The sequence below is a fragment of the Ursus arctos genome, unplaced genomic scaffold (genome assembly GCF_023065955.2).
Source record: "Ursus arctos isolate Adak ecotype North America unplaced genomic scaffold, UrsArc2.0 scaffold_19, whole genome shotgun sequence".
In the NCBI taxonomy this organism is placed as follows: Eukaryota; Metazoa; Chordata; class Mammalia; order Carnivora; family Ursidae; genus Ursus; species Ursus arctos.
Window position 1 is genome coordinate 15684646 of NW_026622863.1, and position 72089 is coordinate 15756734.

General features: G+C 37.8%; 1 pseudogene; it reads right to left on the reverse strand.

Annotated features, from left to right (window-relative positions):
* Positions 1–4460: 4460 nt before the first annotated feature.
* On the reverse strand, positions 4461–5264 carry LOC113251704 (60S ribosomal protein L7a-like; annotated as a pseudogene).
* Positions 5265–72089: the final 66825 nt, after the last annotated feature.

The following is a 72089-nucleotide window of genomic DNA, read 5'->3' on the forward strand; positions in this document are numbered from 1 at the left end:
TGATTTAAAGAGTAAAAGGATTTATGAAGTATAGCTAAGAACACACTTGGGGCAAGTCCAAAAGAAAGTGGTTTCTGGCATTGTGCCTGACATGTAGTAGATAACAAATAGTAAGTGGTTGTTAAGGGCTGAATTTTGTCCCCTCCAAAATTCATATATTGATGTCCGAACCTCTGGTACCTCAGAATGTACCTGTATTTGAAGATAAGGTCTTAAAGGTATGATTATATTAAAATGAGGCCATTATGATGGGGCCCTAATTCGATATGACTGGTGTCCTTGTGAGAAGAGGAAGAAGCACAAGGGAGGCACACACACAGAAAAGACGCTGTGAGGACGAAGGGAGAAGGCAGCTATCTACAAGCCAAGGAGGGAATATTCAGGAGAAACCAAAACTTCCGACACCTTAATCTTGAACTTCTAGCTTGCAGAACGTGAGAAAATACATTGTTGTTGTTTAAGCCCCCCAGTCTGTGGTATTTTGTTATAGCAGCCCTGACAAACTAATACGGTGTTTAAAAAAAAATGATGGCTGCTTATATTGATAAGTGTTATCAAATCCCAGCTACTGCATAAAGGAACTTTGCATGCATTATCTTTTTTATTCATCACAAAATCTTATGAATTAGATGCTATTGTTCATGTTCACTTTGCAAGTAAGGTAACTGAGGCTTAGGGATCTTAATTCATCACATAGCTAGTAAAATGGCACAGCTAGGTTTTGACTGTAAATTGTCTGATGTTATAATCTCTGTCCTCAAGCACTGTACTAATATTTGTACAACTGCATAGCAGGGTGCAAGGTCAGGGTTCAAAGACATTGACATGGCATAATCAACGATAAGGTGCATCATTTCAACTATAGGTAATATAGCACATTGTAACTATTTTCATATAATATATACAATTTTTTTTTACAATTTTTATGTCCTTTTTTCTTGAATTAAAAAACCCCACTTCCTCTTTATAATAAGGTAAAGAGGTTTCATGCATCTTCTTAGTTTGATTTTGAGTCGCTGGGAATACAATCCCACACAGCTCCGTGGAAGAATAATTAAGTACTAGAACTAGGAACAGGGTCTCAAGAACAAAAAGGAAGTTATATTTGGAATTTGAAGCCCTTAAAGAGCCAGTGCCCCCTGCCAGTTTGCTTGGCCCTTTACATGTGGATACTCTTTCATGTACTCTCCGAATCAACCTTTTGAAGAAGGTCCTACTATCAGTGAAGAAACTTGGATTCTGGGAGTTTAAGCAACTTCTTTAAACTCACAGGTCTGGCAGGTGCTCCTGGGTCTTCCCAGTCCTGTGACGTGCTTGCACAGGAGACCCATGCTCGTTAGGGGAACGAACCCTTTCTCTGTAGTCATTAATTTTTATTTACTTCATGTTCATGCTATAGAAGACATTTGACCTTGTAGAAGAAACTCTGGGCTCCTAACACCAGGGAACTTTGAACTTTAGGTAATTGAGACTTGGAAAGTTTAATTCCCCAACATAACTCATTGGCGACTACCCAGGAAAAAAATGGGGAAAATCACTCTTGTAATCTCAGGGTTTCCTAAATAATACTATTTCATCATTTAGCAAATGCTTCCAGTGTGCTGTACACCATGAAATATATTATCTTATTTCTTAGGAATGCTGTGAGATGAGCACTGCTGTTATGTTCCATTTCTATATTAGGAAACTAATGCCCAGGGACACTGGGGAAAGTGCAGATGGGGTGTGGTAAGTATAGGGTTGTAGCCCACATGCTTTACAAGCACTTGGTGTTGCCCTGGGACTTACACTGGAAGAACTGCCGTTTTGATTCCTGATGCTCCCTGCCTGCTGTCAGTTTACGCCAATCATTTGCTTCCTCCTTTGTAAATTGGGAGGTGGTGGAAAACTGCAGTACACAACACAGACTCACCTCCCCATTAAGCATGAGGCATTCTTTTCCCCAGAGGCTGGGCTGGTTGGCTGCTAACAACAGTGCAGAGCTGATTCCCTCTCTGGGAACTTCCTGTAGCCAGGTGGGTGGTCCTCATCCAATGATTAGTTGACCAATGATTAGTTGACCATCCCCTGATTAGTTGACCAATGATTAGTTGACCATCCAATGATTAGTTGATCATCTAATGATTAGTTGACCTAGGGTACAAGAACAGGTTAACACTGCCACGCAGAACTCCCCCTAGGTTTAACTGAGGCTTCTTTGTGGTTTATCTTCTCTCTCTGCCTAGTCTTGCTTCTTTTATCTCTTACAAATGTTTTTCAGGAGAGTGCTTCCCAAAACATCTCCTGTACTCCAGTCCCTGTCTCAAAGCCTAGTTTCTAGGGAACCTGACCTAAGTCAGATGCCAGATAAAATTCTGTTTGTTTTTTCATTCATTCATTCATTTGCTCATTCACCAGGTAGTATCAAACACCTGCTCTTTGCTAGGCACTATTCAAAGTCTTGAAAATATATTAGGATTATTGGGATTTCTAAAAGCAAGATCTGTGTGGAGCTCCTTACTGCTTTTACTTAAAAAAAGTTGGGATGGGCACTTTAGGCTGAGAGAAAGGCTTAGCACTTTATCATTATTTAATGTTCTTTAGTTGTTGCTTTTTTACTGAATTATAAAATTATTATAAAAATTACTGAATTTTACTGAATTATAAAATTATAAAAATTACCCTAGTCCATATAAACTCTGATTTGGGTTACAGCATTTGCCACTCCAAATTATTAAAACAATTTCTTCTTAGATCTTCCTAAGTAAAATCTCTTTGCTTCACCTTGTCCCCTACTTTTGTTTTCTTCTCGAAAAGCAAATCTTATCATTTCAAGCATCTGCTATGATTCAACTTTCTTGGCATATAGCAAGCAGACCTGACAGACTGGCTCCATGCAACATTTTCAGCTTAAACTCCCATCCCTGCTCCCATAACTTAACTGCTTCCCATCAGTCTCACTTTTTCTTCTCATTGTAGAAATAATTGCTATGGTCGTATTATTTCATGTTCTTGAGGCTTTGTACATTGTTCCCTCTTCCTGACAGCCTGCTCCATCTCCTGCATCATCTGCAACCCTTATCAGCATTTCTGTTTATTCACCTTCTGGCTTAAATGTAACCTCTTCAGTGTTCATGGTTAATGATCCTCCCTCCCCCATATAATATCAACCTAATACAGTAGGATAATTCCTTCCTCTTCTATCCTCCCGTGACATTTTGTGTATCATTCTTTGTACACTTGACCAATTTGCATTGCAATTACCTATTTGTGTCCTTTAAAGAATTGTTACATCCTTGGGAGCAATGACTATGGCTTGTTTATCTTCATGTCTCCAGCATTTTAGTGTATGCACAGCAAACACTGGAAGTACTGCAGTTGAATGCATCCCTCGTTTTCCTGTTTGACTATCAGAGACACAGAATTAGCATTCCATTCCGCTGGATTTCTTTTATACAACGGAAGCAATATTTTCATATTAGTTTATATTGGTTCCTCCAGGGTAAATTTCAACCGAGGAGAAACAGATACGTGGTGGTGATAGCGCCTTTCTTTTATTTAAATGATCTATTTCTTTGTTTTTGCTGCTATTTACCATTGTCTTTTTGCACTGACTTAGTTCATAATGCAAATCTCTTCAGTCAATAGATACGCTTGGAATAGTTAGCTTGTAGTGTGCTGTTTGAATAACTTTTCATCATTCAGCCTTCTGCATAACAAGTACTGTAGAACGGACTTGGGGGCTTGTGTTGGGAGGGGGGAGCTGCAGAAGGATGAGTTATAATGGAGAGCAGGAAAAGGAAAAACTAGGAATTGTTCCCAGTTTGGAAGAGTCCAATCATCTTTACCAAAAGTAGTAACAGTTTTTAAAAATTTTATTAATTATTTGAGAGAGGAAGCGTGAGAGAGAGAGAGAGAGGGAGAGAGAGCATGAGCAGGGGGAAAGGTAGAGGAAGAAGCAGGCTCCTGACTGAGCCGGGAGCCCCATGTGGGGCTCGAGCCCAGGACCCTGGAATCACAACCTGAGCTGCAGGCAGATGTTTAACCGACTGAGCTACCCAGGTGCCCCCCAAAATAATAACAGTTTAATTTTTAAGATTTTTTTTTTCGGAAGAACTGTATCTATTTAGTGGGTATGTAGGAACAGGAATGGCATTAGTTCTATCCCTCCACTTCTGCTCTCCTTTTCACTCATGGTTGGACAACTTGTGATTCATCTCACTAGGGCTCTCCAGCCTCCTCACTTTCCACCTGCCTCTTCCTGTTCCCCCCACATGGGTACCTCAAATGCTCCTCTTCAGTCCTCCCCTGTCACCTCCTGTTACCTTTCCTGACTCCTCCTAGATCAGAGTCATTTATCTTTTCTTCTGAGACATCATGTTGGTTTGTTTGCATCTGTATTATTATTCTGGCTATGGCATTTTTTTTTGAAAGAGAACTTTTTATTGCTTTTATGTGCAGAAAATTCAACAGCGTACTACTTAGCCCAGTTTGGTGGCCTGTTCTTTAACCTTTGCCTTTTCTAAATTGGCAACGTGAGCCACTGACTTTAGACCCAGAAGGTTGCCTCCCCAGTGATGGCAGATCTCATCATATCTGTCATTGTAATTGGTCCTGGTAGCTTCCACCAGCTTAGCCAGAGCTCCTTTGTCTTCCGAGTTAATCTGTGTGAGGGCAACAGTGGTGCAAGTCTTCCTGTAGACCAGAAGCCCAGCCTGGCCCTCCCCTTGATGAGGCGGAAGGGAACATGCTTCTTACAACATTAGGCAGGCAGGAAGACAACCAGCTCAATGGGATCCACATCATATGTGGTCACTACCAGCTGAGCCTTCTTGTTTTCCACCAACGTGGTGACAGTAATAACCTTAGCTTGAAGGATAGCTGGCCTCTTAGTGGGGACCGCCCCTTCACCAGCAGCTTTCTTCTCAGCCTGGGCTAACCATCTGCTTCTTCTCTTGCTTTGTCTCTGGTCTATATTTGTGGGCCAGCGTAAGCAGTTGGGTAACTATTTGGTGGTCCAAGGCCTGGGTGAACTGGTTAATCACGGGAGGCACTTTTAGACGTCTATAGAGAATAGCCCTTTGCTGCTGTAGTCAGATATAGCGGGGCCGTTGGACAAAGCAGGTGAAGACCCTTTTGGGCTGGATGTCCTGTTTGAGGCCAAAATTCTTAGATCTTTTCTCAAATACGGGACTGACCACCTTCTTGGATTCCTGCTTCTTCACAACAGCAGGGGCTGAGGCCACCTTCTTCCCCTTAGCCTTCTTTCCTTTCTACATCTTGGATGGCTGGAGGAGAGAAAAAGAAAAGAGAATTGACCTTGCAGGGGCATTTAATTATTTGTTTGCATGGCTCCAAAAGAGAGGGTTGGATGACTCCAAAAGAGAGGATAAGTCTTATACCCCATGGCATTCTCAGAAATTGCATGGTGAATGGGACAGGGCAGTTGTTAGAAAATACGTATTGTACAGATGATTCAGAAGAAATATTTATTGAGGGTGTTTTTGCTATATTACCTAACACAACTCTTCCAAGGTATTTACCCATTTCAACCATAATTTGTTCTCACTCCAGAATGTGATGAAAAGATTAGTACATGGCAAGACAGATTAGAATTAGAAATACCACCAGTCTATTTTTTTAAATTTGTTTCTCTTTCTGTCAGACACAGAAAGATTTTAAGATTTAAACCAGAAGACTATTCCTGGGTCTAAGTGACTGTTATTAGCTGTAGCATTAGTCTTTAGTAGGTTGACTATTTAGAAAACCAGAGCTAGTGTATGATTAAAAATGTCAATAATGGAAACCTGATAGAATCTTCTTATTCTTCTTATTAATGTTATTTCTTCATGAAAATAAATGGTCCAAGTATGCGTAACAGGCAGGATGTTAAGACTGACTTGGATAGGAGATCTGTCTATCTATCTATCTATCTATCTATCTATCTATCTATCTATCTATCTATCTATCTATAGTATATATAGTATATTTAGTGAGTTTTGTGGTTGATCATTGTTGTGTGACAATGTCCATTACTTCTTTAAAAATATTGGCTAATGGGTAGCACTAATCTGATGTATACCTGCTCTTTCTAAAGTTTATCCCTGGTATACTTCACAGTATTACAGATTTGTTCTTTTGAGAAGGAGGAAAGAACATACTGGTTAAAATTTTAAGTAATCCCTTTCCCTAAACCATTCACTAGATGCAGAAATGGATACCAGTGGGGTGCCTGGGTGGCTTAGGTGGTTAAGCGTCTGCCTTTGGCTCAGGTCATGATCCTGGGGGGGTCCTAGGATTGAGTCCTGTATCAGACTCCTTGCTCAGCAGGGAGTCTGCTTCTCCCTCTCCCTCTGCCTCTACCTCCTGCTTGTGCTCTCTCTCTTTCTCTGTCTGTCTCACTCTCTGTATCTCAAATAAATAAATAAAATCTTCTAAAAAATGGATACCAGTGGCCCCTATCAGCTATAAATATTGGAAGATGTAGCATTACCCTTCATGCAAACAGAAGTTCTATACTCACCGATTGTACTAATTACAATCTAGCTTCTCTACTAGCTTCTTCTTAAATGGAAAACCATTTCTGTTTAATCTCTTCCGCTGAGTTTAAAAACAAACAAATAGAACATCCTGAATATTTGAAAGAGTGACTTTTAAGAACAGGGTTTGGTGCTTGAAACCTGAATCCCCTGAAACTAACCAGAATATAAGGCATTGAAGCTAGGGAAAATGTAATTCTGATGTATGGTCCTACTTGAGGCAAGCTGAACTCAAGAGGTGTTTAGGGAATTGTAAACCAAAATGTTCCATCTTTAGTACTCAGTCAGGGTTAATGGAAGGGAAGTGTCATAGTCCCGGCTACAGGGGCTGGTCCCTGAGGTCTGCTCTGGGTTACAATGTCATCCACTCTGGTCTCCTAGGAGGGCTGCAATTGACAAGGCAATAAGAATCAATCTGGAGGGAAGAAACAAGCTATAGACTAAGAAACAGAAGGCACCAACAAGCTGATTTGGCTCAAAGGATGGGTATTCAATCTTGACAATATCATTATCATGACATGTATAACTGAGTATTTTTTTGGTGATTATTTATGATTTTGTTTGTCTAATAATAGACAGTTAATTCCTAGAAGATCAACCTTATATCTTCAGTGGCAAGAATCCTGTTGGAAAACACACATGTGAGTGCTCACATACACACCCACCCACACAGAAACATACACACAAAACACAGATTCACACATACAGATATATAGGAAAACAATTTGTATTTTTTGAGTCCAACATGGTCATTATCAAATGACAGATAATGAATGATTGCAGAAGGAAAGCAAGGAGGGAGGAGGGAAAGAAACGTTGATCTTCATTTTGACTTTCTCATCAATCTTGACTTTCCCTTGGGAAAGTCAGTTCTAGTATCTCAGATTCTTCATCTGCAAAGTGGTTGGATCAGACTCAATATGTTTTCCAAACATTTTCCAGAGTTAATATTTTATGGTTCCTTTGAAATGTTTGTTATCAAAAGAGAGAATATTATAGAATACTCTTGTTGGGGAAGTACTTGGTGCAATCAGATGTTGTTACCTTATCGGTATTCAGGGCCATTTCCAGGCTTACTCGTGACCAGCCTTCAGTGAACAGAAGGGGGGTCTTCCTGCCTATATCACTGGGCTGTCAGAGTGGAATGGAACGGAGGGCAATTAAGAGAAAGTCCTTTCTTCAATTTGTAAGAAGACTCCCAAGCAATGTCCACACAAAGTACCTGCCTCTTCAACACTGTTGGCATGTTTTGGGGGATAAGGAATGATTTCGTGGAGGGGCTTCGGAATCACAGAGAAATCTGGCCCTATCACATATAGGCATGTGACACTGGGCAAGTCACTTAACATTTCTAAAGCAAATGTGTAAAGTAATTGTAAATTTCAAGGAATTCTAACGGAAGTTGAAAGTATCGATGGTTATTACTATGGATGTTATTATAATTACTTCATCTCTTAAGTGGGGATGCTCAGTCCATTACTATTCTCTGGGCAGGAGGTCATAAAGTTTTTACTAATGCATTTATCTATCTATATCTTTATCTATCTATATATTATTTTGTGATGAATTCAACCTCATGCAGGGAGAGAGGATGCCAAAGTAGATGATAGCACAAGAACTTTGGAGTTATATAGATTTGACATAAATACTAACTCAGGCTTTTAGTATATATGAGATGTTAGCAAATCAATAAACATCTCTGATACTTGATTTTCTTCATGTAAAACAATATTTATATTTCACTATCAGGGTTCTTTGGAGGATTGACTAAGAAAACACAGTCAACTTCTTCTAGTGGGGTTTTGGGAACAAAGCAGACATTCATTCGTGCAACCAAAATTTATCGATTACTTATTATTTCCTGAGAATAAAATACTTAGCAAAAATACAGTCTCTGTTCTCACAAATATGACTGTTTAGTTCCTTTAAATTTCAATGTTTCCTAATAACAAAGAACACATACTCAAGGGAATGTGCATTATGATGGTGAATATTGCCAGGGGTGGTATGGATTTGTCAGTCAAGAAAAATGGTCTCTGTTCTAGGGTGTGAGTGGGGCAAAGAAGAATCTGATGACAGAAGGGGCAGACATGGTTGAAGAGCAGCCTAATTCAATCTTCACATTTTGGTCCCAATAATATTATTTGAAAGTAATTAAACTTAGTTATTTAAATATAGTCTTTGGGGTGCCTGGGTGGCTCCATCAATTAAGTGTCCAACTCTTGATTTGGGCTCAGGTCATGATCTCAGGGTTGTGAGATTCAGCCCCATATTGGGCTCTGTGCTTAGCGGAGAGTCTGCTTGAAGATTCTCTCCCTCTGTCCTCCCCCCAACTCCTGCATGCTCCTTCTCTCAAATAAATTAATTAAATCTTAAAAAAATAATTCCTTACTAAATTCATTTATTTAAATGTGGTAAGTGTTCTGTAAATATCTTTGTATCTTTCATGCCTGCACAATGCCTTAAGTACAGAGGACCCAGTATTTGTTGAATACTTTTAGTGGGTATTTGCTCGTTTAATTCTCTCAACAGGCTTATTTGTAAGTCGCATTTGTAAGCATTCCCATTGTATAGATGAGGAAACTTGAGAAATGAAGCAATTTGCTCAAGATCAAACATTTAATAAGTGGCTCATGTGGAATTGAACTCAGGTCTCATTTGTTTAAAAAAGTTATCGCACTGTACTCTGTCAAAATATAACAGCAAAGAAAGGAAAAAGAAAATGAATAAAGGAAGTACTGATTTTCTTTATTTGAGTGAAACCAGAAATTACTTGTGTCTTTAAGAGGATAATATGCCCAGTTTATCTTTTCAAATACTTATATGAACTGTGGTGAACAGTTGTTTGTCAAGGAATAATGAATCCTTCACAAATCCAGAATTTTCTACCAACTACCAACAAAAATTATCAATTGGTCACTGTTTAAGTTGTTAAATGTTTGTTAACTTGAATCTATTTTCTGTCTAAATTATTTCCATGAGTCGGCATTCTGTTATTGGCCCAAATTATTTCAGTAGAAGATCTTTGGCATTTTCCTTCAAAGTGCCAATACTGTGCATAAAACCTGTGAAATTATGAGTAGTTGTCTCTGAATGCTTTGAAATCTAATTTGTGTGGCTAATTTAAGCACATGAAGAAAGAATGAGGAAGTCTGTGAGTAACGATTGTGTAAGCATAAGTGTGTATTCTCTCAGTTCTCATAATTTTATCATGAACAGAATGACAGTGACCTTGCTTTAAGTCCCTTATGCCATCTATCAAAATATGAGGTGAATAAAATGTAAAGAAGATAAAGAATGTAACACAAGCCTGTTGATCATTCAGAAAAGGAATTATAGGAAATACCCTAGGAATTCTGTCATCACAGAGATAGGAAATTGTCTGGACATGTACTCATAGTGGTAGAAACCGCTGAAAATATAGCTTCTCTAGAAATTCTTCCTCCTTGTGAGTTTCCGGTACAGGTAATACATCGTTACTAGTTGGAGGTTTGGCTCTATCCATAAATTTGGACCCTTCTTACCTAGACAATTACCCTGCTATACCTTGGTATAGCCAAAACACATACGTCATCTCTAGCCATCCAAGTATGAGCATGCCTGCCTGAGGACAGGAGGAAAATTCAAACCCAAAGCCAGCATAGTGGTGGCCCTGCTACCTACCCTTGGTTGCTCCCAATATTCCCTTGGCCCATTTCCATTAAGCACCTGGGTGAAGAGAGAGTATTCAATGGGTATGCTTGATCTTTTCACTCCTTTGACATTCCCAGTCTCTCCGTCTGTGACATGTTACATTATCCTGGAGTTTGACCAATCCAGATCAGCATCCTTCTTTGAAGTGTAGGGAAGGGGAATGAGACCAGAGGCGCGTCATTTCGAAGCTTACTCATTTCACAAGGATCTCGTTACAAGAAAATGTGATAAGTGAACAAGTGCATATTAAACAGTCCAGGGTGTGGCATTTATGAAAATGTCTTGTAGAATCAATTATGATAAAAAAAAAAACACCAACTATAGGGGTGCCTGGGTGGTTCAGTTGGTTAAGTGACCGATTCTTGATTTCAACTCAGGTCATGATCTCAAGGTTGTGAGATCAAGCCCTGAGTCAGGCTCTCAAGTCAGCTTGAGATTTTCTTCCTGTCCCTCTGCCCCTCCCTCTGCTCACACACTCTCTCTCTCTTTAAAATAAATAAATCTTAAAAAACCCTGTAGCCTGCTACTAGCCTAATTCTTTAAATTTGAAGCGTATAATATGGGCTTATCAGAAGAAATCAGCCAGCCAGAATTTGGATCAGTTTTTTCATCTAGCTACATTTTAGAGGAAAACATATTAGATATAATATTACAAATAAGGTATTAACGTGATAAATGAGAATATACAGAATTAATATTCTTTTTTTTACATTGAGAATGCCATTGTTGTTGGTCAGATACATCGAGTCATCTGAAAACCCATGGGTGCGAACTCCAAGCTAACACTGCCTGAATCACAGCCTCAGCTGCCTCACTTCCGTCCCTCATCAAGTTAGATCCAGGGTAGACGCACTGTTTCTGTCATTGGCTCCTATTTTCAAATCTATATGCCCATCTTCCTCTCTCTGTATACCATCTCGCCTGAAACTAGGCTGAGAATTATGTCAATTATCAAAATCACTTTTTAATAAAATATCCTCAGTGGGTCAGAGATTTTCAATAACAATGGATTTTCTCCATTCATCCGAAGAATGCTCACATACTATCAAAACCATCGTTTTTATAAATATTTAAAATAGGTGCACACGAGTTTAGCAGTGAAGGCTCAATCCTTTCATTTTCTGCTTGTAATCAGTTTAAGACTATTTATCCTATAAAAGAAATAAGAGCAAAAAACTAACTCGGAAATCATAGACTAGCATGAGTTATCATGCTCCACAGGCCATATCTTTAAATATGTTCATGTTGTGAGAATAATTGTTTTTGTCTTCATAGCCAGTTTATCCACGTTTGACTAAGCATTAAATTACAAATTTACTTAGTTTTTCCTGTGCTGTCCTACTTTTGCTTTAAATTTGTGTGAGTTGTACTGAACTTGTATCATATATTTTACTGGTAGAATCCTTCAGTTTTCCTTTTTATTTACTCACATTTCACTGTTGGCTTTAGAGAAGATTTGACCCCATCAATTTTCTTTGTATGACTCAACTCTGATGACTATATGCTTTAAAGAGTAAACTCTAAGATTTTAATGCTTCTCCTTCTGTTCCCAAAAAGCTGTCGCTCAGAGAGGAGCAAAACAGCATGTCTTAAACACATAAGAATGTTTAATGTGCAAATTATCAGTATAATGTGATGGGATGTGACAACTATAGCTCAGTGCGGAAGCTTGATATTACTCTATTATTATCCTTATATGGGAAAAAATATCCTTTATTCTGAGGGTAACCATATGTTAAGTGTTCAATGGAATATTGCAGGATCTTTGGGGTTTGGTTGAAAGGTTGACTCTCGAGTTAACACATCTTCACGGATCCGCTATGAGGGCGAGTGCATGAACAAGTTCTAATGTGACAACTTCTCCCCCAGTATTTAAAATAAAAACAATTCAGATACTTTTGGATATTGCAAAGCCCAAACCATGGGGCCTTTCGTACTTGTTGAGATATCCGTTGCGTTTGGATGCATCTCTCCATCAGAACAAAAAACCACAATGCTTTCAAGGCTTCATGAGCAGTCACTTATTAGTAGCATTCTAAAACTGCACAGGTGCTTGTTTTCTTTTTCTTTTTTTTTTTAAGATTTTATTTATTTATTTGACAGAGAGAGAGAGAGAGACAGCCAGCAAGAGAGGGAACACAAGCAGGGGGAGTGGGAGAGGAAGAAGCAGGCTCCCAGCAGAAGAGCCCGATGCGGGGCTCGATCCTAGAACGCTGAGATCACGCCCTAAGCCGAAGGCAGACACTCAGCAACTGAGCCACCCAGGTGCCCCAGGTGCTCGTTTTCTAATCATTGGAAATCAGGATGTAAGAGGTCTTTTTAATGGGTGAGCTCCAGCTCTTTAAAGAACATCCCTTTAGAATATCACACACATGCACACGATTGTGGTACCCTCTTCATCTCCTTTTTTCTCTTGCTTACTTTCGTGGACGATTTGCTATCACACCTCACATGGTTCAGGTGCATTCCATTATGATAGCTGAGCCTGATTTTTCTTTCGCTAAGTGCGTTAGCTTTGACATCTGCTAATGTTCTCCTGAGGTCCTGTCACCAGTCCACTTTGTATCCTCTTACTCAAAAGCTGGTGATGACCATTTTAACTAGAAGAAGTCAACACATTTCTCGCACATTACAGAGTTTCTATGCAAATGGAAGTTTGAAGCCTACAAAACAGAGGAGGGAGAATGGGTTCAAAAGATGTTAGAAGTACTCGTAGGAGAAGCAGCACTTATTGTGCGCTGTTATGTGCCAGGCAGTGTTCCCTGAGTGCGTTTCCTGTTTTAGCTCAGTAATTTCTGAAAACAAGCACTCCCTGGGTGAGGAAAGTATCATCTCTGAGAGGTGGTTACTATTATCATCCCAATTTAACAGATGAGAAAATAGAGGCAGAGGTCAGTTATATATCGAGCCGAAGCTCAAGAAGCTGGTGAAGGTCTGAACTAGGATCCAAACCCAGACCGAGTTTAAGGTCTTAACTGCTATGCAGCACTTCTCCCTGGCAGCAGGCGATCGTAGGTGGAAGGTAAATGTGGGGAGAGGCACGTGGAATTGAAGAAGAAGACAAAAAGCTCTCTAAAGGATAGTGAGACCCACTTCCTCTAGGACCAATTATAGATAGAGAATTATGTGAAATCTTTTGCAAACATTATCCAATTTAATTTAAAAAATAATGCTGGAATTTAGATGCCATTATATCCATTGTATGGATAAGAAAACTGAGTTGTGTTGGAATCAGTGTGGCATTTTCAACTTTGTGATCTGAGATATATTTTATCTGTCAGGCTCCAGCTGGTTTATACTCTTTGTTCATTTTATTATGCTGTGCTAAGGAAAAAAAACCATAGAGACTAATTCCATTTGCTAGCTTTAAGAAGCAGTAGTCAACTCTAGGCATGGCCGATAAAAATTTATTTGATTGTGTAGTATTTACCTAACTCTGCTGAGGGAGTCAGATTTCCTCTAGTGCAGTAACAAAGACGTGACTTGAGCATTTTTCAGGAAAAGGTGGGTATTATATTCTCCTAAATGGAGAGGAATATTTTTCCCTTAGTCCTATTACTGACAGCTTCTAAATTTAATAACACAAGTGCTCACCTACAAATAAGAGTAATAAAAGCTTAACTTGCCACAGGGGGAAAAATGCTATAGTGTAACAGACCCAGGAATAAGTGAGATTCCTGGGAAGGTCACTGCCCGACGCTGTTCGATAACTCTAGCCCTTCTATGTACCCACTGTTTGATGTTTCAGTTTTGGAAGCTGAGCCTGGTCATATTGTACTGGCCAACAGTTTCTTGCTTAGACTTCTCAAGAAGGTGACAAAATAAAATCAGTGTAAAGCTGTCAAAAGGAAGGCTCATCATTGAATTATATTTTGCTCAAGGAACCCATCCGAAACCAAATGTGTCCTTTGCTCAACTCTTTTGAGAATTCAGCCAATGAACACCAAGGGGCTCCATGACTGTTTCCCATCCAAGTCTCTTTTCAGAAAAATGTAGGCAAATTCCTGAGTCGACCTTGTTCTGATAAGTCTCCTTGAAGCAAGGTCATCGTAATTCTCACCCACATTTTTCTGCTGTCTTGTCAGATGAATCCGTGAAATTCACAGATTAACCCAAGTCCCTCACTCAGACATTCTAAACGCACCAAATGTTCAAGTGTAACAAAAAATTACACATCTGGTAATTCTGCATGTTATTTATAGCCTTTCTGATAGAGGCATAATTGATTCAGAAATGTAATTTACAGCTTGGCATCTCCATTTCAAAGCCTCAATTCTATGACATCCACCAAGAGAGTAATCTCACTTTTGTGGGGAAGCAGAGATAATAATTGTAAAGAATTTTTGTATGATAGCTTCATGCTTTGGCATAAAGTTTTTCTTGCTCCTTGTCTTTCCTTTGCAAAGTGGGCAATATTCATGTCAGCCACACACTTTTAATTCCATGGTATGATTTATGGAGACATAAATGAAGCATAAAGTTGATCAACAAACCCTGGGGTGATGGCAAATGGCTAAGGCAAGTTTCTCTTGCCCTCTATTTTTAATTGCAATCCTCATAAGAAAACACTCTTTAATTTAACTAGGTAATTGTTCTTTTCGAGGAGAACATTTATTATTTAGTTCCATTTTGAAAATTACTAAAGAATGCTGGAACATTGTCTTTATCAAAGAAGAGTCATAAAATTGCTTCCCCTTCCCTTTCTGCCTTTGGCTTCCACACCCTACTAAAACATAAAAATGATTCCTTCATTTACTGTTCTAGCCCCTGTCTAGGACTTGTGCACATTTTGCAGAAGATATATGGAGGAATTAATTTCCATTAGCCAGTGGGGCCCAGTATGAGTTTTATTGACATCAGTCTAGAAGTATCTTATATTTACCCTCATGCCCCGAAATCATTACCTTAATTCTGACCATGCGTATCTAATGTAGGCAATGGAAGACTACTTTAGTTCCTAATTAGCAGCTCAGATTTCTCTCTGCTTGCAGAAAACTGATTTGTTTAGTCTCCTTATTTTGGCATTGTTGGCCCACCCAGATCCAGACTAGATTGTTATTGGTATAATTTATGATACTAGGAGCTATTCTGGGAAATTTCTCCTGGCCATTCATTGAGCTCCACCTTCTGGATTTGCTCTTGGCTCCCTGGGTTTCATTCCTGCCTTCGATACTGGTGTCAGACCCCAGTATATGCCGCCCATCTAACTTGCAGCATTAGCTGTGTTCCGAGAATCCAGCTGCAGTGCTCCACATCTGCGAATGCAACTTCTTTGGTTATGGATACTGGCCCAGGTGCAGTCAGAATTCACTGCAGCCCTTTGGCGTTTCTATTATTTTTTATTTGATTCATCACAAGAGATCAGAAATATACTTCAAAGCATAATAAGCAAATAAAAGTTATACAAAAGCCAAATATAAAAGCTGTCGTCATATTTGTATATTTTGCAGTCTGTCCTCTGTCCGTCTACGAGATTCACATCATACTGGTAATGCAGATTTTATTTGATTTTTACTCAGTATTTTGTCATTTCTATGCTCCCATCTTTGAAGAATTTAAAAAACCTTTTTCTATTTTGAAAAGGAAAAATGCTATTTTTTACCTTGTAGATGTGCCCAAGTTTGTTTACCCATTTCTACATTTTGGCATTTTGCGTAATTACCAATTTTTTGTTTTTGTAATCAAACCTTGATGAGTATCTTAGTATTTATTTAAAATTCTTTATTGAATACGTATTTTGTGTGAGACCGTGTTTTATGCATTGAAAATCCAACAAATGCAGTTGCTGAATTTAATAATCTTGGAAAAGCAGATGTCTAGAGAGGAATAGGAAAAAAAGGCAATTACATTATTGTGTGAAAAGCGCTGGGGGCATATGATAAGAACTGGATAAATTTGGAAGTCAGAGAAAAAAATTTTTTTAAAGATTTATTTATTTATTTATTTAGAGAGAGCATGCAGAGGGGAGTGGCAGAGAGAGCCTTAAGCAGATGTTTCATTGCGAGCCCGAGGCAGGGCTGGATCTCATGACCCTGAGATCAGGGTCTGAGCTGAAACTAAGAGTCAGATGCTTAACCAACTGTGCTACTCACATGCCCTGAAACTTTAAGGAAGAGGCAGTCTTTAGACTGAGACCTCAAAGGTGAGTAAGAATTAACCATAAATGAAAATATTGGGGAAGGAGCCATGTTCTAAGTGTAGTCAATAGGAAGTGCAAATACCTATGAGCAAGAAAGAAACCTGACAAGTTAGAAAAACTACAAGTAATTCAGTATATCTAGAACCTTGAGTGTGAAGGATAATAGGTTTCTTGAGAAGACAACTTGGGGCCAAATCAAGAAAAGACTTTTGCAAAATTTTAAGGAATTTGTTCTTTATTCTGAAGGCAGTGAAAATCTTTAAAATATTTTAGCCATGGGGTTGAGGGGACAACATAATTAGAAATGCATTGTGAAAGATTACTGGTGACTTTGCATTGGTGGGAGCAAAGTAGACCAGGAGGCTAGTTAGGAAATGATTCCCATAAGCAAAGCATAGATGATGATAGTTGTACTTAAGGCAGTAGGAGATTGGGAATTAGGATGGAGAAAAAGGATTTTTTTTCCTTTAAATAAGACTGATAAGACTGATGGTTTTACTCAGAAAGTCAAGAAGGAGAAGCAGTTAAAGATGGTGTTCATTGGGGAAGGTTGTGGTGACATGTGCTAAGAGATGCCAGCATAGGGAGGAGTAGATTTGTTTGTTTGTTTTTAACAATTGTTATTTATTTGAGAGAGGGAGAGTGGGCAGGGGGGAGACCCTGAGGCAGGCTCCATGCCAAGCACAGAGCCCGAGAGCTGACATGGGGCTTGATCCCACGACTGTGAGATCACCACCGGAGACAAATACGTATTTGTCTGAGTCAAGTGTCTGACTGAGCCACCCAGGCACCTGGGGACGGGTAGGTTTAAAAGCTGTGATATACTCCTGGGGCGCCTGGGTGGCACAGTCGTTAAGCGTCTGCCCTCGGCTCAGGGCGTGATCCCAGCGTTCTGGGATCGAGCCCCACATCAGGCTCTTCCACTGGGAGCCTGCTTCTTCCTCTCCCACTCCCCCTGCTTGTGTTCCCTCTCTCGCTGGCTGTCTTTGTCAAATAAATAAATAAAATCTTTAAAAAAAAAAAAGCTGTGATATACTCCTGAAGAATTTTATTTGTGAAGTTTAAAAGAGAGATTTGAGTGTGGGTAGAATAGAGATTTGAGAGTGAGAGATATGTTGACTGTGATCCTTTTATTAGAAGAGAATTCTGGAAGTGAAATTATTCATCAAAATTTATTGATGCCTTTGACACAGTGATGTTTAGAAAGGTCACAGATGTTGGCCTGTTGGCACAATAATTTGGATTTGGGGCCAGCCTGTCGCTGTATTCTTAGAGACCTTTTGTACTCTGGGTTCATCGCTTGAGACCAGCATGTCTCTTTCTCTTCATTCCACTGTTGCAGCATCAGAATGTCTGCAGGAGAACCATTTTACATCTTGACTCATTTCTCTGGTCCTCATGGGACAGGGGGAGATTAAATGCGTGACATCTTTGAAGTGTTGTTTTAGCATTCTGAGCAGCAGCTGGACTATTTCTACCAACAATAAATAACACAGTGAAAGAGAGACCTTTTTCAATATCTGGCTTCTACTCAAATTGTGGACTCAGCTGTGCTCCCTAAATATTTTAATTAATGTCTCTCAAAGGGAGGTTTTACTAAAGCAAATGAGAGGCACCTTGATACATATCCATTTATGTACTGAAGCTTATGAGCAGGGGACTCTGCCATTCCCTAAAGATCTTACCTTTCATCTTGGAATAGATGATGCTTCCTACTCAGATGATAGGTCTGCATTCCTTCTACTATATCACTCTACTCCAGAAGCAAAGGAAAGGAATTAACCCATTAATCAGATGGTGAGCCACTGAGTGCTAGAGAATGGGTTTTGCCTTAAGATACATTGGGGTTCTAAGACTGCATTCATATGGTTAGGTAGTTTATTAATTTCTTGAAAGGACAGAGTGACTGGGAAAAGAATATTACATATGAATGTACTCTAAATCTGTTATAAGAAGATTCGATGCCATATACCTAAGGCAGAACACTTTATTTTGCGTTAAGTAATAACTGGTGTTACATATTGGCTATTTGTTAGGTACCCAGGAGTTATGTTAAACACTTCACATGTATGATATTTTTTAAGTCTAACCACAAGTCTGTGGTATGCATACTATCAAGATCATCATCATGTTGTGAAAGAGGAAGGCGACTTAAAAGATGAAACATCTTGTTCCAGACCATATAGGGGGTAAATAGTAGAACCCATATTCAAACCTGGGAAGTCTAATTTCAGAAGGTGAATTGGAGATTACACAGAATGCAGGGTGAAATAGTTCAAGAGTGTCTAGAACAGAAATCGTTCTTTGTTCTCATTCTGGGACTCCCACTATGTCATAATCTCACAAAGGAAGGCAGATTAAAATAATGGTGTCAGTACGCATGGAAGACAAGAATTTCTAAATGTCTTGTAAAAAATTCCTTGTATGATTTCTAGCAAGGGAGAAGCAGATTGACCTTCTGGTTCTATCTGTTCTTACCTCTAATTAGCAAATATTTGTCTTCTGTGAGCAGAAACTGAATAGTAACTGGGGTTTAAACAAGTCATAATCCACATGAAAAGAAAACAGTAATTTCTTTTTGGGGAACGGATGGGAATTCATTATTTGATTGGGTTTTTACGGTCTCAACCTAGTCAGTGGGTATCCACTGAATCCACAGTGGATCTCAGCTAAAGCAAAAGGCCAAACTCCCTTTCTTTGATTAGTAAAGAGGTACTTCAGGTAAAGTCAATATGAACTCTGTGAGTGTGACAGGACTGTTGAGAGGGGCCACAGACAATCCTCTATACCACTGAACCCTTCATTCTCAGTGTTTCCGTTTGCTTTCTATCTTTGATTGACCTTTGAAAAGAAACGTTTGTCATTTTCACATTTTACACATATATACTTAAACATTTTATATCAGCACTTTTAATAGCTCTTCTGTAGTGGTTAATTCTGTCTTCCATAGAACAAGCCAGCATTAATCTCTTGATGTTTAATAATACCGATTAATTTCCCAGTAATATTTCAATATTCATCAGTAATGAATTTTTATAAGGGCTGATCTTTGAGTCTCTCTTCTGTCATCTAGGATAAACTCAAGTCGACCTGGTTTGTCTGTATTTGGAGGATGATATATGACTTTTAAGGACTTCTAAGGTCAAACAAAGGAGGTTACCAACTGTGTTGATATATGGATGTACTGTCAGTAGTTGACATAACACACTGAGATCACTCACTATCCTAAGGGCTAAAACCCAGAAATGTTGGAAAACTAGCTAATAAAAGGCAGCCCCCATTTTACAATTAAGTGCTCATTTGTCAGGATTTATTGGGGAGTCCTGTACTTCTTTCAATTCCAGTTTATCAGTGGCACTAGATTAAGTGGCAGAATTATAAGAATAGTCTGGGATTCTTCAGTTTAGGCCAAGGTTGGGCTTCTGTGAAAGCCGGTGCTACTTTAGATCTTTTTCCAGCCTGCAACATGAAAAGCGCAGGAGCCCACTAGAGAATGAAATTGGTTAGACTGGCCTGCCTATTATAACTGAGTTCTTCACTTTTAATTCTGATATTTGAAGCAGCTCATGAAAATCCCATGACATTCACGGGCATAGTCACGTTGGAATTTTAAAACTGTGTGTGTGGTTGGAGGATGTTATCATGTAATAATAAGAAAAGAAAATAATGAAAAGGTCCTTCAAAATAAGGAAACGTCGCGATGGAATTATATCACTACAGTCCATTAGCTGGGCACTTTACACAAGTTATTTATCTCCATGTGAAATTATTGTTTGCCTACTCAGTACCCAGTCTTCTTTCTTCATCCTTTCATTACTTAATTCCTTCATTTCTTCATTTATTAAATACATAGCACTTACTATATGTCAGATCTTATTCTAAGCACTTTTCATACGTTAACTCTTTATTAACCCTGATTTTATTCTGGCTTGCACTTGAGTTTAGAATACTCAATTCACTGGCTTCCCTTACAGAGATAGGTGGTTATGCGATGGAGTTCTGAACAAGAAGATTAAGTTTTGGGTGGGGATTCCAGAAAATCCATTGTCATTTAGATAAAATGGAGCGGATTTGGCTGGCATGGCCCTCTCGTGTTTATCCTTTGCTCTTTATCTTCCAAACTTGGAATGTATTTACAATGTCCAGAGTTCTAGCAGCCACGTTGAAAGAGTAAGGATAAAACCCACATGCTGGGGATGGCATATCAGGGAGGCAGAAAGAGCCTGAGTTTCTGATGGCAACACTGACCCTTTGTTCTAAACTCTACTACCCACCCCAGACTTCCTATTACCCGAGAAACAATGTTTTACTTGCCCAAGACACTTTTAGGTTTTCTGTAGCCCTTACCAAATGATTCTGTTAAACTCTCTTTGGGTTTCAGTTTATTCATTTGTAAAATGAGAACTGTATTCTCTGAATGAGAGGACTGTTAGGATAAAAGAAGATAAAGCATCTAAAACACAAAGCACATAATGTTGTTCAGTAAATTATACTTCTTCTTGCCATGTGGACATAAACTTTATTTTAGCACACAAAAATAAGGGGATAAGGATAAGGGTAGAACATTAGATGATTTTGATTGCCACTGACATTTTATACTCATTTGGTTAGCTTTTAAACTATAATTTTCTTTTGTTTTCTTTCTTTCTTTTTTTTTTTTTTTTGAGGGGAGGGGAGAAGCAGAGTGAGAGGGAGAGAGAGAGAATCCTAAGCAGACTACCTGCTGAGCGCAGGTCTCAATCTCACTACCCTGAGATCATGACCTGAGCTGAAATCAGAAGTCGGATGCTTAACCGACTGAGCCACCTAGGTGCTCCTAAACTGTAATAATTTTCTATTCTCTCGTTTTTTTGGTCTTTATTGCCCCCACAGACAATGCTATGAGGGCATAGTGACTGCCCACTCAATATAAAGTCTGGTCAAATTTGCCTTTAAAAATTTCTTCTTATATTCAATGATAAGGGAGAGGGAAGAGTAATGTTGACATCGGACTAGAGAATGGACCCTGCTATGTTTTTGAAAAATATGTGTTTTGATGATAGGGTGATGTGCTTTTGAGTCCCATCTCCTTAATATATGAACTGTGTGACCATACTGGCAAGTTGCTTAACCTTTCTGAGCCCCCTTGGAAACAATGGGGATAAAGCCCATCTCTCCTGCACCTTGTAAATGTCAGATAAGTTACTGCCCTTGGAGGCCCCATGTCAGGCCTTCAGAGGAATCCCATAAGCATTCCTTTCCTTTGCCCACATCTCAGTTTTTTCATAGCCAATAGTTAGGCTCTTTTTGTTTTTATCAATTTTTGCAGCCCAATTCCAGGAAATTTCTTAGAACACACTCTTCAAGTGGCCAGAGAGAAGGATGTCTCTCTGTTGGGTTTCTGCATATGGAGTTCCATTATGCTAAAGCTGAAATAGTACTTTAATGTCTTTCCCAAAGGGATTCACTCACTCTAAGTGGTGTTTTGCAATGTAAGAAGATGTATTTCATTTGTAAAGCAGAAGATAAAAAGCTTTGAACATCAAAAATTCTTTTAGATACAGAATCCTAATAAACATTGCTTTCTGGAGAGGTTGAGGTTTAGAAAACAAAATGGAAATATAGGCAGAAAAAAATGACAGATTGGAACCTCTCTCCTACATCACCCTCATTGACTTAAGTAAAACAAAGATTTGCTGTGTTCAAAATATCCGTGGACATTGGAACACTTGCAAGCGAGTAACCTAAACAGATATTGAAGAATAACACAAATCTTTTAGCTATTTTCCTCATTTGCAGTGGTGAGCAGAGGGCATGGAGTGAATGGCGAAAAAGTGGTTGAAATCGCATCAAATGATGAAATTTCCAGAAGCTCAAAAGATTACAGATTTCTGGTCACTTATTGAAATTCTGAGAGGCAGCAGATATCATCTGTGTTACCTTAAGAGGCAGTGGCCTCATGCAGTTCCAAAAATACCCAGGGACAGAGAGAAATATTTAGAACTATCCCCAGATGGAAAAGCTGCTTCTGAAGAAAGTGGATTCTTTTACATCAGAGGAATTGTAGAGGGTATATTTGTCATATCAATTTAGACTATTGCTTTTGATTTTCTTAGCAGATGGGGTCTGTGCAGTTGGGAGCCTTCTCTAGAGCTGAGACTGACAGCCATTTTGTGTTAGATAACCCTACCTCATTGGGAAGAGGCAACTGGACCAAATTTAGACACTTAATCCAAGTTGAATCAGTCAGGTTCTTTGGTAATTTATACTATGAAAAATAGAGACTAGAAGGGGGCACTGAGCCAGTGAAATGGCAGATTTCTAGATGGAGGTCTATTGACCTCTAAAACTGAGGTCCTTGGAGTTTCTCCTCCATTCTGAGAGGGTAATAGAAGGTCTTGCAATAGGAGGTCTACACAGAACATTCTCATAGTTGCCACCATCCACCCTTGTTCCACACATTTCTACTTTTCACACAGATTCAAGAAACAGCTCCTCTGTAGGAGTTTCTGGGGTCTTTCTTCTTGAGGGGAATCTCATAAAGAAGGAGGCTACAGGGATGAACTACAGCTCCTGTCACTATAGTTGACCTTGAGGCTGCCACTGATATATTCTCTCCTCACCACTACCCAGTCTAAATTCTCCTCACTCTGAGCTATCACCTTGGCAGATCTGGGTAGCTCATCTGGTAGTGTGACCAAACCTTCATACGTGAATGATCTGAACATTGGATAATCATACCTCTCTCAGTTAAGCATTGTTGTGTGTGCTCTTAGATATTCCAAGGCACAAGGGGGCACCCGGTTGAGCCTAGGTTCAATATATATTTCTCCCAGCCCCTATTGTATAAAAGTAGCCTTACATCTCTTGCTGATCAGGGTACAATACCCTTGCCAGTTTGGTAACTCTTCTTTTCATCTGCTGGCCTCTGGACACAAGTAGTCTAAAAGGCCCTGGAAGCAGCTGTATCTGGTAGCTCAAAAGAATGAACTATGGTGATGTCTGCTCATGAGTCTTGGGTCTAATACCTCCAACTTTTCATAGCCCAGAATTAAAGGGGCAGAAAGCACAAAGTCCCCCATGGGTCATTGGGAGAGATGGTAAGTGGGGCCACTTCTGCTCCCACTTTTTAATTTCCAAACCTCTGTATTTTTCCTGATGGGGAGATAGTATCATATAGTGATCTCTGATTTAATAAGTATGTTTTATCCCGAAGGATGACACCCCATCCTTTTAGAGTATTTCTTCTAAGCTGGCATTATATCTGTGTCTTTAGAAGCTGTTCTCGTGTTCTATGAAGCTAGCTGGCTCCTTTTGGATGGTGTGGTGTGTGATATGACTAGTAAATCTTATAGTCATGGGTCCACTCCTGCATTTCTTTTGCTGTAAAGTAGGTCCCCTGGTTGGATGCTGTGCTGTATGGAATTTCATGCTTGTGGACCAGGAATTCCATAAGTCCTTAGATAGTGATTGTTGGAATAGATTTCTGTGAATGAAAGGCAAATTCATATCTAGAATAGTTGTCTCTTCCTGTAGGTCTGTGAGGCACATCGTTACAGTTGCCACAACTTCTTAACCTGGACTTTGAAGCTCCTAATGATTTAGTCCAACCTCGTTTTTTGAAGCCTAATGTTTCCACTATTGTATTTTGTGAAGCCTCTCTCTGGTTACGCCATGGATTTTGATGCTTGGTCCCTCAACCCCAGTTTGATAAGAGAAAGGGAAGAACTGTAATTCACATTTATAATATGTCTCATGAATTAGGATTTAGTTTTGCTTCCCTTTTTGTTTATTGGCTTGCTTGTTTGTATGTTTGTTTTACAGATATGAAAACTGAACTTAGAAATTCTCCTATGGTATAGACTTGTATATTAGGAAATTATATAGAATTATTTAGGATGAGACAAGCAGTAAATGCTTTCCAGTAATCCTCATAATCTTGGCTTTCTGTTTTATGATGTTACCCCCAAAGGAAGCTAGAAGAGTTATGTTTTTCCTTTTCCTGGAGACACCAGGCCTTTTCCTCAATCAGAGCTGTGAAGTTATGATTTGCTGTTTGCAGAGTTTGGGAAAGCTGGTCAACCAGGTGAGACTGCAAAATCCCTATGCATCATGGACAATATTAACATAGGCCTGTTTGGAAATAAATGCACATTTTCTCTAGAGTTCAAAGGATTTACCATCTGGTTCAATCTGCTGAACTAAATTTGAAGAAGATCCCCTCTCCTCCACCTTTTTTTTTTCTCAACAATTTTGCTATATGAAATCAAGCCCTGAGTTTTGTTTTGATTTAGCTCTAATTGGAGCGATGCTTTTACCGAATCTAATTTCAGTTGGAACTAATTACAGGGGAAAAGGTCATAGCTGTACTGAGAGTATTACTCTGCTCAAAATATATTGGCATCATATAATATTAACTCTACTTCTGTAGAGATACAAATGAAGACAAGAATAAATTACCAAAACACTGTGCGTCTTCCTTTTGTTTAAATCAGTAGGGGAAAATCCATACACTGTTATTGACAAGAAAACCTTTCTTAGGTATGAATAAATACAACCTTTACAGTTGATTTGTGTCTATTTCCTGACAACAATATGGGAATTGCCAAGTAAGAGACATATTTGTGCCTATTGAGCTTGAAATGATGATACAATTGTATTTCAATTGATGTACCATACTCGCCTATACAAAATGCTCTTGTAATAATCTGGCAGTCTGTAGGAGAAAAAGAAAAAGACAAACAGACAAACACCTTTTTTTTTTTTTTTTTTTTTTTTTTTTTGAGGAGGGAGACATTTAAGTGCATGAATGAGGGAAACATTTGTCCAAACTTAGAGTAAGTCATTGACTTCTAAATAGTTATGTGACATTTTGGCTAATGCTCTTACCTTTCAGTCCGGGGCAGATTCATCTTTCTCTCTAGACTCACCCTGGATTCTTATTAATGTGCATCTATTAGAGCATTCCCCATCTCTGTCTGCTAACCAATGGCTATTGCTCTGGGGTTTTATACAAGTCAGTGTCAATTAGTAATGCAATTTTGGTGTCAGGGTAAAAGTGTTGCGGAATATAAGACAGCATCAGAGCATACTCTAGTCTCTGCAGCAATTGTTTTTATCTATCATCCAGCTCTAAATGGTCAGATAGATGATTTTTCAGGTGAACATTTGAAGATGTCTGATAATCTGCCTCAATTTCCTCAATGAGGAACTGTCAGATGGGGACCTGACCCTGTATGAGAAAGCATGAGTGAGAGTAAGCACAAGATTTCTTCACCCCCCTACTTTGTATAAGCCTCCATGCAGATTTCTTCTCCTGCTCTCTTTTGGTGGTCATGGTGGTGGCGGGGTGTTGAGAGCAACATTTACTTATCAAAAAGAAATGAGAGGTTGGTATTCTCGACTCTGAAGTACTGAATGCAAATAAATTAAAGAAAAATATCCATGGCTTCCAGCAACCTACCAGGGTTGGGGACCATTTGTCGCAGGATGCCAATAATATAGTGTAGACTTATGGGGAAGTGTGTTAACACTAGAGTGTGTATGCAGACCTTATGATATTCATTAAAAAATAATTACTTTGATCCAAATATAAGTGATAAAATATTTTCTTTTGAACTAAGAATACACTACCTTGAAGATATATGTGCAATCCAGATACTGGCTCTATTCAGACTTCCAAGTATCTAGATAGTAAAGACTATATGCACTGGTAAAGGGAATAGAAGACTTATCAGAGTCAATGATTGTTATGCATCCTTGTGGAATTATTGGCTCAAAAGCCTCCTTGCCTTTGTATATTTATTTATATGTTTATTTGTTTAAAACTATCTGCTTACTGCTCAACACTCAGGTTTAAGGAAGAGAGAGTTACATTCTGAGTGATTAATGGGCCTAGAGCCACCAGCCAGTCTCACTACTTGAACATAAGCAATCAGTTAGTAGAACAACCCAGTTCTCCTTGGGGGATCTGGTGTTGTCTTGGTCCTGTGAAGAGCATGCTTCATTCTAAGCAGTCTGTTATGGGCCCCACAGAGCAATCACACCCCACTATAACTCACTGATTTGCAGATTATCCTGTGGGGTCCCTCCCTGAGTTTTCTGGTCTGTATAAAAGTGTGAGTCATAGTTGCATGTATCATTTCAAATGGGCTAATTGCTATCTCCTGGTAATCATGAAGCCATTAATCAGGGAAACTAAACATAGTTCTAGTAATTTCATCAGAGAGGGGAACTTCTAGGAGAGACATACTCCACCAGGGCCCTCTAACCCCATCTTCTCCCACTCAACACACTGACATTTTGTAATGCTAACATGAGCAAAGAATAATCATAATACTTAGCATTTATATAGCTCTTAACAAACATGAGCTAATTAATCCTCATGCCACCTCCAAAAGGCAAGCACTATGTCTATTGTTATCCACACTTTTCAAAGCGTGAAACTGAAGAAATGTTAAGAGATTCTCCGAAAGGTTAAGAGACTTGCCAAAGGTCACAAAACAAGATAGTAATAATAGAAGTTAAATTCCAGCTGAGACATTATGTCATGCAGACATGTAGCCTCTTGGAGGTGTGAAGGTCCGTTAGTAATATGAGGCCTGCCTGGACTCTGTGAAATACCCAGTCGTGTTGTGGAGAAAACATCATTCAGTAGCCAGAAACAGCTCCTGTGCATCCAACAACAGTAGATCAGAGGACAGAAGCAGTGGGATCTTGATTCTACGCCTGGCAGGAGAGTATGTGTCCTACAAAGCAGCTTCTTTCTCTCTTCTGCTCTTTTGAGATTATAGAATGGTATGTGCGAAGCTCTTTGCCAAAAAGTTGAGAGGCCTTCAGAATTACAATCTGGGCTAGTGTCAGGCTAACAGAACTCCCCCACTGAGGAATAATATGAGAGGGGTAGCAAGCTTCATATTTATAGACCCAAGAAAACTCAAGAGGAATGATAATTACATGGCTCATACATCCTACTTGCAAAAGCACACATATCCAGAAAAAACAAAAACAACAATGAAAAAGGACAGAACAATTAAACAAATAAAAAGAACTCCTGAAGTTTTCCTATTCAGCTGTGGGAAGTTGTCTTGATTTAAATAAAGAATATTCCTTTTAATGGTCACCAATTCACATGAGCTAGTAGTATACGATAAATACATTCTAAACTATAAAACTGCCTTGCAGAGGTAAAAAGGTTGAGATCAAGGGTTGAGCTCATAGGAGGAATGGGATAATGTTTGTTAAATTAACATAAAGTCAGAGTTACAAGTAACACAACAAGACCCCATAACAATGTGGGTCTTGTGAATATTTGGGTTGTTCTGCCAGATCAGATACTATTTTATTTTTATTTTACTTTACTTTTTCAAAAATCATTTTTTTTCGATAGCTCTTTATCATTACTAATAAACAATTCTAGAATGAGGTTTTTCAGTTTGATGATCTGAAAAGGAAAACTTGCTTCCCTTAATAATGCAAATACCTGGAGAACTGGTAGAAGAAAAACCTTGGGAGTGGGAAAGTCAGATGGAGAAGACGTGAAGTGTTGTCACCACACTAGTTACCAGGAAATACTGCCTGCTACCCTGGCCCACCCCCTTAAAGCACTTAGTGCCGATGTGACAAAATCCCTTGGTTTATAGAGCAAAAATGAGATAACGTGAGACTTCCTAAAAAGACTTTATAAGAGATAAAGGGAAGGCAGAAACAAATTAAACCACGCAACTGTAGGAAGCAAGAATATCCACCCACTACTCAGACTACAATGAAGTTAAGAAAAATCAGCCAGTTTTTAAAGCTCAAATGATCTGTTTTGTGGCTCCAAAATAGCTGGCACATTTCTGCAGGCATTTTGCCTGCTTTGCATATTCAAGATCACATACTTTAGATGAGGTAGGTCTGAAACTCCTTTTTAAAGCCTGTTTTAGTTGGTTAATAGTCCACACTATCATCTATCCATCAATATAGAGATATTTATTCTTAGCAGAATCTAATATAACTCAAGTATTCAAATGTTTATTTCAGTCTATTGGCCAGTCCTATACGTAAATATTTAGAACGATAATATTTAATGAACTTCTCATTAAAATGCCACTATTTTTTTATTTGCCGGAGATTGATATCTTAGAAAAAAGACTGTATTTGGCAATAATGGTCTGTTGAGCATGCGAAGTGGGATTAGAAGCTGAGTAGACCAGGACCTAAATTACCACTCTCACTTTGTAGTCTGAGAATGTACTGTGTAAGAACCAGCCTATGAGCCATCAGGAGAGAAATTTACAGGAAGAAACTCATTGTGAATCTAAACTTTGATGGAAATTTTGAATTATTTGTGGTAAACTTTTCAATTATTTTTCTGTACTCAAACATGGGCTGTGACTTAGAATACCTTTAAACAAGACAATCATGATTTTGTGTTTAATTGTCATAAATCAAAGTAGTTCCTTTGAGGCGTCAACACCTGGTCTTAACCATCTTGTAATAGATCACTCAAAGTTGAAGGGTGAAAGTGGTACTTCATAATCAAATAATAAAAGATTGCTTCACCTACCCACATGTTTTTGTATTAACCAACATCTAACTTCCCAGCATATTAGTGCTCTATGGTGCTTTCACCCAATAGGACAGAAATGTATTTGAATCATTAGTATTCTTGGGTTGAAGGCAGCAAGGTACTCACTTTCAATTCTGAAAAGGCTCTCTCTCAAAGGTGACTTATACATTCATTATATTCTGATGCCTTGCCTATGTAAATTAGTAATCAAATATTCTAAATGGGTGATGGAAAATAATTTTATCTACTGCTAGCATTCTAAATCATACTCATAAGGTTTAAAAAGTCTGATTGGGGAGTTTTGTTAAAATGTCTTCCTAAGTGTTATTTTGGTACATTTTCCAAGTTATTAAATCTTCTATAAGCATATGAAAAAAGTCTATATACATAGATGTAAAATTTATTTTGAAGGCAAATTGGATACAGAAATCTTTGACTATGCTCAATTTAGTCAACTTCTTCCTCATCAGATGAACTAGTAGAATGAATGAACTTCAATTAACTTATTGGCTCCTTGGTCACATGAATGCTGTGTTAATCAATCATTTTAATAGATTGTCTTCTATGTTATTATTTTTTTGAGAGAATGAACCAACAAATTTTCTAACAATTCTCTATTTGCACAATACTTCAAATGATATCCATCATTATCAGGTGTTTAATTACAGTTCTATAAAAGTACAAGTAGAGAATGCAAATGCTTTGATTTGAAAGAATTTGAGAGAAAATCAGTAATTTAACTAGATGGAGATTTAAATAGAGAAGATTTAAAAGTAAAATTCTTTTTTTAGTTTGGAGTTCCGAAATTTGACAAAACATGTAGTCGTGTAATTACTCTCGCAGTTAAGATAGGTAACGGCTTTATCATCCTCTAAATTTTCTTCATGACCTTTGGGACTTTGACTTAGCAAAATGCATTTAATATTTATCCATGATGGGAAGTTCCTCAAAAAAATTAAAAATAGAAATACCCTATGATCCAGTAATCACACTCCTGGATACTTACCCAAAGAATACGAAAATACTAATTTGAAGGGATACATGCACCCCTGTGTCTGTTGCAGCATTATTTACAATAGCCAAACTATGGAAGCAGCCCAAGTGTCCATAGTTAGATGAGTGGATAAAGAAGATGTGGTCTACACATACATAAACACCCCACACAATGGAATATTATTCATCCATAAAAAAGTATGAAATCTTGCAATTTGCAACATGTATGGAGCTAGAGAGTAGAGTGCTAAGTGAAATAGGCCAGTCGGAGAAAGACAAATACCATATTATTTCACTCATATATGGAATTTAAGAAACAAAACAGATGAACAAAGGAAAATAAAGAGACAAGCCAAAAAACAGACTCTTAACTATAGAGAACAAACAGATGGTGACTAGAGGGGAGGTGGGTGAGTGGATGGGTGCAATAGGTGAAGGGGAATAAGAGTTCACTTAGTCATGATGAGCACTGAGTAATGTATAGAATTGTTGAATCACTATATTGTATACCTGAAGCTAATATAACACTGTATGTTAACTACACTAAATTAAAATTAAAAAATAAATTAAAAAAGGATTTATCGATGATGTTGTGTGAATCAGTAGTTCATCCACTTTATTGATGAGTGGTATTCCATTGTGTGGATGTACCACAGTGGTTATCCATTCATCAGTAGGTATTTTACTTGTTTCTAGGGTGGGTGAATATGAATAAAAAATACTAGGGGCGCCTGGGCGGCGCAGTCGTTAAGCGTCTGCCTTCGGCTCAGGGCGTGATCCCGGCGTTCTGGGATCGAGCCCCGCATCAGGCTCCTCCACTGGGAGCCTGCTTCTTCCTCTCCCACTCCCCTGCTTGTGTTCCCTCTCTCACTGGCTGTCTCTCTCTCTGTCAAATAAATGAATAAAATCTTAAAAAAAAATACTAAACATTCATGTTTAATTTTTTGTGTGAATATAAGTTTTCATTTCTTTTTTTTTTTTTTTTTTAGGTTTTATTTTTAAGTAATCTCTATACCCAACATGGGACTCGAATTTACAACCCACAGATCAAGAGTCACATGCTCCACCAACTGAGTCAGCCGGATGCCCTTAAGTTTTCATTTCTCATGAGTAAATACATAGGAATGGGATTACACAGTCATATTGTATATGGATGTTTACTTTTTTAGATTGCCAAACTTCTCCAAAGTAGCTGTAACATTTTGCATTTCCATTAGCAATTTATGAGAGTTCCAAGTGCATATTTGGCAGCACTTGGTGTTATATCTCATTATGTTTTTTGTTTCTGTGTTTTATTGAGATATAATTGATCACATCACATATTAATTTCAGGTGTACAAGATAATGATTTAATGTATGTATAGATTGCAAAATGATTATCACAATAAGTCATTAACATCCATCACCGTACTAAGTTACAAATTTGCTTTTTCTTAAGATGAGAACTTTAAAGATCTACTCTCTCAGCATATTTAAAATATGCAGTACAGTATTACTAAGTGTAGTCACCATGCATTACATTCCTGGATTTATTTATTTTGTAACTGGAAGTTTATACCTTTTGACCCACCTTCACCCATTTCTTCCATCCCCAACCTCCCACCTTTGGCAGCCACCTATTTGTTCTCTGTATCTATGAGTTCATTTTTTTGTTTGTTTGTTTCTGAGGTTCCATATATAAGTGAGATCATATAGTATTTTTCTCTCTGAGTTATTTCACTTAGGACAGTGCTCTGAAAGGTTGTGGCAAATGGCAAGATTTCTTTCTTTTTTGTGGCCAAATAATATTCCTTTACATCCTCTATCCATTTGTTCATTCATGAACACTTAGATCATTTTCACGTCTTGGCTTTTGTAAATAATACTGCAACGATCATGGAGACGTAGATATCTTTTTGGGTTAGTATTTTCATCTCCTTTGGATAGATATCCAGAAGTAGAGTTGCTAGAATCTGTGGATATTCTAATGTAATTTTTTGAAGAACGTCCATACTGTTTTCCATAGTGGCTGCGCCAATTTACGTGTCCACCAGCAAAGCACGAGGGTTCTCTTTTCTGCACATCCTTATCAACACCTGATATTTCTTGTCTTTTTGATAATAGCCATTCTGGCAGGTGTGAGGTGACTCATTATGTTTTTAATTTGCATTTTCATAATGACTAATAATGTCAGGCATCATTCAGGGATTTATTTCCCACCTTATATCTTCTTTGGTAAAGTGTCTATTTGTATCTTCTGCAATTTTACTGTTGTGTTGTTTGCATTCTTGAGTTTTGAGATTTCTTTATATATTCCAGAAATGTATTCTGGATGCAAGTACTTTTTCAGATGTATTTTCTGCAAATATTTTCTCTTGGTCTATAGCTTGCCTGTTCATTCTGTGTCTTTTACAGAGAAGTCTATAATTTTGATTTGTCCAATTTCATAATTTATTAATTTTTTAAATAGATGAATGAATTACAACATGAATTTGGTATTGTGTAAGGTATTTTTGCCTAAACCAAGATCATAAGTATTTTCTATTTTCATTCTAGAAATTTTATAGTTTTAGGGTTTACGTTTAGGTCTCTGACAAATTTTGTGTTTACCGCAGTGTGTTTATTCTTTTACCTATCGAAGGACATCTTTGTTGCTTCCTACTTTTTGGAATTATGAATAAAGCAATGATAAACATAAGTGTCCAGGTTTTTGTGTGGACATGTTTTCATTTCCTTTGGGCAAATACCAATGAGCCCGTTTGCTGGATCTTATGGGAAGACTTATTGATTAGCTTTGTAAGAAACTGCCAAACTACCTTCCAAAGTGGTTGTACTATTTTGCATTCACGACTGCAGTAAATTGAAGCTTCTGTTGTGCCACATCCTGACCAGCATTTGGTGTTGTCAGTGTTTTGGATTTTGGTTATTTTCATATAGGTGTATATTGGGGTTAATGTAGAGCATGAAATCAGCCATTACTACCTGGCTTGCTAAAATGTAACACAGAGGCCACTGGGGGCGATGGAAGATTTTGGAGAAGGGCATAGGCCTTTGGAATGCAGAGGCCTGCACGACCACCGTTGGAATGCTGTGGGGAGTTGCCTTCCCTGAAGCTTTCTTAGCCCAAACAGCCACCCTGTGATCCAGGAGATGTATGCATTGTCCCTTAGGCTATGTTTAGCAGAACTCATAGAACGCGCAGATGAACATATCGTATCTTTCCCATAAACAGATCCTCCTAGTTCCAGTAAGACCCCTTGTCACGCATCACATGCTTGAGAAACAGTGATAAGGATTTGTGATTATCCTGAGGGACCAATAAAAGCTGGAGCAAAGAAGAGCAAAAGGTCTTTGTCTCTGAGCCTTGACCATGTTTTCTTCTCCTCTCTTTCATAGCAAAGTTTTGAGTAATCTTTAGTCTGTCCGTACTGGGATTGCTGATCATTCCTGGCAGGTGTAGTGGTATCTCGTTGTTGTAGTTTCTGCATATTTAAAGGATATTTTTCTCCAAGTCCAGAGTGCTGAGTTGTGAATTTTCTTTTACTGTTAACACCTTAAAAATGTCCCTTTATTGCCGTCTAGTTTATATAGCTTTTGATAAGAAGTTCTTCTGTAACTAATGTCTTTGTTCCTTTTATGTAATGTCTTTTTTCTGGTTGCCTTCAAGATTTTTTCTGGTTGCCTTCAAGATTTTCTTGTTATGTTTGGTTTCCAGCAGTCTGAATGTGGCATTTATTTATTTATTTTTAAAATCCTATTTGGTGTTCTCTGAGCTTTTTGGATCTTTGATCTGACATCTATAATTATTTTGGAACATTTTGCCATTATGTTTTCAAATGTTTCCTCTGCCTTGTTTTTTCTCTCTTTTTTATTGAGGAGTCCAGTTATATGTATACTGGACCTTTTGTTATTGCCTTAAAGTTCTTGCATACCCTTTAAAAAAAAACAAAAACAAACTCTTTTTACTTGCATTCCAGTTTGGACGGTTTGTATGACCTAACTTCAAGTTCACTGATTCTTTCTTTAGTTGTGTAGAGTACAGATGAACCCATCAAAGGCATTACTCATTTCTGTTACTGCGTGTGTGTGTATTTTTTAATGTACCATTTGATTCTTTCTTATAGTGTCCATCTCTGTTGAAATTGTCCATCTGTTCATACATATTTTTTACCTTTACCACTGGAGTCATATAACTGAAGTTACTTTTCATCCCTTGTCTTAAGGAATTTCTGAAGGAATCTTAAATTCCTTGTCTGATAGTCCCAACTATCATATGAGTCTAAATTTGGTTGATTGTTTTGTGTCTTGACAGTGGTTTTTTTTTTTTTTTCTTAAATATATGTCTCATAGCTTTTCTTTGAATGGTGGACATCCTATGTAGAAGAGCAGAGATTAAGGTTTATGTGTGGAAATAAACACAGCTCTTTTTCTGTTAGGCTGTTACTGTGTGGAGTTCAATTAATTTACTCAAGAAGTGAGCTGGGTTTGTGTTTTGTTGTTTTTATTGTTGCTATGGTTCCTCTCAATTGATACTGGCTTCCAATTCCTTTGTATAAGCAAAATTCTTTTGCTTAGGGTGGAATTAGATGTTGGAAGATTCTCTCAATGCTTTTGTTCTACCCTCAGATTTAGACCTTTCTTATCAGTATGAACATCAGGACTGAGGCCTTTTCCCTCACTCTCTGTAACTTTTCCCCTGAATTAGACTATACTATTACATGTTATTTGTTAATTGCTGATGTGTCATGGGGTCATGGGGGTGATGATATGTGATTTTGTGTCATGGGGGCATTGTGTCTTGTCTTATTGAAGCCTGTCTTAGGCATGCCCTGTTTCTGGGTCTTGAGAACAGAGATTTTTCTGTGATCCAGGCTTTACCCAGTGGGTAGTGTTAGGGTATCTCTAATGGTCTGGATCCAGGATAGATTCTTGTTCCTCTTTCAGAGGCTGAGGATAATTTTTTGCTTCCTTCCATTTGCCTCAGTGGCTCTTCACCTATCCCCTGGCTGCTTATGACTTTTGCTCTATTAAGGAGATAGGAGAGAAGGATCCAGTTGGGGCTTTGTGCCAATCCTACAGTAAGTGGAGAAAAAAAGCTATTTCCTTCCCCCCTGGCCAGCACCATTGAAGGAAGCTGTCTCATGGTTTCCCACTCCACCCCATTTTTCTCATGAACACTGTATTAGTTCAGTATGCCTACCATAACCAAGGACTTCAAACAAAAGAAATTTATTGTCTTATAGGCCAGAAGTCCAAAATCAAGGGGTCAACAGTGTTGGTTCTTTTTGATGGCTGTGAAAGAAGGATCTATTTAAGGCCTCTGCTTGACTTGCAGATGGCCATCTTCTCTTTATGTCCCTTTACATCATCTTCCCTATATGTGTATCTCTGTCCAAATTTCTCCTTTTTATGAGGATACCAGTCATATTGGATTAGAATTCACCCTAATGACCTCATGTTAACTTCATTACCTCTGTAAAGACCTTATCTTCAAATAAGGGTCACATTCTGAGGTACTGGGGATTATGACTTCAACATATAAATTTTCAACCCATTACGAGCACCCTGTGCCTAGAAATGGGTGTAGACGCTCCTTGTGTCTGTAGCTTCTACAGATTCTCTTCTCTTACAGTGGCCACAGCTGGCCTTTAGCAATTTGTTAAACAATTTAATCAAAGTATTTTGACCTGCTTCTATGGTGGCTTTGTCTTTTCTCCAGTGCTCTGATTTAGGTAAAGCAGTGCTGTGTCTGCATCTCTCCTTGGAGATGTCTGTCTTTCCTTAGATTCCAGGCTACTTGCTTGCTGTGGTTTTGAGAAATGTTATAGTTTTATTGATTATCTGGCTTTTCTGTACAGTTAGATGAAAGTGATACTCTTTCCAGCTTTCTAAATACTAAGGGAGAAAAGATGGCAGTTTTAAAATTTTATTTTCCAATTGTTCATTGTTATGTGAGGAAATACATATGATTTTCATTTTATTGAGCTTGCATCTTATAACTTTGCTAAACTCGCTTATTATTAGTTCTAGTGGCTTTTTGCATAGACTCCCTAGGATTTCCTGTGTAGATAATCTTATAATTTGAAAATAGAAAATAGAGATAATTTTATTTCTTATTTTTCAATATATACACCTTTTATTTGTTTGTTTGATTTAAAAAAATTAATTCCATGGCTAAGACCTTCAGTATAATGTGAAATAGCAGTGGCATGAGTGAACTTCTCTTGTCCACTCTGGAGGAAAGCATTCATCCTTCCACTGTGATGTACCATGTTAGCTGAAGGATTTTTTTCTAAATGCTCTTTATCAGGTTTAAGGAAGTTTCCTCCATTCCTAGTTTGTTGAGAGTTATTTACTATGAATGGACGTTGAATTTGTCAAATGCTTTTTGACAAAGCATTTTCAACCTGGTTGATTCTTCTTACTTCTTGAGAAGAAATACTTCTTGTACGAAAATTATTGAGCGCCTTGAATAAAAAAATTCAGTAATGGCTGTAATCCCAGATTATCAGGAGTATAAAATGAATGCACTGTTTCCTCATTGTCACCCTCTGATTTACAAACTATTATTCAGTATAGATCAGGTTAGTAGAAGTTTCTCGTCAAGTGAGAGCTTTAGCTACAGAATCATCAAACGGCTGTCATCTCCAAAGGGGTCCCCTATGGGTGACCTCAAAAAAACATTTACAGCTATTTTTAAAAAAGATTGATTGATTGATTGATTTAGAATTTTATTTATTAGAGTACAAGCAGGGGGAGGAGCACAGAAAGAGGGAGAAGCAGACTCCCTGCTGAGCGGAGATCCTGATGTGGCACTCAGTCCCAGGACCCTGGGGTCATGACCCAAGCCAAAGGCAGATGCTTAGCTGACTGAGCCACTCAGGCACCCTATTTTTTTTTTAAAGATTGGTTTATTTATTACAGAGAGAGAGAGTGGGAGGAGGAGAGAGGAAAAGGGAGAGAGAGGATCTTCAAGCAGACTCCCCGCTGAGCACAGAGCCCAACATAGGGCTCGATTCCAGGACCCTAAGATCATGACCTGAGCCAAAACCAAGAGTTAGATGCTTAACCAACTGAGCCACTCAGGCACCCCTTCAGCTATTTTTTTTTTATTCCATTATTAGTGACTTTAATTTCTACTGTGTTTTGGGCATTGTGCTAGGTGTCTGGCATCCAGTATCTCATTTAGCCCTAATAAAAACTCTGAAAGATTGGTATTACTGTCTTCAGGATATCACAATGTGTAAGAGTATGCCTACTGAAGACCAACTGCCAGCATCCATATTTCAGCTCAACCACTTACTTGCTGAGTGACAACGAGCAAGTCACTTAACTTCACTTAATCCATTGTTTCATGTGTAAAATAGGGAAAATAGTAACACCATGGCTTAGTTGTTATGATATTTTATGCCTTGGCATATTTTTTGCGCATTGTAAACCCTAAATCAAGGTTAGATATTCTCCCTGCTATTTCACAAATGAAGAGATGGAGATGTATAGAAACGAATGCACACAACTAATAACGTGTCAGAGCTTAGATTCAAATTTAAGCTGCTTCCCAAGAGCATAAAATAACAGCTCTTCCCCCTCAAATTATGCTGCTGTTATTTTGTGCTCTGATTAGGGAGAGACTATTTTGCTAATGTAAACTGTGGCCATACGTCTTAGTTTGTGCCTGTTCTTTCAGAACAATCATTGATAGTGTCCCCTTTAACTCCCACGATTGTCTATTTTAGATGATAAATTATATGATTGTCCTACTAATAACCCACATTTTTATTTATGTTTTGGTGGCAGATTATTATTTCCAGTTCTAAATTTTCCTGTGGTCCAACTTCTTTAATGCGCGCGCACACACACACACACTGCAGAATTTATGGTGGATTTTATAAGAAAGTTGTGGGTGCTATGTGATAACATAATTTAATGCACTTTACATTCAAGATATAAATCACAATTTAGTAACTTGATGGCTTATGCAGAGAGAACACACACCATTTCAAAAATATTGTCCTATATTGACACAATTGCAACTCTATTCCTGATATTGGGAACTCCACACCAGTTCCATGTCAGTGGATACACCCCACAGTTGACTACTGTTGGAATCAATTTGGACTATTAACAAAATGTTATTGGTTGTCCAAACCAGCAAAATATGGTCTCATAGTCATTTATAGTCTATGAATGGTTTCTAGGTGTGATTCTTTTGGGGGCTTGTTCTGAGAAAGAGGGAGGAAGATAAAAGCTATGTGGTATTTCTAACACACTTTTTCCCCCTAAGGAGAATTTAGCTCATATCTGGCTTTTAGAATGTTCTTAGTAGTTTCACAGAACAACATGTACCAGTCCTTCATAGACATCCTTATTGTGAAAAAAAGCATCTTCCTCTGTTGCTGTCACCTTTAAACATATAGTGTGTATGTATCTACATAGGCAGAGTATCTGTACATATGTCATAATTGAAATATTTGCATTGAGACTCAAAGTGAGAGCCAAGATTTTTTCTCTGCTCTTTATACACCAAACCTTTATAGAAACCCAAATTCAAACAATTTTATTTTTGTCCTTTTGAGGCTTGGTGATGTTCACACCTTCGTATTTCTTTATACCAGTATTTTCCTTACAATGTATATTTTGGTTTTAAGATAGTTAATTTAATTCCTTTTGTACTACATTTTATGAACACATTTTTTTTCCAGTTGTCATTGGAGGCAAAACCATAAGCAATGTGTATAGTCTTCTCCTCACCCAATCATATTCAGCCTAAAAAATAGACTTTTCAACTGAAGAAATTCCCTGTGGAGTAGGAAGCACAGCTGTTTCATCCTACTAGACAGCCTGCAGAGAGATACTATTTTCCTTGGGGGAAAGGACACTCAAGTTTTGAGACTCTAGGTACTGTACCATTGGGGAAAGAGCTGAAAAGAAAATAGACCATCTTTTTCAATTCTATTGTGCAGAATATAAAGAAACTCTTTGTTCAGGTTTCATGTCTTCCTCCTCCTTGCTCGATCTTTAGTCTTTTAAAATTCTACCCTTAACTAAATGGGTAAGCTGCAAGAAAGATTAAACTTAAAAATATACCAGGAATACAGAATGAAGAGAGGTGATTGATCTTTGAGTAGGTATCCAACAGTGCAATGAAATTCTCAAGCAGGTTCCTTTTTATTTCAAAATGGGTTTGATTCAGAGGGATTTTATAGCTGCTAAATCATGCAGTTGGCAGAGATTGTGCGTGCTTCTCACAGTTACTTTGAAAGATGTCAAATTTGGCAAAGGCAGTAAAAATACTGGGATTTACTGAGCTAGCTTTTTTTTCCCCCCTCTTAGAGAATGCTCTAAAATCTAGCATGCTCAGAAGTAATACAGTATACCAGGAGTGTGCAGAATTGCAGATTTTACAGAGAATGTGACTTTCTCAGCCGGCATGATGCTGCTACATCGTTGGCAAGTGCCTGGCAGCCTATGCTTGCTGTTACAAAAGGCTCCACTTTACCACCAGTGGACTTGGTTTCAGTGTCATTGCCTTTGGCATCTGTAGGCTGCTCCTTTCCAGCATGATAGCTGCTGAACATCCTTCGCTCATCCAGAGAGAAGGAGGTCTGCAACAGCACCTCTGGACTGGTGGGCCTACTACGTAAGACTGTCCTTCTGTATTGGGACAATATACTCACCACGAGCATGGCTCTAGATTTAGAATGCCTTGGTTTGAATATCAATTCCACCAGTAACTTGCACAACCTTTCCAAGCCCTGATTTTACTCTGTGTGACATAACAGACCATTTCTTTGGGTTGGCTAGAGGGTTAAGTCAGATGCAAACCACTTAGGACAGACACATAGTAAGTGTCAATAAATGCCAGTATAACTATTATCATGATTATGTTCAGTAAATGGGGTTTATTTTTATTACTACCAATCCAGGAGAAAAGATTATTATTCATAAAGTTCACTTTTTTTTTTACAATACAAATTATATATACTGCTAATACTTAATAATACCTCACCTGTGTCTTATCTGGAAGAAAATGGTGCTCTCTGTGAGTCCCTAGGTGATGTTCTGCTATCAATCAGATTCAGACTTATGTCTCATTTTTTTGTATACAAAAAAATTGCTTTTTAAAGCTAATTTTGTTTTTAGAGTCAAGCTTGTTGGTCCTTTGACAGATGAAACATGTATTAATACACAGGAGCAGGTTCAGCATAACTGAAGGATGCACCCAACTGGTTTAGGTAATCTGCTAAGAAATTGCTCATCCATAGCAGATCACATATAAATCCCTTCCTCAAATCCATTGACATCCGAATCTCAAACAAGCCTTGATTATAGGCAGGAAATCACAGCAGTGCTGTAATTCTAAGCACTTCCATTTCTCATATCAAAGGCTCTATAAATATGGCTTTTTAAAATGTATTTGGCTATGTCCTACTCGGTGTGACAAATGATTTAAAACATTTGATCCTTACAAAAATCCTATCACCCCCATTTCCATTTGGAGACACATTCTTATTTTGGAGAAAAACTCTGTTAGTTAGTATGACCTTTGACTTGAATATTCTGAGACTCATTCATTCAGTCATTTATTCTCATTCAAGTAGGGGCGGCCCATCTTATCCATTACTATAATCCTAACGACCAACACAGTGTCTAACTCACTGTACACATTGAACAAATATTTTAATTCAGTGTATACATAAATGTTAATAAAGAGATTCTGAAGAACTATATTGTCTTCATTATCTATATCCCTTTCAAAACCTATTCCTAACTAAAATAAAGTATACAAGCCCCTGATTGCTTGAAAGAATGGTGAGAATGGATTAAGGTGGAAACCAAGACTGTTCAAGCTTCATGGATTATCCCAAACTGTGACTAAGCCTCTATTATTGGACTAACGGGATTTGGGCAGAAATTAAGCCATCAAGACAAGTAGGGTGATGGAAGCATTTAACTAAATCTCCCAACTCTGCCAATTGGAGTAAATATAAATGAGAAGGCCCAATCTTGTAGTCAATTGATAGATAAATTAGGGGCAATTATTGTAGGCCATCTTCTTGTTCTGTTTTCTCCAAAGAAGCCCAAGGAATAGGTTTAAAAATGTAAGTTGGTTTGTCCCACATCCTCCCATGAAATGCATCCATGTCTTCTTGTGGCCTTTTTAATTCCATACAAATGCTTCCATGGCCTACCAGGCCCTATGTGATCTTGGCTCCTTCACCTCCAAACCTGTCCCCTCTCCTTCTGTACTCTAGTCATGTTGTTCTGAGCTTCTCAAGAACCCTTTCCCTACTGTTCTCTTGCCTGAATGTGCTCTCAGCTCTTTTCATGCCCAGCTCCTTCTGATCCTTCAATTTCAGCTCAGATGTCATCCTCAGAGAGACCTTCCCAGATGATTGCATCTAAACTGCCCTGTATCTCTAAACTCTGGCACTGTGCCTTGTTGATTTCTGCTTGTGATAAATGCAGTGAAAGGGATCATCTTCATTTCATACATCTCATTTCTAAATGTATGATGTAAGCAAATATGTTTTGTGTGAGCAGGGGGCTATTTTGTTGTTGTTGTTGTTCTTGCCATATTTAAGACTGGTGGAAGCCTAGAATTTGCTATGTCCTCAATAAATACTTGTGATACACGTTACTGTCTGAAGAATACAATACTGTGTACTATGGGGTGGCTTAAAATGTAGAAGATTTATGATTTTGATAATTACAATTCTTTTTTAAAATTTATTTTTGTTCAAGTATAATTAACCTATAGTGTTATATTAGTTTCAGGTGTACAGTGTAATGATTCAGCAGCTCTGTACACTTCTTAGTGCTCATGAAGATACATGTACTCTAATCTCCTTTATCTATTTCACCCACCCACCTCCCCTCTGGCAGCCTCCAGTTTGTTCTCTGTATTTAAAAGTCTGTTTTTTTTGTGTGTGTCTCTTTTTTTGTTTGTTCCTTTTTTTTTTTTCTTGTTTTTAAGTCTTTAATTCCAGTTAGGTAACATTCAGTGTTATATTAATTTCTGATATACATTGTAGTGATTCAGGAATTCCTTACATCACCCAGTACTCATCATGACAAGTGCACTTCTTAAGCCCCATCACCAAATTTAACCCATCTCTCACTCCATCCTTCAGTTTGCTTTCTATAATTAAGAGTCTGTTTCTTCTTTTGTCTCTCTTTTTTTCCCTTTGCTCATTTGTTTTGTTCTCTAAGTTTCACATGTGAGTGAAATCATGTGGTATTCATCTTTCTCTGACTGACTTATTTCATTTAGTATATACCTCTCCCTCCACCCATGTTGTTGCAAATGGCAAGATCTCAGTCTTTTTCATGGTTGTATAATATTCCATTATATATGTATATGTGTGTGTATATGTGTATATATATATATACATATGTATATGTCATATCTTTTTTATCCATTCATCTATCAATGGACACTTGGGTTGTTTCCATATCATAGCTATTATCAATAATACTGTAATAAACAGGGGTGCATGTATCTTTTTGAATTAGTATTTTTGTTTTCTTTGGATAAATACCCAGGTGGAATTACTAGATCATATGGTAATTCTATTTTTAATTTTTTGAGGAAGCTCCATATTGTTTTCCACAGCGGTTACACTGATTTGCCTTCCCACCACCAGTGCACGAAGGTTCCTTTTTCTCTACATCCTCACCAACACTTGCTGTTTCATGTGTTTTTGATTTTAACCATTCTGACAGATATAAAGTGATATCCCATTGTGGTTTTACTTGTACTTCCCTGATGATTAGTGACGTTAAGCATCTTTTCAAGTGTCTGTTGGCCATCCATATGTCTTCTTTGGAAAAATGTCTATTTTTCCTCTGCCCATTTTAAAATTGGATTATTTGCTTTTTTGGTGTTGGGTTGTATAAGTTCTTTATATATTCTAGATATTAACTCATATCAGAAATACCATTTTCAAATATCTTCCATGATCATAGTTCTTGAAATGACTATGGACATTATGCTAATATAACAATTAGGAACTGGTATCACAGCACTGAAAGCTCTCTGCCAGAACCTGGACAGAGGGGATGAAAAACTGCATGGGGTTTGAGAGGATTCAGACAACTCCCCTAAGAGAGGATTGTGATGGCTAATTTTATGTGTCAAGTTGGTTGGGCCATGGTATCCAGATATTTCATCAAACACTATTCTGGATTTTTCTGTGAGGATGCTTTTGGTTGGATAAACATTTAATTGGTGGACTTTATTGCCTTCCATACTGTGGTTGGGCCTCATCCAATCAGGTGAAGGCCTGAATAGAAAAAAGACTGACCTCTGAGCAGGAGGGAATTTTTCCATAGGTAGCCTTCAGACTTGAACTGCAGTATTAGCTCTTCCCCGAGTCTCCAGCCTGCTGGCCTACCCTGCAGATTTTGAACTTGCTAGACTTCATAATCATGTGAGGCAATTCCTTAAAATAAATCTCTCTCTATATATGCACATTCTATTGGTTTTATTTTTCTGGAGAACCCTGACACATAGAAGGGTATTGGGATGAAGGATCCAAAGTGCTCTGACAAGGTCAGGGACAATTGCAATAATCATAGCAGATTTATCATAGTCAGTGAGACATTGGCTGGGACGTCTTATAGGGCAGTAGTCATATCTGCGAATCTGTCCAAATGAAGTGGCATTTCTCTTACTGGTTTGAGAATGTGCAAAAAAAGATTCAGTTTAGGGAATGAGCAGAGATGGTAAGGAACAAGTCATCAGATGGAGTTGAGATGGATTCATAGATGCACTATGCAACTTTTCTAGGAAAAGATGAGATGGGAATTTAGTAACAAAGATAAGGCTATTATTAGGGGCTATCTCACCTGTTTTACATGTATTGTCTATGCAATACCCACAAACAAGCCTTCAAGGTGGATGATAATGTACCTATATTACAAATGAGAGAACTGTGACTCAGAAAAATGAAATTAGTTTGCCAACTTTACATAGCTTGTAGGTGCTGGTGTCAGAACTCGCACCCAAGCATGTTGTTGTTTCCGGCATCTGTCTTGGCCTGCTGTGGTGTTTCCTTTATTCCTTTGGCTCTGCAAGACCCTTGAGGGTGGGGGTTCTTAAAGCTTTAGTACTTAGATGCTTGCGCTGAGCCAATGGCTCCCTGAACTAAAAGAAAACTATTTTCTGTACTTTTAGTGGCTTCACTATTGAAATAGTATTATCATGTGAACATAACATCTAGTACCGTATTTCAGATTTGAAGTCTCTGCCTCCATGAAATCTCATGCAGTATATTTCAGGGCAATGTATTCATTTCCTTCCACCGCCCTCTGGAAGATCTGGATTTTATTTTGGGCTTCATGGGCTCATTGCTAAATGGTGGCAAGTGTGGACACGTGATGGGAAAAATGATACACACTATGCCCCTTTGGGTATTTAGTGTACTTGAGTGTAAGAAAGTATCTTCTTTTAAGAGGCTTTGCATTCATGTGTCAACTCTCCCCATCTGCTGCAATTAAAGACATTCCGTTCTATTTCTTTATTGTGAAGAAGTACAGGAAAAATATAGACTGATATGTGCAGACCCTAAGATTTATTCCAACAGGAAAGCTGTCTCTATCTAAATTTCTAGTGCTCTTTTCTCCATCCTGTGTGGCCTGTGCCTTTGTCTCTTTGTTACCAGCATAATTAGTAAGAAGCACAAGGCATATTCTTCAAGTGTTATTTGTTTCAGCTTGGTTATAAGCAGAAACTCAAAATAATACAGGTAGAAAAGTATTTTTAGACCTTACATCTTAAAAGAAGTATAATACTTACCACAATAATAGCAATCTGAATGCACACCTACCATGACGTAGACATCGTCCTGGCATAATTAAATATGCTGTCACCCCTAATTCTCACAACAGTTTTGTTTCCTCATTTGCTGATTCATAAACTGAGATTTGGAGAAGTTGTTACCAAGGTCACGTGCTATAGGAGAGGAGTCTAGCCAGTATCATACTCAAGCTCATCTGTTCCTTGAGTTCGTGTGTTTTTACATCTAACTTTTTTACATCTAACTTCCTGAAAATCTCTACTAAGACTTGTGCTGCCCAGTGAGCCATGAGACAAGGGGAAAGCCCCATGCTACCTCCTAGAACAGCAAATCCTTAAGTAACATGCAGTGAGAGAATTTGGGTATTAGGAATTCCAACAGGGAGTGTGGCCAGCCAGATGAGCTGAAACCTCAGGGAGGCTGCCTGAGAGTTTGGACGTTTTCTCATATTTTAATAAGAAACAGCAAATTTTCACACAAAAAGAAATACCATTTGACACATGCAAGAAGCCTGTCGTTGGGTCAAAAATTCTTCCCTGGGATCTTCAGGCATCTGTTTCCCAGCATCCCCTGGAGGTCAAAGACCATTTTCCCTTCTGGTTCCTAAATCTACAAGACCATCTCAGAGCGGCAGCTAGCAGGCGCCTCTATCCAAATGGAACATTAAACATATTTTCTCTCTTGTTGTCTCCTCATGCAGTCAGTTTCCTTCTGTTGCTAGCTTGAGGGGTTATCTGTTTTTAGTCACAGCACGAGGGTGACATTTTTGCAGCCTTATCATGAAGTTATGTTCCGTGTTTTCTCTTTTATTCAAGGAAGTCTGTCTAATAGAATTATAACGCCCGAACCAATCTTACCATCCTCACACTGTATTTTACGGCACACGAAACTGCATGATAACTAGAATATTCTCCTGTCCCTGAGAAGTGATGGTTCTGTGACTAGGCTTACTCTGTGTAGGAGAAAAAAAAAAGCACTGGAATAATTGCTTAATTTCTCTTCTTTCTCTCAAGTTTTCCCGATCTTGGCACTGCTGACATCTCAGGCTGCAAGATTCCCTGTTGTAGGGCCTGTCCTGTGCATTGCAGGACGCTAAGCAGCATCCTGGCCTCTAACCACTGGACTCTAGTAATACCTCTAAGCTGTGACAACCAAAAATTTCTCCAAACATTGTCAAATGTTTCCTGGAAGGTAAAACAGCCCCTGGTTGAAATCATTGATCTCACTCCTCTCTCCTTTTCATCACACGTGCGCTCACACACAAGCCCCAATAGCCCTTTGAAGGGACAGGTAATTTCTTACTAAAATTACCAGTCGTATGCAAGGGACTTACATCGTTTTGTGTGTGTGACTCTGGAAGAAATTCTTCTACATCTAAAAATACACGACTTGCTGTTTCTTTAAAGATAAACTTTGGGGTGGTGTAAATTCTTAGGCCTTGCAAAAACTTAAAACCATCTGGAGTTGAACCATCCCCCCCCCCCCGCCCCCGCCAATCTTGACATACCTGCCCTGGAACTTGCAGATGGAAAGTGCAGGAGGGGTGGGGGGACGGGATGTGGGAATCATCTCAACTTTATAAGAATGAAAGCTTAAGAATAAATTGCTTTTAGCTCCCGAACAATCCTGGCTTCTGGATTTCAATTCAAGGCAGTAATAAAAGCTTCTTTCAATTGCTCTCCACTCTGTGTAATGGCACAGGGTCAGAACAATAGCAGGGAGGTCCTCTGTGCAGAGAGGCAGTTTACCGATTAGTGGTACTGATGCTGAACAATGAGAAGGGTCTGGCTTCCCTTGGGGACTGGTATGAATGGCAGTCCCCTTGCTTCTCTGGGTGGGATTAAAAAAAAACAAACAAATTAATTCAGTGTATCCATCTCAGTCTGTTCGACTTTCCCAGAAGTTGCAGAATTGCAGGCCCACCATTCAGACGAACCCACTGATTTCCAAGTAATGATCCTTAGGTCTTGAGTATGAAAAAAGTTCTGATTCGTGGATTCAAGCAGCTTAAAGTCTTAAACACTGGAGTTCTGTGGGGATTTATCTTTGACTCTCCATTTTACTTATTTTGTATCATTTCTTTAAATGATCTAATCTAGTCTCATTGGTTTAACTGTAGAGACTGTTGATTCTCAATTATATTACCATCTGTCCTAACTTCTTTCTCAAGCTTTGGGCTCGTGAGCAGTTTGCTGGGTATATCCACATAGAATCCACAAGAAACTTCAATTCAATACATTAAAAACTTGATGGTTATTATCTTATCCCAACCACTGTTAACTTTTATTTATTCTAAATCTACTAAGAGTTCTATCACCTTCCTAGCCATTCATTTCAGAAACATGGAGATATCATTAATTCTTCCGTCTCCCTCCTGTTCCCCAATTCTATATTTGATTTTCCATTAAGTTCTGCTATTTTTTTCTCCTAATTTTGTTGTTCTTGTTGGGGGGGGGAGTTCTTGTTAAAACCGTCGTCTTTTCCTTATTTCTATCATTACTGTCCTAGTAAATGTTCTCAAAATCTTTCTCCCTTCTCCCCTGTCTCCAGTCTTGCTTGTCTTAAATTTAGCCTTCTCATAGCAGCCAGAATGAGTTATCTTGAAAAGGAATCCAACTATGATACATCCCTCCTTGGTCTAAAAACTGGTTTTCTATGGAATTGAGCTCAACACTTTTAACATGGCATGACCTCGTCCCCATCTACTTCTCCAGCTGTGCTTGCTATGACTCGTTCGTTCAACAAGTTACCCTATAACTTAGCAACTTAGAATATCTTTTTTATACATTCTGAGTCAGGAATTCAGATAAGGCACAGCAAGGATGGCTTTTCTCTGATTCATATCATCTGGGGATTCAGTTAGGAAGACTTAATGGCTGACGTGACTAGAGGCTTGGGGGCTAGAGTGATCTAAAGGCCCATCTCATAACTACGTTGGCATGTTCAGGAGCTAGGACAGTCAACCGGAGTGCCTACGTGCGGTTTGATTGGTTTATAGCATGGCGACCTCATGGAGTTGGGCTTCTTACGGTATGGTTCAGGGCTGTGAACATGAGTGTCTCACTGAACAAGGTGGCAGCCTCGTGAATCCCACAGAATCACTTTAGGCAGTTCTCTGTTTGTCAAAGCAATCACAAGCTGAGGTATAATAAAGAATATATCTGGTCTTTGTCCTGGTTCCTGGCACACAGCTTCAAAAATCTTTGGGATCTTCTGAGTGATCAGGGTGTCTTTTGCATCAGGCTGATTGACAGAAAAGCCAACCATATGATTAGGGGGCTGGAATCTTCAGTCCCACCCCCTGATCTCCAGGGAGGGTAGAAGGACTGGTGAGCTTCCTGGTTGGTGAAAAATTGATGAACCAGGAGGGTGATGTACTCTGACTTCATGGGGACAGAAACTACTGGGCTTGGGACCCTCATTTCATGTACCTGTTCACCTGGCTGTTCATTTGTAATCTTTATAATAAAAGATAGCACTTTCTTGAATTCTGTGAATTGTTCCAGCGAATTATTGAACCTGCAGGGGTTCAGGTGAACCTCTGAATTTGTAGCCAAGCCCCTTGTGGTAAAAGTGTGGTAATCCTCAGGACTTGTGGCTGTAGTGTGAAGTGGGGACAGTCTTATAGCACTGAGCCCCTTTTTGATTTCCCTTTTGATTTCTTCTTTGATCCATTGTTCAAGAGTGTGCTGTTTGATTTTCATGTATTTTTGAATTTTGAAGTTTTCTTCTTATAATTTCTAGTTTCATATCATTAGTAGAAAAAGTAGGGAAAATATTCTATTTTTTAAAAGATTTTATTTATTTATTTGAGAGAGTGAGAGAGCACAAACGGGGGAGTGGCAGATGCAGAGGGAGAAACAGGCTCCCCGCTGAGTAAGGAGCTGGATGCAGGGCTCCATCCCAGGACCCTGAGATCATGACCTGAGCCAAAGGCAGATGCTTAACCAACTGAGCCACCCAGGTGCCCTGTGAAAAAGATTCTTGATATGATTTCAGTGTTCTTAAATTTATTAAGACTTGTTTTGTGTCCTAACATATATGATCTATCCTGGAAAATATTCTACGTACTTGAGAAAAAAATGTGTATTCTGCTGCTGTTGAATAGAATGTTCTGTATATGTCTTTTAGGTCCATCTAGTCTAACATGTCATTTAAGTCCTTATTGATTTTCTGTCTGGATGATCTATCCATTGTTGAAAGTGGGGTATTGGAGTCCCCCATTATAATTGTATTGATGTCTATTTCTCCCTTCATATCTGTTAATCTTTGCTTTATATATTTAGGTGCTCCTATGTTGAGTGCATAAATATTTATAATCGTTATATATTCTTGATGAATGACCCTTTTAACATTATATGATGAATTCATGTCCTTTATCTCTTATGACAGTTTTTGGCTTAAAGTCTCTTTTGTCTGATATAAATATAGCTATCCTTACCTTTGTTTGTTTGTTTGTTTACATTTGCATATGATATCTTTTTCCATCTTTTCACTTTGTATTCATGGCCTTAAATCTGAAGTAAGTCTCTTGTAGGTAGCATATAGTTGGGTCTATAAAAAAAAAATCTATTCAGCCATTCTGTGTCCTTTAATTGGAGAGTTTAGTCCATTCATTTTTAAAGTAATTATTGATAGGTATGGACTTACTGTTGCATTTTGTTAACTGTTTTCTGGCCATTTTCTAATTCCTTTGTTCCTTTCTTCTCTTGCTTTCTTCCTTTGTGATTTGATGCTTTTCTATGGTGGTATGCTTTCATTCCTTTCTCTTTATCATTTTGTATACACTATAGGTTTTTGCTTTGTGGTTGCCATGAGGCTTACATAAAACATCTTCTCGTTATAAACAGTCTATTTTAAACTGATGACTTCAAATGCATACAAAAGATCTACATTTTTATACTCCTCCTCCCCATTTTATGTTTTTGATGTCACAGTATACGTCTTTTGATGTTGTGTATTCATTGACAAATTATTATAATTACAGTTATTTTTAATACTTTTTTCTTTTAACCTTTATATTAGATTTGTATGTGATTTACCTACTATCACCTGAAATCTGAATCTATACATGGATTTCTGAATTTAACTATATATTTACCTTTACCAGTGAGACTTATACTTTCATATCTTTTCATGTTACTAATTGGTGTTTTTTTGTTTCAGCTTAAAGAACTCTCTCCAACATTTCTTGTTATGTCATTCTGCTGATGATGAATACTTTCAGTTTTTGTTTGTCTGGAAAGCTCTATTTTTCTTTCAATTCTGAAGTGCATCTTTGCTAGGTATTCTTGGTTGGCAGTCTTTTTTTCTTTCAGCACTTTGAACATATTATCCCACTCCCTTCTGACCTTCAAAATTTTTGCTGAAAAATCTGCTGATTGTCTTATGGGGGTTCTCTTCCATGTAACAACTTGCTTTCTCTTACTGTGTTTTAAAACCACCACAGATCTATCCCTTTAAACTACATACTCTCTGAAGTGGAACAACTGTAGTTCCTTACACATATTTATTAATTCATATACTCTTACAAATCCATACCTTTGCTCACTATGTGTTTTCTTTGCTAGAATATCTTTTCTATTTTTATTCACCTGGTAAGTGGAAGACAAGGTCCATGTCTTATTCCCCTTTATACACCCAATACAATATAATAAAAGGCAAAAGTCAGTCATGCTTTAAAGTTTCTTTGTAGTTGAATATTTAGGACTTTGTGACTAAAACCCGATATATTATGCTGCAGATATCTCTGAAACATGTTAGTTCAGAGAGATCGTAGCTGCGTAGAATGCAAGTAGTTACCGTCTCCTCCTTTGATTGTGTAGATTGTATTAACCAATAAGAATACTCTACCCACATTGGTCTTAACTTGACCTCAGAATATTTTTTCAATACAAAATTAAAAAATACTTTCTCAACTTCTTGGATTACACTCTTCCTTATTTTTAATCAGAAAATAATCTAACCTTTCTTGATTATTTGATTTTTATGTCATTAATGGTCAGCTTTTTAATGTATTATTGGAGGAGATGGAGTTGATAGGCAACACAAAGAAGAAAATCATAATTCACTGGATATGTATTACATGCCACACCATATGCTTACATCATCTTTAATTCTATCAACAGTTATCTACCGTAAGTATTGCCTCCATTATGCAAATGAGCCAACTGGAATTCAAAGTATTAAAATCATTCGCCAAAGGTCCCATAACTGGTAAATATGGTATAGCCAGGATTTAAACACAAGCAATTCTATTTCAAGAGTTCCTTCATTTGTCATCCTTTGGAACACCACTATACTCCATCACTCTGCCTCTGTATGAAAGGACTCTCTCCTTCGACTCTCACATGACTGCTGGACACTGGTGCCTTCATCAGGGTACATTAGTGACAGTGAGGTTATTAAGAGACATGTGGTTTTTTGTCTATCCATGTACTTCCTCCTCTGGATTATTCTGAATAGGATTAGTTTTCTGATTATCTCAGAAGCAAAAGTAGAAGTAGAAGTAAACTTTACTTTTCTTCTCCAGATCCCAATAAGATAAAAGGTGACGGGATTGAATGGTTACTTTCTCATCCCTTCAGATAGTGGTCAGCAAGGAATTGTCCAATCAGCAACAGCATGGACCAAATTCAGGCTCCGTTGTTTTAGGATTCTCCAGAGAGAATCCAGGCCATTGGGCTTTCCCTTCTGAAGCTCACTGAATATTATTTTGATTCTTGTTGGAAGGCCCAGGAAGAAATGACTAGGCTGCCTTACTATATTAAATATACTAAATTAAATTAGTTTCAGGAGCTGCACCACTCAGACACAAATCTTTTAAAATAGTATATTTAAATAAATACATCTTTATTTATTTTTTATAGGCTAAGCTAACCCTCCCACTTCAAAAACAGTACTGTTGCCTCAACCGAAATTGCTCTATTATAATTAGTGGCACCAAGCAGCTTTCTAGCTAAGGTGTACAGGTTTAAATTACTTTGGGAAACAATCTGGTAACTGAAGATAGAAATTCTCACCTCACAGTGGCATTCATTAAGAATTTCATTCCATGGGGGATGATACAGAGGAATCCTTCCAGTGTGCTTTCCTTTTCCAAAGTATGGGGCACACATATAGTCAGCGTGTGCGTGTGTCTTCAGTGACTAAATATTGAAAGTGCAGACATTGTACATTTAGGCAATCTCTGTTGTGATAATAGAGCAGCTTCTACAAATATCTGTCAGAGCAGTTAACTCATTGAATTATTACTCTCTGTATATCTACTCATTTTCTAGATCTTAACATTTTAGAGCATGCTCATAGTAGTAGTAGTAGTAGTGGTGGTGTTGGTAATTGTTGCTGTTGCTGTTGTTGAAGTACTAATACAATATAAATTATGATAATGAGAAGAACTAACTTATTGAGAATGGACCATGTTCCAGGTACTGCCCATCTATACCTATTTATTTATTTTGTTCTTACAACCAACCCTTTGAAATAGGTACTATAATATCCCAGCAGTTGAGGGAATTATAAGGACAGTAGTAATTCTAATGGACAGAAACTAGGATGGGCATAGGGAAGTATGTGTGTAGGAAATTGATCACCTTCCAGTTAAAAACACTCAGACCCCCTTAGCTAAACACGTAAGCCAAGAACTCAGGTGGCCAACTCTAGAACTGAGAGGTATAGATAAAGAAGCAGTGTATGTACCTGAAAGAGTATGATTATTAGAGTCAGATAAATCTGGTTTTAAGTTTTTTTTTTTTTGAAGGCTAAGAATACAAGCAATGTGTTAAGAGACAAATATTAGAACTAACTCTTAGAATTGTTCCAAGAATAATGCTGACTGCCATTCTAGCTGGTAATGATTGGTGGGATAAGAATTTTTTAAAGTTGTTTCTAGGAATGAAGATGTAAGGGAACATAGGGCTGAAGGCTTGGTTGTGTTATGGGCCTCTCCATGCCTGGGGTGGTAGGAAGAAGAACATGCAGATGGGAGAAATGAATGATTTAAGAGGCAGAAGGAAAAGCAGAATAGGAATTTGTTATGGAAACCTAGTTCTTTGGTCATGGTATCAAGGTTGAGGATGATATAGGCCAAGGGGATTGTTAAGAATGAAGTCATCCCTGAGAGAGAGAGGACCATTCTGATACAATTGGGACCACAAACTTGGAAAAATTATTCTTTGATTTTCCCCATAGACTCAATAAAATAAAAGACCAGGATCTCTACGAACTAGGCCTCAGCAAAGTTTACTGAAGTGTGGTGTTTGTTAGGGAATAAATGGCAAAGGTAGTCTTTGGGCCCAGGTTTGTCTGGATCAGGGTACCCAGGAGTCAGTATTTCCAAAGCATGAGCCCAGTTCTGAGCGATGCAAAAATGTTGATTTTTCCCTTTTCTTCAGAAGTCATGAATAGTAATTGAGATCAACAGCTATTATGTAACTAACATTTTGGTAAATCCCTAGATACTTATGCATTTTTTAAAAGGCATAGATTAAATGGGGGAAAGATGCCAGATATCAATAAATCAACATGTTTTATAATTCCTGGGTCCTACTTTGACAAAGTGTTCAGTGAATGCAAGCTCAGTTGTTCAGCGGTCCTGTGTATTTAACTGTAGCCCAACCATGCAAGGAGTAAAACACAGTGTTTTCTGTACCTTTTAGAATTAAATGGAAGTGAAGGGGCTTTTTCTTTTTTCCTCACCAGTGGTTATATACAATAAATATTTATGGTAATTTTTGAAAGCTTGTTTCAGTGCAAAAAATAAAGTAATTTCTAAGACAAAGAAGGTAAATGGCTAAATTAAGACAGTGGAATGGTTAAAATGTAGACACACATGAGATCAAAAAGCATCGTTATACTGCCCACTGAAATCACAATAAAAGAGGAGTATTTTATTGCCAAATAATTAGCTCTCTCTTTAAGTGTACTTTTTTTTCTATACAGGCAAATTTAAAATCTTATTGGATCTCTTTTTTCTCAGAAAAATATGTTGTCAGATTAAGTCCTTATTATCCTTATATGGAGTTGTCATAATTATTTATTTTTGTTTATAAACATGTCCAATAGGGGCCATGCTTGAGTTTGCAGACCTACCTATCATTTATATGGAGTGGGCAGACAGGTGAAAGAGTGAAGACATGGACATCTATAGCTCACTGAATAATAGCTGTAGTTAACATTTACTGAGCATTTATTTACTAAGTGTCAGGAATGGTGTTAATGCTTTAAGTGGATTGTCTGCTTCAATTAAGTCTATGAATTAAATGGGAGAAAACGGAAATATGGAGAGATTAATTTAATTTCCCAGAATCAAATAATTAGGAAGTGGGTAGGCTAAGATTCAAAGCAGCTAGAATCTATACTTCTGTTTATTTATTTACTTATTTACTTATATATATTTTAAAATAAGATCTACACCCAGCATGGGGCCCAACAAGGTGTTTGAACTCACGACCCTGAGATAAAAGACCTGAGGTGAGATCAAGAGTCAGATGTTCAAGCAACTGAACTACCCAGGCGCCCCTAGAATCTACACTCCTAACCAGGGGTTATATTCTTCATTTTCTTAACAACTTGAAGACAGATTGTTAGTTTAGGCTTTCATACCAATGGTTGCTAGACAAGTGTACACTTAACATTGAAAGAATTTTGGTATTTTTTAAATTTGCATCTGTGACATTCTCCCTGATAGATTTGAATTTTCTAACAGTAGAAGATATTTTTTAATGAGCTTATGTTATCAGTAACTGACAGCTTTGTAACATGATTTTTATTATTATTAATAATGGTGACAAAAGCAAAATTAAAAAACAAGATAAAAACACTTAACATATACTAAACATTGACATATGTCAGGAGTGATATTTGAAGAGTATCTGTGGTTTTTGCTTTTTTCTTTGCTACTCTAGTCAGTCCAGATATTTAGTAAAACGCCTGTCCTTCCTCTCTCCCTTTCACACTATATTGCCCACAAGGAAAATACATGACCCAAGTTCAAATAATCAATATTCCTCTTCTGGGCATTTGAATCTTGAACATAAAGTTAGAAGGTAATTGGAGTTGTGTCATTAAGAATTACCCTAGAGATGGTCCATGAGTTCCCAAGACTGAGGTACTCAGAACTATTTTTGATTTTCCTGTGACCTGATTATTTAACTATTTCTTAGACTCTATAAATTCCCCCACTCATTTCCAATAAGTTTGTGGCTATTTTATTTTTTATTATTTTGTTATTACCATAATGCTGTAGTTAGACCTATTTGGTTGTGTGTAAAAGAATATAATTGCAGCTCAGTACTTGTGGTTGGGGTTCTGAACTCAGATTTGGAAGATAAAACTAGAGCTCAAAAAAGTTAAATGGAAAGGTAGACCCAGATATATCAGATCACAATGCCAAAATTATTACTCAGTGTCCAGAACAGTGAAAAGTTTGTGATTTTACTCCACTGACAGGCTATCAGGTTAGTCTGCTGTAGTATCATGGATGCTGGCTGAAGGCATGAGACTCCTGGCTCAGCGACAAGGGATGTTATTACTCACAGTAAGAACAGTAACCAGAGCTTTCTGTTTATTTGTGTTGGTCCCCCTCTTGCCAATTCCAAGGAGTGAATTTCTGGACAGAAACTCTAGATTATGGGATTAACCACTTTCCTAGTAAGTGGAAACAAGTCTGCTTTTTGTTGGTGATGGGGGGGTAGTGTAGCGGGAAGAGACATTACCTCATCCCCCCAGGTTGCTTCTGCTAACATAGCCCTGAGAAATGGTCTACATGAGGCTCAAGGTCTTGCATTCTTGACATAGCCAGCAAGAATATGCAGGGATTCTCAAGGTCCATGGCAGACTGCTTCTCCAACACTTCCTGTGCTCTAGTGCTTTTCAAACATTGGGGTGGCCATATTGATAATCCAATAAATTATAACATAAATCTCCCACACCTCCTTCTTCTCGTGCCCCACTTTTATTTGTCAGAAGCAAATTGAATCAGAGAGAAAAGGAACAGGCTTAATTAGTAGAGGCACCAGCTCTGCTTAGAAATATTTCTGGGCCTTTTCAGGCTGGTTAATAGGCATAGACTTAGTGGATAGCACAAGAAGCACGACAGAGAGAGATCATGGAATTATATTTGGTTTGATATACTGTTGACATCTTGGTTTTGATGCCTTGGACAGAAACAACGCAGGATCCTAAATCAAAGTGATGTATGTGTATACATAGTTGTATACACATTGAAAAATAAAAGCATAATTATTACCAATGGGTATTTTAATAACAGATTTTTAGGGAGTGTCTGCTTCATTCCAGGTGCCCTGACGGATGCTATGAATGCAGGAATAAACAAAGTATATTTGGCTCCCAGGTTAAGGGGCTTGCCATCTAGTGATAGTTTTAAAGGAAAATTCTTATTTATGGGAGACTTAAGTGAAGTTTGTGCAGTACTTTACCAGGCAGGTCCTTTCATGTTTACTCTTTCATGTGATCCTAAAAATAATCTAGAGATGGCAGTATTATGAATCATTGTAGCCAACAAATAAGGAAACTAATTCTTAGACAGTAAATGATTTGTCAGAGATTGTACTTCTAGCAAGTAACTGAATCAACACTCACAAAATAATTATTAGACATCTCATTTACTCATTCAGCAAATATTTGTTGACCTCTATGTGCTAAGCACTGTGCCATGTACTGAGTATACAAAGGGGATTGTTATTTGAGCCTCATATGTTCCATAATATCATAAGGCACTTTCTGATATTGTTCTGTCAATATTGAATCCTTTTCTTTTCTTTACCTGGTAAATTTTCTATCTTCTAGATTGATGATCCTCAACGCAGCCTTCCATACCTTCAGAAATGGCCCCTACAACTTCTGCCTTGTGGTATGTATGACCATTAGAATGATATACTTAATTATGTGTTTATTTCCTAGACATATGGATTGCTAATTAGACAGGATGCTCTCTGAAGGGAGGGGCTGACAGTGTTTACTTTTGTTGATTATGTCTTCTTCAATATGTAGTAGTTTCTGACACATATTATGCATTCAACTAATTGAATGAATTTATGAATGACTCGTAAAAGTACCTTAAATGCCATTTATAGTAGTTATTTAATTTTCAGGTTGGGACAGGTATTATTAAGTCTATTTTTCAGGAGAAGAAAACTAGATTCAGGGAGCTTAACAGAGGTCCCATAGCTAATAATCGACAGAGCTGGAATTGGAACCAGGTCTACCTGGCATTCAAGCCAATGTTTCTAACAACCTCAACAAAGATTTCATTCATGTTCTTAAGGGAATAATTTCTCATCAAGTGACTCTTTCCCCCATTTCTATCTGCATGCAACTTGCAGGTTGTCTTTCTCACAGATTCATAGCTTGATCCCCAGCTTTATATTTCCTTTTCTCCTATCTCCTGCTAAACGTTCAAACAGCACACAGCAGGGGGTGATCAGGAAGGAAAGGCTGGCAAGGAAAGAATCTGTAATTAAGCAAACGAGCAATAGCAGACAGTATCCACGGGCAGCACCACCTGGACCGTCCTTCTAGCCAATGCAAATGTGACCTTCCAGAGGCCTGGGCATGGGGGTGTTAGAGGCTTTAGCTGCCACAGCAGAAATCACTTGGGGGAGAAGTGAGGAGGACTGGAGAGAGATGACTTTGTTACATGGACCATTGTTCCCTGGGCAGACACTGCAGGCCTGGTCTTCAAAGGCCTGCTGCTGTTTTGTACGTTCAGAAGCAATTTGGAAAATGCCGTCGTGTCAACTTTATTTCCTTGCTCTCTGGGGGTACTCAGTGGTTGCCCATAGATAATCCCCTCTGGGGCTGAAAGTTATTGTAAGGTGTTCACTGCACTGGGCTTAACTTCAAACGTATAGGAGCCAGAATTTTTAATGAACTTTAATTTATAAAGTTTATTGATTTTTTTTCTAATTATAAAAGAAATGCACACTCATCATAGAAAAACTTCAAATTACAGACAAGGATCAAGCAGATGAAAAAAATCTGTAATCCAACTTTTATCTTATATTCATTGCATAATTCACTCCAAGTTTCTTAAGAAAGATTTTGAAGTCTGTCTCTTAAATGTTTACTAAAATGTAGTGGCTTTTTTTTAAGGAGATGGGGCACTTGAAGCATTAGGTATCTTAAGAAGCATTAGCACCCTGTATTATGTTTTCTTCTAACTCAATTACATAAAGTAGAATCTTGGTGAGTGAGGGTGCTCTGACTACGCTTGCCAGAGTTCATAAATTAGGCTTCACATTTATTCAGAGAGTTTTACTCTCTCCTGGACTTACCAACCAAGTCCTTTGCAGAGGTTTCTGTATATTTATACCCTTCAAATAACTGTAAAACCAGCTCTCCATGAGAATGTTATTTACTTGGGGATAAGATCTGTGGATCAGAACCTCCAAATGGACGGGAAAGAGTCAATGAAAAAGAATTGGCAAATGAATGAACAGGTGTATGAATGGATGTAATGAATTCTGTTACTCTTTTGTAGGTGTACCTTACCTTTAATTTTTTCCCCCACTATTTACTAAACAGGTGTGGAATGCTTTTATTGGTTCTCAAACCAGGGGTGATTTTGTCTCCCAGGAGACTTTTTGCAATACGACATCTGGCATTTTTGTTTTCAAGACTAGGGGATGGTTGTGCTACTGGCATCTGGTGGGTAAAAGCCAGGGACATTGCTAGACATCCTAAAATGTGCAGGATATTCTCCCATACAACAAAGAATTATCAAATCGTTCATTACCCAAACCCTGCTTTAGCATAAAGCTGGCTATATTTCATTGGTTTCATATAGCAGAGTAGGAGAGCAGAGAAGACTGTCGGTGAGCAAAGTGAATACCTACAGGTCAAACACAGAGGATTCTTGTGTGCAGATAAGCAAGATTGTAAAAGTGACAATAAAACAATGCCATCTTTTCTATTAAGAAAAAAAATCATCTTCTTTTCTTGGCACAGATGGTCTTAGGCTTGTAAATCTGCCAGTCTTTCAGTAATCACATGAAGAAAATGGATGATTTAAAGCAGTTATAAGGTTTATCTTGCAGAAGGAAAGTGTGGGTGTCTGAAGAAGAATAGTAAACATAAATTCTGTTTTACATCTGAGAAGCAAAGCCATTTAGAGTACAACACAGCTTCCATCTGAACTATGGCTGAAAGGGAGGTGTAAGATATGGTCAATGATTTTAAATGATTTATGAGGATTTCTGTAAAAGAAATACAAAGGCCTAGGTAAAGCCAGGCCTTCCTGATGTGCCATAATAGAATTTTATACTGTTTTTTTCACAGTCAAATAAAGTTCAATAGTATAGATAGATTGTTACCTTGTATTAATACTTTCTAGTCTGCCTGTCAGTATGCTTTATTCAACAAGACAGATTTGTATTTCACAAGGAAATGATTTCTAAAGCTCTTCTGTTAATAATTTTTCATTGAAAGAAAAGCCAGATTTCAGTCATTCCATCCATAGATTGAGAGATTAGTCTAGAGTGAGCTCTGCACATAAAATACTTTTTTTGGTATTTAAATAAGGAATAGCATTTTAATGCTGTGAAAGAGAACATAGAAAAATGACTGGTCTCTTTACATAAAATTCTACTTTGGTTGTCCTTTGGTTTTCTATCCATGAAATCAGCTGATGATGGAGAATATCCCTAACAATTCATATTGCTCAAGCACACAGCTGCTGGTGCAATGTGCTTGCTTGATTTGCATATATGTGCAAGGTACCCAAACAAACCTAGGGGAAAAGACATAAATAGGAAGCATTAATATGCTGTTTGCTTGGAGCAAACTTCTTCCTTCCTCTCTTTCTTCTCATTAATCAACTCTTTTACTTCTTCAACAAACCATTATGGAACATCTACAGGGTTCCTAGGATCAGAGAACATGAGGGTGAAAAGAAAAGCGTATAAACAACAACAACAAAAAGGTTCTATGTCCTGAGCACTGTCCAGGGTGCTGAATGGATGGAGCTGTCAAGCTCATAGGAAGGAGAATTTGTATGTAGAGAAGAATGGCATATTGGAAAATAACAGGATTAAAAATTGGGACCCTACCTCTTATCCAGTATTATGGATCATCAGCTCTGTGACTCTGACTAAAACTTTTAACTTTTTCAGTAAGGTTGTTTTCCAGATGTAAAGTTGAAGTCCAATGTGAGATGGTAATTTAAGGAAAGGGTAGTTTCCAACAGACATTTAATTCGATTCAATACAATAAACAATTTATGGAGTAACTACACTGAACATTCACAGTACATAGTGAATGGTGGTGAAAACTGAGGTAAAAAAAGGAATAAATCCTTGCCATTAAGGAATTAACAACAAGAAAAACAAATATATGAACTCTTATTTGACAGTTAAGCTAACTTGTTATCACAACATTTGATATAACAGAAGAAAACTTTATGCCTAATTCACTAGTTAGTATATGTATGTTTATATGTTTTATGCATATGTAAAGAAGCTTATTTATTTATTTATTTGAGAGAGAGCCTGAGTAAGAGAGGGACAGAGGGAGAGGGAGAGAGAAAATCTTTTTTTTGTATAATAATATTTTTTTATTATATCATGTTAGTCACCATACAGTACATCCCTAGTTTTTGATGTAAAGTTCCATGATTCATTACTTGTGTATAACTCCCAGTGCACCATGCAATACGTTCCCTCCTTAATATCCATCACCAGCCTATCCCATTCCCCCACTACCCTCCCCGGGAGAGAGAAAATCTCAAGCAGGCTCTATGCTCGGTGCAGAGCCTGCTGTGGGGCTCGATCTCATGACCCTGAGATCACAACCTGAGCTGAAGTCAGGAGTTAGAAGCTCAACTGACTGAGCCACCCACGTGCCCCAGAAGCTAATTATTTAAATAGACCCTCAAGGAAATATTTTCTGCTTGTCTTTTCAGATCAACTTTCTACCCTTTACCTCTCTGTTTTGTGCCATAAGGGGCTGACCTGTATAGATTATATCCATGGAAAGAAGGAGGATGAAGAATGAGTTAGGGGTATTTAATCCCCTGGATCCTTTCTGTGACCTGCTGCAGGCTTGTTCCCTCTTTCAACCGATGTTCCTAGCTAGCATACAATGGCTCTCTGCACACAATCCTGTCCATTTTGAGCAAAACCTCCTCTCTTCTTACCCAGTCAGTACTAGGGGTGAAAATAGAGCTGCAGGGTACTGTAATATCTTTTATGAGTTCTTATCCTCTTTCTCACATTTTAAAATAGCCTCTTTATTAGAGTCTCTTCAAATTATCTTAATTTCAAAGTGCCATGTTTTCAGCTTGATGTAGATTTTCTACTTGATGTATACTCCATATCACCTTGTAGTGCTATGTTACTTAAGCAATCATTTATTGAACATTTACTATGTGTCAGCCAATACTAGTACTATGTAAATTTTTCCATTTAATATTCTCATAATAAATAATAATTTTTCTCATTAGAATCTACGTAATTTGGGGTGCCTGGGTGGGTCAGTCGGTTAAGCGTCTTCCTTCAGCTCAGGTCATGATCCCAGGGTCCTGAGATCAAGCCCCGTGTTGGGCTCCCTGCTTAGTGGGGATTCTGCTTCTCTCTCTCCCTCTGCCCTTCCCTCCTCCTCTGCCCCTCCATCTCTCTTTGCACCCCTCCCCTCCGTCTCTCACTTTCTCTCTCAAATAAATTTTATTTTTATTTTTGTTATTTTTATTTATTTATTTTTAAAGATTTTATTTATTTATTTGACACAGAGAGAGAGAGAGAGAGACAGCCAGCGAGAGAGGGAACACAAGCAGGGGGAGTGGGAGAGGAAGAAGCAGGCTCCCAGCAGAGGAGCCCGATGCGGGTCTTGATCCCATAACGCCGGGATCACACCCTGAGCCGAAGGCAGATGCTTAACGACTGAGCCGCCCAGGCACCCCTCAAATAAATTTTTAAAAAATCTTAAAAAAAAGAATCTATGCAATTTTCCCAAGGTCTACAAGGTCTGTGGTATTTCCATCAATTTCTGCTTACAATAGATGTTGCATTATAAGGCTATGGAAGATTTGGGGGCAATGGAGACTGATATTGAGTGGTAGGCAGGGGCCTAATTATGATTAAGATTATCATGATGATGATGACAATACTGGTGGTGGTGATGATGATGATAGAGGTTATAAAACTTTAAAATTTATAGAGCATATGCTGAGCTAAGAGCTATATGGCTCATCTCATTTAATTTTTACAATGAACCTACGACATTTTTCATATAAGTTTCCACAAACTCCTTCTTATACTTCTGCTGGTGTCTTCCTCTCACACCTTAGCACTACTCCACTTGACTCCTACTCGTGTCAGTATCAAGTGAATTTCTGTCTGTCTCTCCTAAAAACTCTCCTCTTAGCATCTGCCTTCGGCTTGCGGCGTGATCCCGGTGTTGTGGAATCGAGCCCCACATCAGGCTCCTCCGCTGGGAGCCTGCTTCTTCCTCTCCCACTCCCCCTGCTTGTGTTCCCTCTCTCACTGGCTGTCTCTCTCTCTGTCAAGTAAATAAATAAAATCTTTAAAAAAAAAAAAAAGAAAGAAACTCTCCTCTTAGTTCCTGGATATTGCCTTCCTTAGGCTTCAGTGAGCCACTAGGAAGATCTTCTTGATACATAGATTGGCCAGGAAACAAATTGAAACACCTTTTGAGAGAGTGGTAGTGGTATTTAAATTAATTAAAAATTAAATAAAAGTATTTAAATACCCATGGCAATATTTGTACAGGTAGCTTTTTAAAAATTGATATATAACTACATATAACATTGTATTAGTTTTAGGTGTACAACGTAATGATTTGATATCTAGGTAGTTTTTGTTCAAAAGCTATCACTGTAAAAAAAAAATGTCCTTCTAGTACTCCTAGATACGATTGGAAAGACCAAAAAAAAAAAAAAAAAAAAAGGAGCCATTGTACTTTACAGAGTCTAACTCCACTTTTGATGTTTGAATAGAGCCATCCTTCCCATAAATATCCTTACATATTTAGGTTACAGAGCATAGGCTTTGAAGTCTCAGCCAGAATGCTAATTTAATTATGTCTATCATCGCAACTGAGTGACCTTTGGTAAGTTACTGAATGTCTCTGAGCCTCAGACTTCATCTCCTAACTAAATCCTACCTCTTAAGACTACTGAGAAGATGAAATAAGTCATTATGTAAAGGATTTAGCACATAACAAGAGATCAAAAATAGTGCTGAAAGTTTCTATTTCCAGTATGAATTTATAATATTAACTATCATGCAGAGGTCAAAAATTAAATAACTTTGGAAATGAACTCAGACAGAAGACCCCCCAGCTTTCCCCCAGTCTCTGACTGAACTTCTCATGATTGGATTGCTTTGAATGACACAGACACATACAAGATATGAGGCAGTGTATTACAGTGGTTAAGGCACCACTTCAGAATGGGACTTCTTGCGTAATCTTGGCCAGATCACTTAACTCCTCTGTGCCTCATTTTTCTATACAAAGTAAATATCATGATAGAGCTATGGTATAGAGTTGCAGTGACAACTAAATTAGCAAATACATGTTTAAGCTTAAATTAGAACACCTAGATCTAATACAAGCTTAATTAATATTTCATTGATTATTATTAATATTTGCACCTTTCTTTCCCAGCTAATACAGTGAGAAAAATCATATTAAATAAAACAAGAACACCTGCCTAAAGATACTGGTGGAAAAAATAAAACATACCTATCAATAAGATCAGAGACAAAGGTGGAGAATTTATATTTAAGATTTTAAAAATATTTTTCAAGAGTCAGTGAGGAAACTGAGATTGACTTTTCAAACTTAATAATAAAGTGATTATTTCATTGCCTATCGACCTTATCGTTATGAGAAAATCATTTAAATTTTCAGAATGTGAGTTATTTCATCAGTACGTGGAAATAAAATACACCTCAGTACCAAATTAGATAATGTGTAGGTCTGGAATACTTTTCTATATTTCTCTACCCTACAACCACTGCACTTAATCAATTTCTGGGTTTTTTTTTTTTTTTTTGTAGTTCTTGCCTTAGCTATTATTTTTTCCCAATGCCTTTGCTTATTGGGGAATACCTGCAAGAGTCTGTTGGGAAAATATGGAATTGTAGAAAAAGGACTAAATGCCCAGAGGCAGCCCTCAGCAAAAGAGGAAGAGGGGTCATTGGTTATCTTTTCCTTTCATGCCTCCAGAGGATAATTCTATACACTCTTTGAAGGGTCCAGTGGGATCATCATGGCCGGCTTGATGATGTGCTTTTTCCTTGGTTTCCCTTCCTCCTTTATTTTATTCTCTCTGGTCATAACTCCTGCTTCCCAAGATCACCTCCCAAATAAGCCACTTGTACACAAGCTCCTATCCCAAACTCTACTGTGGAAGCTAAGAAAGAAGTCCTTAGATTCAGTCAAAATACTGTAGTGAACTTGCTTGACGTACCTCCTGTTCAGTATCCTCTGACATTTTACGAAAAAGATAATCAGGAGTTAGCAAATATAGGCCTTATCTTATGTAATGTTTTTGTTTGCCAGATGCAAAAGCAACTCTGGCTATCTGAAACCCAAAGGGAATTTATAGAAAAGAGATTGGGGGCCACAATGCTCAAATTTGCATCTCAGGAAGGTCAGTAGCCTGGAGAATTCCTAGAACATTAGGAGCAGAAATTTATGGGGCATCTCTTTCAAGTATCATGGTGAGGTGCCTCAGAGGCAGCTGTTTCTGTCTCTGAGTCATACTCCAGAAGGCGAGACTGTCTAGCTGCAGATCCCTGGGTCTAGCAGTGGGTTCCCTTATTTTAGCCCCCAAAGAATTCTAGAACTGCAGAAAGGCAAAATGCAAAGGTCAAGGTTGTGGGCAGATATAATGCCTAACTCAGTTGTAAATCCAGCATTCCTTGTTTCTTATTTTATGACTTTCAGCCACTCATTCTCCCTGTCCAGTGATCTCTGGAAGAGGGGTAAATGCAACCAAGTTAACTTTATGTTGTCTATCAGCTATGACTTATTTTTAAAATATGGCCTGTAATTTTGTTCTTGCTGGATCACAGGTATTCTAGTCTTAACATCTTTTTCTCTGCCTCAGTAGCTATTTATGCTTGACATCTTCTGATATCATTTTGACTGCTGAAAACTCAACTGACATACCCATTATAATGGCTATAGTTTGCAAATAAAAATTAAACACTACATACATACAAGTGGGGAATTGATAGCTAGGTGACTGAGCACATATGTATACTGAATTCAGAAATTCCATGAATTAATAAGTGAATGAATGAGCCCTAGTATGTGGCACTATTGTTTGGAAGGGGGTTGTTGTTTGAGAAGGTCAATATTGTTATTACTTTATCAATTTCTCCAGCTTTTTCCAAATTCTATCCTAAAAGTTAGACCGTCAGAATACAAATTATATTGTTCCTTTCATCCTCAGCATTTACTGAGAGTTAAGGTGATAGCAAATTGAATAATATGAAAAAGACTTCCATAAAACCGTAATTAAGTATATTATTACTTGGTTGACTTCATGTCTTCAAAAGGAAGTCCAGACAGTGGTTGTATTAATTAAAAAAAAAAAAAAAGTGAAAGTACCCACTTTCATTTGCTTTTAACATTTAATAAACAATTAGTATTTGCCAAACCTTGTCTCATGATAGTGACATCATTGTATTCATTATTGCCTTTCTTGAACCAATCACAGTGCTTGTCATACCAAAGAACGGCCCTTTCCTCTCTTTCTAGAATCATCCCCTGTACTATCTTTCTCTGTTTCTTTTCCTTCTCTGTCCTAGGCTCCTATGATACCCCATACCTTCATCACATTCATTTCTTCTTTAGACAGATTCATAGGATGCTTCCTATAAAAAGAAAAAAAAAAAGGTGGTGGTTGGAAATTTATATGATGATTCAAAATAGTCATAAAACATTCATTTTTTTTCTTTTTCTTCTTGTTTTTTGAATTAGCAATTAGAAAATACAGAGGATTTTTTTCCCCCCAGAGCAGTACCTGTATTAATTCTGGTTCTGAATGTGTTCATTCCTTCTGCCCTTTTTGATTAACTTACCACAAGTTTATGTCTCATTTTACCTATGCTTTCATCTACAGACTTCTCAGGCCCCTTTGAAGCCAGATGGGACATAAATCTTAAATAAATAAATAAGCAAAAAAATATGATAAAACATCACTATCCTGCTTAGTTTATACCATAAAAATGAATCCAATAAGCATATAAATATATGTGAATTCTGAAATAAAATACCATCTGCTTTTGTAGGAAAAAAACACACATTAATTTTATATCACAACATGTTATCCTGTGCAAAGTCAATTCAGTGATAGAAATAAAGAAAGTAACTAAATATGTGGAATGCTCAAATTATCTCCCTGCTTCTGCCAAATTAAAAAAAAATATGTTATTTTATTTTATTTTTTGCAATAATGTGCATTTAACTGAGTTAGATTTTAAAGTCTGGAACTGGCAGATTTCCCCAGAGTTGCATCAGATATCAGAATCAAGGGTTATTAACATTACAAAGAGCACCACTGTCCTACAGTGTCCCCTTTATCATTTTGAGCAGCTGCCTCAAGGCAACGCATTTAACCTTGGGAAATGTGATGGAAAACCTGGGTAGTCAAAACCTGCCAGTAGATTCCCTCAACTGGGATCTACTGTAAAGCTTTATTTAGCTGCAACACGGGAAAATGATGAAACTCTTCCTATCATTTGGATGTTTATTATTTCCATTCATCCCTTTTAAATCCCTTGCATACTGTTGCTTTTACTTATAAACAGTGATATTCCATTTGCTGGTAGGACATCGTTTTCCCCACTGAGAATGTAAATAAAGGTCTCCTGAGAAAGGTGTGAATATTTTAAAATAGATGTCTAGACTATTTCCTTCCAGGTGTTTTAGGGTAAGATGCTAACTTTGACTTTTTTTTTTTTTTTTGTAGAATTTTAGTTTATTTTATATTTTGGCTGAAAAGGGCTGTTGTTTACATGATTACTTGCTTCAAGTTAGAAAGCCCTTGGAAGCAGGGCTGGTGACTAGATAATGAAGAGGCATGCTCAAAAATGACTGGTGATGTAATCATGGACATAAATCTTTAAAAAGCAAATTTGGTGAAATTTCTTGAGAGACTTAAAACCTTTTATAGCTTTGACCCGGTAATTTGAGTTCTGGGAATCTACCCTATGGAGATACTATTGTTTATGAAGAGAATGGGCTATTATTTTATGCCTGGTGCTGTCATCTCTTGACTCTTCAAACAACCCTATGAATTCAGTATTACAAATGAGGAAACTGAGGCACAGAAAGTTTTAATACCTTTCCAATATCCCACAAATCAGAAATAAAGAATCAGGTCTTCAACCTCAGGGATCTAACTAACATTCCTATTCGAACACAGAAATCACTGAATGTCTAATATAACAAAATAAAAATTATTAAAAAAAAAAGAAATTACTGATGTTGTGCAATATTTTATCTCCTAAAGTATTTGTTGCCTTTGTATTTATGGTGATCCAAAAGTAAAAAAAAAAAAAAGAGAGAGAGAGAGAGAGAGGGTGGTTAAGTAAATTATATAATGTAAAATTATATAAACAAAATTTGTATATTGACAGCTTTAAAAAATAACCCTAAATGTAAATGTAGGATAAAAACATGTTTATTTAAGCTACAAATAGCAAAAAAAAAAAACAAAACACCAAAAATCAAAATGTCAATAGAGACCTTATTTAAGTTGTGCATATATGTTTGAGTATCTTTATTCTATTTTTTCTGTATTTTCTATTATAATGAGTATATATAGAAATACTAAATATATTTTTAAACATTGACGTTTAAAAAAATACCTGTCAAGGACATTGGAAATATGTTTTTATCTTTTTTTTTTTTTTAATAATGATTTTTTATTATATTATGTTAGTCACCATACAGTACATCCCTGGTTTCCGATGTAAGGCTCGATGATTCATTAGTTGTGTATAACACCCAGTGCACCATGCAATATGTGCCCTCCTTACTACCCATCACCAGTCTATCCCATTCCCCCACCCCCCTCCCCTCTGTAGCCCTCAGTTTGTTTCTCATAGTCCATAGTCTCTCATGTTTCATTCCCCCTTCTGATTACCCCCACTTTCTTTATCCCTTTCTTCCCCTACTGATCATCCTAGTTCTTATGTTCCATAGATGAGAGAAATCATATGATAGTTGTCTTTCTCTGCTTGACTTATTTCACTTAGCATTATCTCCTCCAGTGCCGTCCATGTTGTAGCAAATGTTGAGAACTCGTTCTTTCTGATAGCTGAGTAATATTCCATTGTATATATGGACCACAACTTCTTAATCCAGTCATCTGTTGAAGGGCATCTCGGCTCCTTCCATGATTTAGCTATTGTGGACATTGCTGCTATGAACATTGGGGTGCATATGGCCCTTCTCTTTACTACATCTATATCTTTGGTGTAAACACCCAGTAGTGCAATGGCTGGATCATAGGGTAGCTCAATTTTTAACTTTTTAAGGGACCTCCACACTGTTTTCCAGAGTGGCTGTACCAACTTGCATTCCCACCAACAATGTAGGAGGGATCCCCTTTCTCCACATCCTCTCCAACAATTGTTGTTTCTTGCCTTGTCTATTTTTGCCATTTTAACTGGCGTAAGGTGGTATCTCAGTGTGGTTTTGATTTGAATTTCCTTGATGGCTAATGATTTTGAACATTTTTTCATGTGTCTGTTAGCCATTTGTATGTCTTCATTGGAAAAGTGTCTGTTCATATCTTCTGCCCATTTTTTGATTTGTTTATTTGTTTCTCGTGTATGGAGTTTGAGAAGTTCTTTGTAGATCTTGGATACCAGTCCTTTATCCGTAGTGTCATTTGCAAATATCTTCTCCCATTCCGTGGGCTGCCTCTTAGTTTTTCTGACTGTTTCCTTGGCTGTGCAGAAACTTTTAATCTTGATGAAGGCCCATAAATTCATTTTGTCTTTTGTTTCTCTTGCCTTTGGAGATGTGTCATGAAAAAGGTTGCTTTGGCCGATGTTGTAGAGGTTGCTGCCTATGTTCTCCTCTAGAATTTTGATGGATTCCTGTCTCACATCGAGGTCTTTCATCCATTTGGAGTTTATTTTTGTGTATGGTGTGAGATAGTGGTCAAGTTTCATTCTTTTGCATGTAGCTGTCCAATTTTCCCAGCACCATTTATTGAAGAGACTGTCTTTTTCCCACCGGATGTTTTTTCCTGCTTTATCAACGATTAGTTGCCCAAAGAGCCGAGGGTCCATTTCTGGGTTCTCTGTTCTGTTCCATTGGTCTATGTGTCTGTTTTTGTGCCAGTACCATGCTGTCTTTGTGATCACAGCTTTGTAGTAACACTCGAAATCTGGCATTGTGATGCTCCCAGCTTTGTTTTTCCTTTTCAACAGTTCCTTGGAGATTCGGGGCCTTTTCTGGTTCCATACAAATTTAAGGACTATTTGTTCCAGTTCTTTGAAAAATGTCCTCGGTATTTTGATCGGGATAGCATTGAAAGTGTAGATTGCTCTGGGTAGCATGGACATTTTGACTATGTTAATTCTTCCGATCCATGAGCATGGAATATCTTTCCATCTTTTTATGTCTTCCTCAATGTCTTTCAAGAGTGATTTATAGTTTCTAGAATATAGGTCCTTTACGTCTCTGGTTAAGTTAATTCCAAGGTAACCTATGGTTTTTGGTGCTACTGTAAATGGGATGGATTCCCTAATTTCTCTTTCTTCGGTCTCGTTATTCGTGTACAGAAATGCAACTGATTTCTGAGCATTGATTTTGTATCCCGCCACGTTACTGAATTGCTCTATAACTTCTAATAGTTTGGGAGTGGCTTCTTTTGGGTTTTCCATATAGAGTATCATGTCATCTGCCAAGAGAGACATTTTGATTTCTTCTTTGCCGATTTGAATATCTTTGATCCCTTTTTGTCGTCTGATTGCTGTTGCAAGGACTTCTAGTACTATGTTGAATAATAATGGCGAGAGTGGCATCCTTGTCGTGTTCCTGATCTTAAGGGAAAGGCTTCCAGCTTTTCCCCATTGAGAATAATACTTGCAGTAGGCTTTTCATAGATGGCTTTTATGAGATTGAGAAATGTACCTTCTATTCCTACACTCTGAAGGGTTTTAATCAGAAAAGGATGCTGTATTTTGTCAAATGCTTTTTCAGCATCGATTGAGAGGATCATATGGTTCTTGAGTCTTTTCTTGTTGATATGATGTATCACGCTGATTGATTTGCGAATATTGAACCACGCTTGCATCCCAGGTATGAATCCCACTTGATCGTGATGGATAATCCTTTTAATGAACTGTTGGATTCTATTAGCAAGTATCTTGTTGAGGATTTTGGCGTCCATATTCATTAGGGAAATCGGTCTGTAATTCTCCTTTTTGAGGGGGTCTTTGCCTGGTTTGGGGATCAAGGTAATATTGGCCTCATAGAATGAGTTTGGTAGCTTTCCTTCTGTTTCTATTTTTGGAAATAGCTTTAGGAGAATAGGTATTATTTCTTCTTTGAATGTTTGGTAGAATTCCCCAGGAAAACCGTCCAGGCCTGGAGTTTTGTTATTTGGAAGGTTGTTTATCACTGACTCAATTTCTTCATAATTAATTGGCCTGTTTAAGAAATCAATTTCTTCCGGTTTCAATCTTGGTAGTTTATAGGTTTCCAGGAAGGATTCCATCTCTTCCAGATTGCTTAGTTTATTGGCATATAGCTGTTGATAAAAATTTCTAATAATCCTTCCAATTTCAATGGTGTTCGTCGTGACCTCTCCTTTTTCATTCATAATTTTAATAATCTGGGTCCTTTCTCTTTTCTTTTGGATAAGTCTTGCCAGTGGTCTGTCAATTTTATTGATTCTCTCAAAGAACCAGCTTCTAGTCCTGTTGATCTGCTCTACTGTACTTCTGGTTTCTGCTTGATTGATTTCAGCTCTAATTTTGGTCAACTGCTTCCTCGTCCGTGGATTAGGCCTGTCCCTCTGTTGCTGTTCCAGCTTCTTGAGGTGAGAATATAAAAACTGCATTTTAGATTTTTCTATTCTTTTGAGTGAGGCTTGGATGGCTATGTATTTCCCCCTTAGGACTGCCTTTGCAGTATCCCATAGGTTTTGGACTGTTGTATTTTCATTCTCATTGGTCTCCATAAATTGTTTAATTTGATTTTTGATTTCCTGGTTTATTGAGTCATTCCTGAGCAGGATGGTTCTTAGTCTCCAAGTGTTTGAGTTTCTTCCAAATTTTTCCTTGTGGTTGAGTTCCAATTTCAGAGCGTTGTGGTCTGAGAATATGCAGGGGATAATTTCAATCTTTTGGTATCGGTTGAGACCTGTTTTGTTTCCCAGAACATGGTTTATTCTTGAGAATGTTCCATGGGCATTAGAATAGAATGAATATTCTTTGGTTCTGGGGTGTAGTGTTCTATATATATCTATGAGGTCCAACTCGTTGAGTATGGCATTCAAAGCCTTTGATTCTTTGCTTAGTTTTTGCCAGGGTGTTCTGTCTATTTCTGATAGTGGAGTGTTGAGGTCCCCTACTATTAATGTATTTTTATATATATGTCTCTTTATTCTGGTTAAGAGTTGGCTTGTGTATCTTGCAGCTCCCCTGTTGGGGGCATATATATTTATAATTGTCATATCCACTTGTTGAATACTTCCTTTAAGAATAATATAGTGCCCTTCTGCGTCTCTAACTATAGTCTGTAGTTTAAAATCCATTTTATCTGATATGAGAGTTGCTACCCCAGCTTTCTTTTGAGGTCCATTTGCGTGAAAGATGGTACTCCATCCCCTTACTCTCAGTCTGAATGCATCTTTGGGTTCGAAATGAGTTTCTTGTAGACAGCAAATGGATTGGTCATTTCTTTTTATCCAATCTGCAACACTGTGGCGTTTTGTGGGAGAATTTAAGCCATTAATATTAAGACTGAGTACTGAGAGATATGCTTTTAATGATGCCATGTTGCCAGTAAAGTCTTTGTTTGTATTGGCTGTGACTTTCTGTTCTGTATCACTCTTGGGGCCTTTTTACTTTTATAGAACCCCCCGTAATATCTCCTGTAGAGCTGGTTTCGTGGTTACGAAATTGGTTAGTGACTGGCGATTCTGAAATGTCTTTATTTCTCCATCAATTCTGAATGACAGCCTTGCTGGATAAAGGATCCTTGGCTGCATGTTTTTCTCTGAAAGAGCTTTAAATATGCTCCCCCAACCCTTTCTCTCATTCCAGGTCTGTGTAGACAGGTCTGACGTAATTCTGATGCCTTTGCCTTGGTACGTGAGAAATTTCTTTGCCCTGGCCGCTTTCAATACTGTATCCTTGCATCTAATATTTGCGAAATGCACTATGACGTGACGTGGCGTAGGTTTGTTGTGGTTGAGC